This window comes from Diuraphis noxia, unplaced genomic scaffold (genome assembly GCF_037042655.1).
Source record: "Diuraphis noxia isolate RWA-SAM2 unplaced genomic scaffold, SU_Dnox_SAM2 contig0003, whole genome shotgun sequence".
NCBI lineage: Eukaryota > Metazoa > Arthropoda > Insecta > Hemiptera > Aphididae > Diuraphis > Diuraphis noxia.
Window position 1 is genome coordinate 32,487,244 of NW_028301713.1, and position 72,089 is coordinate 32,559,332.

At 31.8% G+C, this 72,089-nt stretch overlaps 1 protein-coding gene and 1 long non-coding RNA gene across 3 annotated transcripts; one reads left to right on the forward strand and one right to left on the reverse strand.

Moving 5' to 3' along the window:
- Positions 1-28,056: 28,056 nt before the first annotated feature.
- On the reverse strand, positions 28,057-33,073 carry LOC107166550 (uncharacterized). Its single transcript, XM_015515272.2, has 2 exons — positions 32,086-33,073; positions 28,057-30,119 (listed from the first exon to the last, which is right to left on the reverse strand). Exons 1-2 carry the CDS (start codon positions 32,561-32,563, stop codon positions 29,977-29,979), a joined length of 621 nt encoding a protein of 206 aa, XP_015370758.2. The 5' UTR covers positions 32,564-33,073; the 3' UTR covers positions 28,057-29,976.
- A 739-nt stretch (positions 33,074-33,812) lies between these two features.
- On the forward strand, positions 33,813-41,538 carry LOC149057238 (uncharacterized). 2 transcript variants are annotated; one of them, XR_016190791.1, is made up of 2 exons: positions 33,813-36,103; positions 38,206-41,538. It is a non-coding gene; the product is annotated as an uncharacterized LOC149057238 (long non-coding RNA). The 2 variants fall into 2 exon arrangements; XR_016190792.1 differs by lacking the exon at positions 33,813-36,103 and adding an exon at positions 37,904-37,983.
- The last annotated feature ends 30,551 nt before the right edge of the window (positions 41,539-72,089 follow it).

Genomic DNA, 72,089 nt, shown 5'->3' on the forward strand with positions numbered 1-72,089 from the left:
GTTAATAAAAATACCTAAATATTTAAAGTTATAATTTATAACTAATTAACTACGAGTATAATATTCGTCCGAAAATTGATTTTTATATACCCAAATATTTCAAATATTTTCAAAAACGTTGATAGTTTTGGAAATAATGATTGTTATTTCGTATATTCTATCGATATTGATACTGAAGTGCGATGTCTGTTATGTTATATATATGTTTTTTGATTTATGAGTATTATTGTGACTCAAGTATGTTTAAAACCGATATTTAAATGGTTAAAAACATGTTTCAATATTTGTGTTTTGTTATTTTCGTATAGGTATTGTATAATATGTTTTGATTGTATATATTATAATTGCTCTGAAAGAGTATAAAATATCGAACCCACGGTATACACAACATAAATATTTTCAATTCGAAAAATGAAAAAAACGTAGTTAAAATATATATATATATATATATATAATTATATACCTATATTCATATAGCCATATAGGTCATATCTATATACTAATGCAGTATATTAGAAATCAATATCGTACCCGTCGATGACTTGGAGAGTAGGTAATCAAAGTTTCATATAATATATACCTAACGTTAAACAATAACCAGTTTCGGTATAAATGTTTAACTGACGGTTTCAGCAGCCACCCCCACACAATAATGTCAGTCATTTATAGTGGGCTCGTGCGGTCATCATTTCTGTTCATCGGCCAAACCCTAATTATGGGGCCTCGTCAAGTCCACATACATAATTTTGATCATGGAAGAATGCGTGTAATTTCATAACAAAAAAAAATTTCTTCTGAACGTTACTTTTTGGGGGGAAATATAGTAATACGATCATTACCTGCAACGTATACGCATCATGTGTATAATATTATGTGCGTTTGTGATGCTATGGCCGTTAAACATAAAACGCAAGTCATAATACTGCGTACAGCATAAAACCGATAAATTTACGAGTCGCTCATTCGTATAATAATTCCATTACACTATTACAGTTAATCCTTTGCACATGGTAATGTTCACGAAATATTCATTTTCATTATCCTATATATATTACATACATAATAATATGTCGCATACTATTCGTCCGTATGAAACGTGCCAAACCTTAAGATATAAGGGTCACGTCATGATTTCAACCGTCCTCCTCCGATCGTATTTGAGGATGATGCTAAGGACCGTATTTAAGGACGGTTTAAGGATGGATACAAGCACTCGAAATAATTACAGTAATATATATTTTAAGCCAGGCGCAGCGTTTCGATGGATTTATATTTTAATTGTATATTTTAAATGGTAGGTATATATATTATATTACGCAAATGCCCGCGCAATAAAAAAGAATCTGAATAGCCCTTTTTATGTTGTTTTCGGTTTTAATGATCAATAAAAATTAAAAATAATCACCTCTTTATTTTTGTGATGCGGTGGTGGTTATATGGGTATATGTGATCAAATGCATCATATATCATTCGTCTGTACCCCGGTAAAAATATTCAAATGTGTACGATTATTATCGCCCCGGCCAATTGGTTTTTACGGCTCGCGGCGGTCGGTCATAATATTATATGATATACAGTTTGAGTTTCTGAAATGATTTAATAACAATAACAATGCTAATAAATACGACAATAATTACAATTATTGCAATAAACAATAATTATTATTTTAATGCGTTAACATTATTATAAACCGTCGTATAGGGATAAATGAATGTGATGGGGTCACGTCGTTAAATTTGTTGTGTGTGAATAATAATATTGTCAAAATAATATGTAGCGAGCAGCTGCATCATATCATGCATGCAATCGGTCGGAAAAATAAAGTTAAAAGGAGTACAGTAAATAAATTATAATATTATGCATAGATACCTACTACCTACATAGTCTAATACTTATAATATAGGATGACTGATGATTTTACATTTTACGCTGCAGAAGAATATAGTGGAATACTCGCCAAAAATTAATATTTTTCAATATATTATTTTCTAATAGAATGTAAAATTATGAATCCACTTCACATTTTTGCCCGGGTATTAATTCATCTACCACTCTATCGTTTTCCGTTTTGCTTGAAATATATTATGTAAATATAAAAACTCAATTAAATGCAATAATTAATTTTTTGATTTTCCATTTCTTAATTCCGGAAATATTTTTAACGTAAACACAAAACATTGGATATAGATTCGACGAATTTTTAAAAGCCTACGTTAATGGTAAATCCAATATCTTTAAGATTGGTAATCGTCTTAATGTGTTTAAGTACATCAAAAATATGACCAGAACTAAAAAAAGCGGGTAAGTCGTGGATGTCGCTCTGCTGTACAGTAGGTTACTGTAATGGATGGGTTTAAATTTGAATGCAATGATAGGTATCATTGTATACGAAAAACGATTCTGAACGGAGATGATTTGTCAGTCTAGGATATATTATATTTAAATATTGTCATATATTCTATTTTGAAATAAATATTTTATTTTTCAATTAAGTCGCATTTTGCATAAGGCATAGTTCATCAATTAGTGTAGTTATCATGTAGTTATCATAATTCATAATACCTTATATTATCATAGATATACGAATACCTGCAGGTTTGAGGATAAATCGTTATCATTACGCGATTTCATAAAAATTTAAAACTCAAACGCTCAAAACATTTTTCCTATAATGACACTTCAAATTTTCTCTATAGCTATTTGAAGCAAAACTTATGGGAAACTTGGTGTTCAATTTTATAACCTTAGATATAAATACAAACAATATTATGAATTTTGAACTACAAAATAATTTGCAAATATTCATGGTTTTGACGAATTTTTGTCAATATTTGAAATTCAAATGCTCAAAAAAATTTAATTTGAATTTCCGGTGGACATTTTTTTTGTAATAAAGATTGAAAAACTTGTAAGGAGCCTTGTATTAAATTTTCAAATCTTAGGTATAAAAGGAAAATTTTTTATGAATTTCTAGAATAAAATAATTTACGAATTTTCGTGATTTTTACGTATGTTGTCAAAATTAAAATTTGAATGCATGTAAAAAAAAATTCTCAATAAAATCGAAAATTTCAGTGGTCTATAAATAACTCAAAAAAAATCGAAAATGTTTGAAAATTAAACTGTATATAGATATCACTAACATTAACATTTGGTGAAAATTTCAAGTATTTACAGTGATTAGTTTTTGAATAACAACCATATAAAAATATCGATTTGGTCGAAAACGGGTTTTGCGTAAAAATTCCCGTTTTTCTGTCATTTTTTTTTTTGTTATTCTCGATTTTTTTGAAAACTGTTGGAAAATGTTTACTTTTGACCTCTATAATGCACCAAGGATCTTCAATTTTACATCGGAAACCACCCCCAAAGTTTGAAATCGAAGCATTATTTCGACTAGTTATGCTGTACACAGACACAATATAAAAAAACACACATCATTGTAAAATCAATACATACATCACTTCGTTCAGAATCTAAAAATCAAATCATAAAAGTAATCACTATAATTGCGTTAATATAATTATATAATGTTATATAATCTGTATAACCAATCAATTTAAGTTAATGCACCATATTGTTATTATAAGTCGTCCTACGTAGATATTTACTTTCTAAGAGGGATTTGTTAGCATTTAAATAGAAAATTTCAAGTGACCTAAATCATAATTAAATAGAAGAGATATCTTATTCTATCACACCGAGGTCCGGTACAACGTGACGATGGCCTTGGTTTCAACAACGACACATATTCAGTATTATTCTAAGGTAAATAATATAAATAGCAATAATATTATGCACCGTGCACGTGTGCAGGGTGTATATTGTATACCCGTATGTTATATTTTATTACATTATTATTATAGATTTGTATCTCATATAGATACAAAGTGCACACGCAGTGCATCCGACAACAGGCGATCGAGGTCAGTGGCAATAATGAGATTCGGTGTGCGATACAATAACTATAAAAAAATAATCTAATAATATTAATATACAATAATATAATCATTATATAATGTCGTGCATAAAATAGGTATATCGATTATTATAAAACCTACGCACGCGACTTGGATAGAAGACTGTAGCTCATCGTGGTCTACACATGAATAAAAAACGCAACAACAATCATTATTACTATTACTATATTATTATTGTTTTTATTATTAATTATGTTATTGTTTTTGTCGTGTAAGTGTTCTACGGTGCAACACGTGTCGCAACGAGAGTCGCTCCGGTGCAGCACGCCGCCAAACCTCGCGAGCTGCACAGTGTGATTTTTATTGTTCATCAGACCCGGTTATTATTATTATTGTAATTATTTTCAATCAAGCGACGACCGTCGAAGGCCGTCCGTTACAAAACAATGCGTGGTGTGTGACATAGTGATATGCACCAGCGGCGTGTCCGGGAATTTTTTTTTAAGGGGATTTATCCTACCTGTATGATATGTTTATAATATGTCAGGAGATTTTCTCTTTATTAAAATTCTACTTATTAGAAAACTAACTCTCTCGAAAAGTATATTAACGGTTTTGGGTGCATATTTTTTTAGTATTTTAAATTCGATACAGAGCAAAATTTTTGAAAGGTGGGAGGTTAATATTAACTATTAAGTACTGTGACACAAAGATTATGCGAATACATTTTTTACACCATGGTTGCTGAAGATTATCCAACGAACTTATTTTGAGTATCGTTATATTTCAAAACCTGTAATATTCACATAATAAAAAGAATTAACCTAAGTCCCAATAAGGCAATAAGTCCCCGCCGACTCTAAAAACCACCACAGGCCATTTCACCCTAATCTCCAGAGTGACTTACTGATTTCATTGTTTGTGCGTAGATACCAGTAACCAGTTTTCGGATCCACTTAGTTTTCGTTGACCTATCTTTGGAGTCACGCAGCATTTAAACTTTTAACCCTAGTCCTTACGATAAAAATTGAGGATACGTCGTGGAGGGGGAACTCTAATAGTCATATTCACTTGGGAACTCGGGAGTTCGTATCAAAATGATTGTCCTTTTTGATTTAAGGACGAGGCAACTATGTTTATGTGGGTTGCAACCATACACTGACGACATACATTCGAGCCTCGGTATTAGACGTAATACACAAGGATTCCTCGGACCAAAGGCTTGAAATTTTTTTAAGATTATTAAACAATGTTACTATTATTCAGAAATCATCGAGAATTCGCAGTTTATCGGTTTCACCGCGATAAATTGCAGTTATAGTTGTACTGTCGCAGAATCTCACACACACACACACATGTCGCTGTTGGTCGTTACCCGCTGGTATTTTTAACTATTTAATGCCACACATAGATCGTAACAATATCGCGATAATATAATAAAAAATATTATAATACTTAAATGTTATGTCCGATTTCACGGTGGTGATGCGCTGATAGCCACGATAATCGTTGCAGTAAGTTATAATAGGTACTAATAATTGGCTGCATCCGAATTGGTTCTCATACCTGAAAATTGACATCCGAATTGGTTCCCGACATTCCAGGCAACACACATCCGAATTGGTTCCCGATATTCTAGGTAGGCGGCACACGTCCGAATTGGTTCCCGATACAGACTTACGAAAAAGCAAAATACAATATAATATAAATTAAATATTTAATATTATAATTAATATTTTAAATGAAAAAATTGATGAATTCTTCGATTATATTTTAAAAATTATATTGAAAAAGATAGCTCACTTCCACCAACAATATGGGCTGATTATACCACTAGAGTATAGAACGAACTACTAATTGCTGTGAATCATTTCACAGCAAATTCAACAGTTGCTTTTATTCCACACATCCGAACATATTTCAATTTATGGATGTACCTACTAAAAGAAGTTCAAATTGAAACATATATAAAATTGCGAAGTTCGAACAAACTACAAAACCTGAAGTCTAAAAATAAGGAAATATTTATAAAAACAGAAATGTACAAATATAAAAATAACGAAATCGGCAGATTTGAATTTTTAAAAAATGTTTATTATAAGTTTTTACCTCAATAATAGAAAATAATAACTATAAAAAAAATGAACGAATTAAAAAAAACGATATACCGTCTATATTTATTATTATTTATATATGTTTTTAAATTAAGATTTAAATTTTTTAAAAATGTTTGTTAAATATTATTTACTAAGCCAACATTTTAACAACCCGGAAACCAATTCGGATATACCTTTTGAAAGAACCCGGGAACCAATTCGGACGTTTCGGAACCAATTCGGACACTCCGTAGGAATTACTATATTATGTAGGTAGACGCTTCACCCACATATTGTGTTGTTTCCGTCTTACAAACGTATGCAACATGGCAAAAATTGTTTTGCATGGGATAGAATCACTCAGGCTGTAATCTAAACTAAGCAACCAAATGTTCACACTTCAAAGTAGAAAACATTTACTTTACAACGTCGTTTTTATTATTTCGACATGAAAAATACGAAAAAAGTTATTCAAGGTTGAAATAATTAATGTTTAAATAATAAGAATTTTTTTTCGTATAGTTGTGATATCGAAATAATAAAAACAATATTGCACAGTAAATTTTCTTCTCTTTATAGGGACATAGGGTGATGAAAATTAGGTCGCATAGTTTGGACTACAGCCTGAGTGATTCTATCTCGCGCAAAACAATGTTTGCTATATGTTGTACGTTTGTCAGATAATAAATAACAATAAATATTTTGTCATACATATTATAATTTATATTTAATACAAACTACATTTACTACTATAGAATATGAGAGAGTAAGTTAAAATAATCGTTATACTCTTTTCCACCAGAAAATATTCCGGTTGTTCGCATCCCCCTCGCCACCATATGCTATCGAACGACAGGGTATCATATCTCTCTACTTATCTACATTTATAATGATAAGAGTAAAATTCCAATATCGCAACATTCCAGTTAATGTTCTTGCCATCAAGTTCTATAATAAGTAAATTCACTCTATGTTTAAGCTCGGGATGCTATAAACATGCATGATCTACTGAGCGTAAATTGTCCACGTTACGTCCATGTAAGAAGGAGGCAACAAAATATGTCAGTATTCTACAGGTTCTCTTGAATCAAAACGTTTTCTTATCCTTATATTTTTCGAGGTGGCCGTCAGGTCACAGGTGTAGGTACCAGGTAAGTCCATCATAGTTGATAGGAGCCTATACTACACCATATAGTAGAAGTAGATCAGTGCAATAATAGACATCTTTGAATAAATTATAGAGCATAATATTATTATAGTATTACCAGCATACCAGCTGCGATTCTCTATGCGATGCGCGTTTTGCCGCGAAGCGGAAAGAAATCAAAACCGTTTTATCGCTATTTACACGCCGCACGCCGATGGGTACACAACATAGGTACACGTCATAATGACGCGGGTACATGTAAAATAATATAAATATGTTATCGTCATGCGGGCAGCAACACATAATATTAACATTAAACGATGATATAACTATATAAGTACATCATATTATATGTTTCGGGTACTATATTGTATATATATTATGTATATACTAATAATATAGTACGATGACCGTATGTACTATCGGTACTCTATTTATACGGAAAACGCGTGCGACCTGCTTACACCGCCACTCATTTTGATTATTATTATTATTATTATTATTATTAGGGCCCGGATGTTGATATAACTTTTGTATTTTTTCATAGTGGACGATTTTACTTTTTTAAAGAGTGATAAATTACGATTTGCTTAAATTAGTCATAACTATATTTTTTTATATTTTTTCCGTCAATGGAATAATTTTATTTTATCTACCTTTAACGAAAAATATTTGGAACAAACTTAAAATTTTTTTTTTAGATTAAAACCAGTTTTGAAATTCAAATTTAATTCAAATTTATGGATGTTACATATTGTAATTTTTAATTTTAAGATCGATAAATAATTTTATTACCCTAAATAGTTTTTTTTTTTTATTATTAGAATAAGCCTCGGCAGCGAAGGCCACTGGCTGACGTTTGACAATTAACAATGACTTAAATAGTTTTATGGGTGTCTCAGAAGTATTATTCTCACATAAACATTTTTGTGTTTTTATATTATGAATACATTTTTTTTAGGGCATCAAAATCCGGGTCTTCATTTTTATTATTAATGTATGTTATTTATTTAACCCACGTTGTACGTATCGATTACAGTATTGGTATAAAATAAATAATAATAATATAAATTAAATTAAAATACAATGGTATAACTACATCAATATTAAATTACAGAATTAATATTTACGTAAGCAAGTGGAATTATTAATTCATAAACAAAATGATGTGGGTGGCTATAAATAGACAAATAAACATAAGGGGTGCCTACTGCTTAATCGCATTGGGATTGTTGAACTATTTAGTCACTATTTGTCATAGATACCAACTAAAAGTTAATAATAATAATTTTAAAAAATGCAATTATTAAAATAAAAACAATTCACTTTAAATATTAAAAATACAAATTATTTTTCTGATCTTCGAATGATATTCATTTACATGTAGGTTTTGTGAAATTATTATAAAGAGGACTGTACGAACATTACCTTTTTCTGTCCCGAGTACAAATCGACATGAATAAGTGCAATTTGACCTTACCCGGTTCAACATTTTGTCTGCAGCTAAGAATGGTTGCAAACGTAATTAGTTGAATGAAGGGGTACAATACAACTAATTTAGGATCGTGTGAAACGGGAAGGAACTTAAAAATGTAATTTAGAGGGCAATGAAAGGGCATGTATACGTCCGTACATCAGCCAAGGCAGTTACAGCGTCTACTTTTCTATATCCACTAAGGGGGCGGATATCGCGCTTATGCATGAGTGGGCAGGAGTCGTGAGGATTGTGCAGGTACATTTTTAGAATGAAAGACGAGAAATTCAGAAATCGCCTTATTCTTACACCCTTTACACATGGGAAGAGTCAACAGCTGTGAAAGGGTCACATATAGAACAGACGGCAGACGTGTACCTGCAATAAACAAAAAAAGAACTGTAAATGGCTTAAGCAGCCAGGTAACTTGAATTGTTTGGGAAGAACGCATCTCATATTATATAGCGCTTTTCAAGTTCTATACAATAAATCACTTTCACGTGACCGTAAAAGTTCGAGCCCAGGGTTGAGTTAATACCTGTAAAAATTTTTAATACTAACTAACTTTAAGTTTGTGCCATTTATGGTTTATGGTATTACATATTTTATGGCAATATAGGATATCAATGCACAATTTTTTTATTTCTCTTTCCGAATCACGCGGTGATATATGGTGAATAATTTACGTTTAGCAGAACCATTCTTGTGTAGCTGGGCATTCGCTATAATTTCGGAACAAATTGACATATTATATTTTCATCAAACTAATGTCGAGAATACATTGGCTTTTATTTACGATATTTCAATTATTATTCGTAAATTATGTGAGTGCCAGACTAGTACCTATACGTACAATTTAAAAACAATCACAATATACATCGCTGCAATGATGGGTCCGGAGAATGAAAACAAACATAATAATATAATAATATATAGTGCACCGACATCCTCTTTTAAGCCACCGCGGTGACGTCTCGAAACGGTTGAAATCTTCGAGACACAAGCTATCGGTGGTGTCTCGGCAGGCACTACCTATATATATAATACGTTATATAATATATGATATACACGCCTAAATAAATATAGTAATAATAATAATAATACATATATATATATACACGAACAATAATTTATATATTTATACATACCTACCTGTATATTATATATATAATATATAACCTATCGTTGCTGGGCCCCACGTCATAAATCTCCGGACAGGAAACTTGTAAAAACCGGTAGCCGACACGACCCGCCGAGATCAACCGACCCCATTGTGCGGTGGTCGTGAGTGCGTGTGTACAATGATAACACGAGTGCAGTGTGTGTGATGTGCGTGCGCGTGCGCGTACGGTCGACAAGTGAAGGCGAAGACGACGCAGATGATGAGGTAGAATAGGTAGATGCGGGCGAGAAACGGTACAAAATAATAATAATAATATTACCTATGTATAAATGCATATTAATATAACCTGTGTAGCTGAGAAGTGCATCCTACGATTGTTATAACTGCACGCGGGCAAAAAATTAACCCAACTCCGATGAAATCGTGATGAGATTATCGCGATCGGGCTTGCCGACTAACTACCAACTACTAACTAACAACGCTGCAACATCGTCGTCGACGGAGGTATTGAAAGCCTTTGTACGCCACGGTACACCAAATGTTAGAACGACTTTTTGTTTGATTTTTCTAGTCTCGGAGTAAATAGTGGAAAAGGTACTTCAGTTTTTGTCACAAGAAAACTTCATGATTTATAATCACAAATCACAATGATGTATATCCTAGAACACTTAACCATTTAAAAAACGAAATCACGGTCTTCTCTGTCGGGGACGTTCAGACGTCGATAATAAATGAGTTGTATATTATACCAGCATATGACATAATTTAGATCCGTCAAAAATTTTTGCTCCCGGAACTTATAAGCATATTTATTTAGGAATCCTTTAGGTCTTAGGCGTTCTCGGCGTTCCTTATGACCATCAAAATATCTGTCGACATCGGTCAGTTTCGTTTTTACCCTCATTTATTGTGCATTCATGCACTAATATCACTATATGAATATTCCACGTCTATTGTTTTAGTTTTTATTTCTTACAAGAAGGGGTCGGTCTTTGTTGCATATGAATGTATTTTTTTTAGGGGGGAGGGATATTACATTTATTGTTATGTAAGTTCGAAATTATTTTCACGGCACTGCGTGAAAAAAACTATTAAAAGTTTAAAATTGCATGTTTTGTGGTTTTAAGAGCATATTTCTTGATTTTACCAATTTTTAGATCAAATTTAATATTTTTTAAATTGAACATTTTATATAATGTATATTTATTTTGAATTTTCAATAGGTCCTATTGTACCGTGTTTTTCAAATCCTTTAGTTATACAACCATTTTTATTGATAAATATTTATTAAAAATTATTGAATATTTATGTTTATGAAAATTGTGGGTAAAAAAACCGAGTTCTTATTTTTAAAGCATGCGTATTAAGTACTTTTACTTTTTAGCCTTATATTATACCTATAATAGTTGAATTCGTGATTTAAATAATAACAAAATATCATGTTGTAAGTACTTACACAATTATTTATTGTTATCTCATTGACAATTTCAGTTCGAAAACCGTATTTATCTTGTACAATAATATGTGAGAGCGGATTATTAATAAAGATTAAAAGATTAAAAAATGATTATGTAGTTTATTGAGCAGTATTATTATTTATAATAATAATAATATACATTGTATATAAAAATATGTCAATACCTATATTGTAACTATGGGCTATGTTATACTTATAAGGTAGTGATATACATTATGGTATAGTAAAATGCACATTTATAGTTAGCCCTCATATTTTGTTTGACGTTATTTAATTCTCAATTTGGTAAATTTATGATAATATCAATATATTAATAATATATAATCATAAATGAAGTATTTAATTAGAATTTAAATCAAAACCATATCTGCTTCTAAACATCCAAAAAGAGAAAAACGTCATTATTTCAATTACTATTTATTATAGATTTTTTATAGAAAAATAAAAATATTTTGATCTAATAGCCCTCTTTGTGGGGGTTGCAATATTTAAAATATTGGCTATTGCTCCAGAGAAGTAGGTAATAGCAACACACATCTGCACCGCCCATGTTTGTAATATTATCGTCGTGCATGTAATATATATCATTTGTGTGTGTGTGTGTGTGTGTGTATCATACGACGATATTATATTGTTATTATCTGCCGTGTATAATACGATTAATACGTGTACGTACCTATACAATATATTTCTGACAAAGTATTAAAATCAAAAGGGGTGCCCATATATACGAGATCCGGTCCACCGGCAACCATATAACTGGTTTCTTTTTCTCTTTAAATATCAATACATATAATACAATAATATTGCCATCATGTATATATTATAATGATGACGTGTGTGCGTATACCTCCGTGGTGCGCGTTCGTATAATAAGAATCATGTTATACTTATATTATTGTATAGGTCTTGCGGTCTACGTGTGTATAATATTATTATATTGTGTAAACGAGAAAAATAATAACAGCTCAGCTGCAACTGCAACTGTACCGCCGTTTTATGATTTTTTTTTTTATATTTTTATTTTCCTCCGTGATACTTGTGAGTTGTGAAACACCAAGACGACGAAACAGTGTTGTAAAAAAAAAAACAAATAACATACGATGTCCATTATCGGGGGCGACGGGTGGCCCTGCCGCCCTGCCACAAAATTGTATTATTTCCCGCGGCACTGTTTTTTTTTTTTTCATAAATTTTGTTGACGTTAAAATGTTACATCGGTATTAATAATCTACCGATGTCTACTTAAATGGCATGGTTATCTCGTAATGTGTATACCTAATTCAATAATTTCCATAGCTTTTCATCACGTTGATTTCGTGTTTGATGTTCGAATACCAGTACACTTGGTCTCGGTAGAAATTCTGCGAAGTCGAATCTTCGAATAATAAAACGAAGAGTTCGTCGTATCAGAAAAAGCAAACTATACTTGTAGGCGCAACAGGGTAAAGAGAATACCAAAAACTGATCTTTAAATTCGAATCTCTTATCGAGATCACTATCGTTACCAGAAAACCCTAAACTTTTTCGGTTATTACGAGGAAACCATATCATGCAGGTTGAAAAGAGTACGTAATTGCACTCTCCGACTTCACTACTTCAGTGTGTTCGCTTTGGGGTTTTTCATTGGTTGTCCAACAAATATTGCAAGAAATTAATGCAATTCATAACACATGGTAGGTAATACACTAATCTACATATTTATAATAATTGAATATATTTCTCGGCTGGACAGAAAAAAACAGCACTATTTTATCACAAATTAATTACAATGAAATGAAATTAGCGTCACGTCGTAATGAAAAATAAATCAACTACTCGTCTAAACGTTCGACAAGCAACTCGCACATGCGGCAAACTCAAGAAGAGATCTATTGGAATTTTAGATGTTCAATCAATAATCATCTCAAAGATGCATTTTCCTGAGAATATACGCAGTGTTTATGACATGGACACTATATCATATTATATATTATATTCTATAAAATGGTGACATGGTTGCCTGATTTCTGTTGCATGATGGGTTAATTGGCTCTTTTTTTCTTGTAACTGGAATCTAGCTCAACATCTTTTAGTTTTCAATATAATTATTCATTATATTATTGTTTACTCGATTATTTACATACGTTATCATGTAAATAACATAATAATAGGTAATATTAAAACATTTTTGCATGAATGTGCAGAAGGTGCGTCCCTGAGATGAATAAGAATTAATGATGACAATTACCATAAAATTATAAAGTATAAATTATAAATAAAACATCATTTGGAAAATTTTTCATCCTTTAAAAAAAAAAATTATTTATTTATACGACCAATATTGACGTAAATTGCCGTGTTAGTTTCACAAATGTTTGAATTGGAAATAAATCAAAACGGGAACGCAAATGTGTAACAAAGAAACGTGAGTACCTAAAAAATTCATTAGACTTTTCATAAGGATAAAATGTTAAGATGAGAACGCTACACACATATTTGTTGTTTCAGTCTTACAAGTGCGTAATATGACAAATTTACGCTCAGCAGATCACGTTTAGCTCCGTTAGTTTAAAAATTAGAATAAATTGACCTATTATAAAAATCAATGGCAAGAATGTTACCTGTGTTTGTATTTGGCGATTTTTACGATAACTCAGTTTTTAAGTGAGCTTTGAGCATTTCTAACTAATGCTTTTTTACATGCGCATATAACTTGCTACAAAATTAAACTACCATAAAAACAAACCCACATACCTAACCTAACACTAATAATGTTTTCACCATCAAGTTTCTTGAATAGGTCAATTTACTATAATTTTTAAACTAACGGAATTAAACGTGATCTGCTGAACGTAATGTTTGCCATGTTACGCACTTGTAAGACGGATAGCGTCCTCTCAATATTATAAATTCGTCGGTCCCTTTCTATTCGAGCACAAACGCCACAAACACAAAGCGTCCGCGCAAACTTCGGTCGATTAGTGTACTCGTTTTTCTATATTTATATCAAGACGCGCGCGTGCGTGTTTTCCCAGAAAACTCTCCGAACTTGGGCTAGGTTCTCGGAAACGTCGTACGGACGACATCGTTTATAATGGCTCGTCGATTAAAAACGTATTAATGCAATAGCGCGAGGTCTTTGTTAATTTCAAGAGCTGTCCATTTATATAATTTATATCGCCGGGTCAACAACACAAACGATGAAATAATTAATAATAATATTGTGTACCTAATTAACTAATAACATCTGTTGTACCTATACGATTACGAACGACCGCTGATAATCATAATATTTTCCTCGTCCTCTTTAATTTTTATTGATTTATCGCGAAAGTCTTTATTTTACGAGAAATGTTGAAAATCAGTGTTGCAAACTCGTATAGCCATGTAAACGGGAAAAAATATTGGTCAGTTTTATTAAAAAAAAAATAAAGACACTGTAACGCCGTTCTCTCCTTTTCGTCGTGGGATTTTGGTAATTCTACTGTAAAATATACAGAAGGAGTAAAGTTTTCCCGCGCAAATCAGTTTTTACTAGGTTGTACAGTTAGTGAGACAAAGACAACTGCACTTGCGGGTGTGCAATTCTCTTGATTTCATAATATAATTCATATATAGTATACAATATCGTGGCACGTGTTGGTTAGTGACTCCGCTGAAACTGCGACGGTAAACAAAAAAACAAAATTACACTTTGTACAGGATAAAGTTGAGCTTTAACAATGGTATGGTTCATGTAATGATATATTACTTGCAGGGGCCAAAGAATGTTAAAAGGCCTCCCGAAAAATTACAGTTGGAAATGAAAATACGTATTTACAAATCGAAATATAATTTTTTATCGGAAGTGTGGGAAATGCGCGTTGTCTATCCTATTGTTTTGTGTAATTTTACGCGTCATATAATTGAGTGTACATAAACAAACAAAATTGTTTTAACCGCACCAAAATCTCTGCACCATAAGAGTCCGAACGAAGAGATTGGGATGAAAAAAGGATAAGATACTAAATACACACCGGTTTAAATTAGAACGCTGCAAACATCGTATTATATGTTTACGCCTAGCGATCGTTGCATTGACCAGCTGCAACGTCGCGTATGTATCCTGCAAATTAATTTTGGATCCAACAAGTGTTAGGTACTATGATATTTCACTACATATATTGCGTATATGTATCCTGCAATTTAATTTTGGACCTAACAAGTGGTATATGGTACTATTTGATCATACTATATATATATATATATAAGTACCCTGCAGTTACCCATCGACGACGGACATTCGTCGACCTAGGTGGCTGCGAGACATCGGTGGTGGTTTACATATAGCACGCACACACAATATTTCTGTATATAATTTATAAGTATTATACACACACACACATGAAAGCGAAGATATGATATATTATAATTTCACGCACACGTGTTGCGGACACTCACCACCCACGCGAATCGACACGACGCGACATGCGCCGATATAAGTTCTTGTAGCCCAAGCGGGGTGGGGGTGACGGGGAATACGCACATATTGGTCTCGTAAAACGATTATTCCAGATTCGGCATCACTCGTTGAAGCGTTTTCGGGTCGGGTCCATGAAATAGGACACGTCTTATTCGGTGTATAAAATAGTGTAATAGGTGGTCGCGTATGTATAGTGTCGTGGCGTCGGCTTCGGTGGTCGTCGCGACTGCGTTGGAGTCTCCGAAAAGGCGCCAAAATCGTCCGACTGTGGTATACCGATGCGGCTCGTCCCTTGTCCCCGCCACGACCGCCATCGATCGCACACAGATATCTTCGATCGTACACACATTGCATATTATATTGTATACACATACGCATACCATATATTATGATATATTGTATTAAGGATAATATGGGTCTATCTACACTCGGGCGGGTTGCACACGTGTCCGGCGGACGGTTAAACGTTTTCGATGCATTATTTTTGTGTTTTTTTTTTTCCCGTAATCTCCAAATAATAATGCACGTCGTAAATATAATACGGTCGAAAACTACCCCGCCCGCACTGCCTCCGCAAAGAGGTCACTCTTAAGCATAGCGTTAATAGTCGTCTCCACCCTGTCCGTCTGCAGTTTATATATATGTATATACAACGCAAGGATAACGATGATATAATATATAATGTACGTATATAGTGATGGGATTTTTGGAAAGGAAAAAAAACTACTATACAACGCCCTCGGCGACATACGCGCACTTAAACGACATGATAACGATATCTCGGTTCTATCGCAGCGGGAAGGCGGCGGCGGTCGATCTCGATAATATACGATAATAAACATAATATACTCTATTATGATATAATCATAATATATGTTTACATAGACGTGCACATTGCCTCCAAATCGGAGTCGTCCGAGTCCCGTCGCCAATCGATTTCTTTAGATGTATACGTATATAATAATACTGCCAGTGACATTAAGTAATTTTTTTTACCCGATGATGACGACCGAGATAAACATAAAATTATATCTATATAATAAATACGCACAAATTATCGCATAAATAATTAATTATGGCAATCTTGGCAGTGACTCATTGTTTATTGTCGACGACGACGGCTCCGCGCGAGCTGCGTCTGTACCCACAGGGCGAGAGTGCCGCGCCCACCCCGTCAAGCGCGTATTATTATAATATTATATTCGACGTTTAGCAGCGAGTACGTAACATTGTACACATTATGCGTACAATATATTTTTGTGATTGATTCAAATGTTTTGCGGACGACGACTAAACGCCACTGCCACTGTCGCCGGACCTTATTGTATTATTATATCATCTAATAATATTTATGTATAGGGTACACACGTGTGTGTCGCAAACTCTGCTGCACTCGGGCGCGCTTAAAACCGTGACGTGCACGTGTGCTGCACCAGTGTGCGCCGTGTCCAATATTATCGGGGGGGGTTTTTTTTCTTTCTAACCCCGTTTTTTGGTTAGGATCGAAACGCGTTTAAAATTCCCGAACCCACTGCAGCAGCCACCCTGTTTTTTCCCACCGCAATCCCGGTCGTGTTTTTTTCCCCCGTTTTCGGATTTTGACATCTCGCGGCGGCGATTACACGCGTTGCGTTTAATAGTATACTCAAAGGCATAATATATACGTCATATGTATCACATAATATACTGGCCGAGCATCGATTTAAGCAGAAATTACCATATAGATGAACTAAGAGTCTGATCATCTGCAGTGTAACACCATATGGTCCCTGACCTATGTATAATGACTGAAAATATACATAATATATAAAACGAAATGAGACAAAAAATAAAATAAAATTTAGTGTTAGCTGCACGGTATACAATTTTCCATCGATATTCCTTAGGATAATGCAATCGTCACACAATACGAACAAAGCGAAAGAAACATTTTTTTTTGTAGTTATAGAGGAAACTTTTGTACACATATTGTCTTATTGACATGACCAACACCAAGTGACCATGTCTTTGCTCTTTAACCATAATAGTTTCGACTACGGTGAGTCGTGTACTCCATGTCTCCATACCACTCTATTATATAGACTTGTACCAAACGACTACTACAAAAAATAGAGTGACAGATACATAAATTAATACTATATAATAATAGGTCAGGGATACATGTCGGTAGAATTCTGTGATTTAAGATATACTATCAATATTATAATCATGGACAAATTCTCTAAGCCAAGATATCCGTAAAGGAACTGCACAGACAAGCAAGATCGATGACGAGTATGTGTATATTTCGCAATAATAAGGAGGTCCGAAAGACGTATCTGTGGCAAACGTGTAATACTTCAGTCAGCAACCATCATTTCCATATCTGACCTACTCATATAAAAGTATTAAATTGAACGTTAAATAATCTTATCCACTATTCGTCGTAAAATGTATTGATTAATTATTTAAATCATCGAGCAAAAGTCTCATATAGTCATGATGGCTGCACATTCAATTGAAACTCATTGAGTTGGCCTTCTGTAACAATAAGTGATTATTATTATACTTATAATAAATACTGCAGCATAACTTGGTGCCGACAATCGATATGTATTCCTCAAATTCATAAAACATATACATATTATGTTACGTGAAAAATAACTTTTTCAAAAGTAACTTAACCTGTTTCGAAAATCGCATGATATATATTATACACAATATTCTCATCATCAAATATTCTTGTGTAAATTGAACCGTTTTCCAACTGACCACGCGGGATTTGCGAAACTTTGTAACGACAAAGCGTGTAGTGAACGATTGTAGTTTATAAAATTATTTTTTCACATCTCGAGTTCTTCCTCGTTAGTCGTTCCTAATTTATTATTAGTATCTTCAATACGCTTAACATCGATGATAATGAAATATACCTACCTACAATTAATGTCTTTGAAAATATTTCAAAACTGTTTAGGTATATAGTTTTGCGAAAAACAATTGTATAAACCATCGTATAGCAGTAATAGTTAAATATAATTATATTATTTCAAGTATCACAGATCATGTTCAACACCGCTGCGCAACATATAAGTTGGACGGCCACAGCTTAAACGATCACTTATAATACGTCTTGTATTAAAGTATTATGTGCAGTCGAGAGTCAAATGACTAAAGCGTTTTTACAGGCGTCGATGTTACATTATATTATTATTATGTGATGTTGATATGCAATCGCAATCTAGAAAAACAAGTCAAACAAAATATATAAATACTCGTTGTGCACACTTTAATGCGTTTTCTTTTGTGTGCATTTTTTTTTAGCGAGGGGGAAAGGGTGTAGTTTATTTCTAAAAAAAAAAAATGCCCCTTTACATTTGTATAAGTACCTGATCCAAGAGACTTTGTAAATCACTGCACGGAGTCTGCACATGATATATTTAACCATAAACCCCGGACCGACGACGTCGTGTGTATATAATGATATTATATGTGTACTCACGACATATATCGCGCGGTAGTAAAAAAGAAAAGAAAAAAAGAGACCCTTATAACGAACCCGAACGGTCGCGCGGGGCACAATACGCGTTCATAAAACATTACATAATATTAAAATATTATAACGACGACGACGATATGTATATATATATATAATATATAAACATAATACATATCATAAGCACAGAACACAAAGTCGTCGTACACGCAATAATACATATAATATGCTGTAAGACGACATATTATAATATTATTATATTATTTTACATGCCGCCGCGGCCGGCCGCTCCGCTCCTAACCCTTTTAACGACGGCACGGTAGCGGATGTCCTTTTATAGGTACCTACCTATATATATATATATATATATATATATATTTACCTATGTACCGTTTAGGGGAAAGGTCTCTTATTTAGACCGTGTTTTCTTCTTTCTTTCGTTTCGCGCCGGCTGCTATATATACCTATATGGCTATAAATATATACGTATATTATTATACGACATAATATCATATACGTATATACGCCATTATAAACTGCACGTGATGTTTAATATATATTTGCGCCCCCGAGACACGACCGAACACCTCTCACGTTTTCTTGTCACGGGTCGCACACCCCCTTATATGCGCGTATGTTACACACTCACATGTGTATGTGTGTGTGCGTAAGTACGTGGCAGCAGCGTAAATAATGATAATGATATATTATAATATATACGCAACACGCCGCACCGCGAAACACCCTTTCGAAACATGTGGGTCGAATATAATATATTTAAGGCGGCGGCCGATTAGGTACGATTTCAAAACGCCCGAAGAGCGACTATGTCGCTATGAGTATATATATATGTGTGTGTGTGTCTTTACTGCACAACGTCATATATAACTAATATAATATGCGACACGGTTACACACACACACACACACACCACCCACACATCACGCGTCACATAATATATATATATATATATATATAGACATAAAATCCTATACGTATATGTAGATAGCGTGTGGATGCAATAATATAATATTATAAATATAGAACGACGCGTTGAAACACGATATTCGTAATTTGGTCTCGCAGTCTGCACCGTCATCTTATATAATAATATGTAATATGTACACCAGCCCCTATTTTTTTTTTTTTCTAAATCGTACTGCTCCACGCTTTTTCTGTATGATATTAGTCACCGTCGTGGTGCTGATATTCCTATAGTGTGCGGTACCGGAGGTGATAAAAACGCCTTTTGGCAACACGACTTTGCAATCCGTACCTACTGTATGATGCAATATATATCCAAAATAAAAATAGGGGCTGTTCGTACATGCGAACATTGGGTTGAATTTTCGTCGGGACTGGCTAGTACTATATCCACGCAATTTATACAGTGACTCTCGTCTCGATTACTTTATTACAATATATATAACATATTGACATGGCCCATGGTCCTAGGATGGTAAAGGGACATATACAACCATCTCCTCCCACACACCGCCGTCGTCTACCTGTGACATACACTGCACACACATTGCACACGGATGAAGAGATGAGTCGCTTTTATAATATGATATTATAATATACTATTATGTGTACACAGTGTACACTGTACAGAGGCCGTTCGTTAAAGTTTCTTTTACATATAATATTATGAGTCTTTTCCCACGAACGTAGCCCATAGCTCATACTCCTGCAGGGATCACCAACTAATATTTTTGGAGCCTCCACCAGGTAATTGTGAAGCATTCGAGGGGGGGGATATTTCCTATCTTAATCTAGCTTAATTTGGGTTGAATTCTGGGATAAAATAAAGCTGAAAACACACTCCAAGCCCCGAAGAGGTGAAGAATTGGCTAAATAATCGACATGACTTTTATTGAACTCTGTTCAGTTATTTAGAAAAAAACCGTTTTAAACAAAATCTATTTCACATTTATATAATATAGATATGACATCGCCAGAATCATCACAATCACAAAAATAACAGGCAATCTATAATCACCTACGAACAATGTATTAATTGTTTTTTTTTCGAAGTAGCGATATCAGCTTTTGTATTTATTACGCATTTACGCCATTCTACATTTATATTTTCTATATTAAGTATATTCGAACAAACTCGTTATTGATGTAAACTATTATGACAATTAACCAATATATACCTAGTACCTACATAATGGCACATATTATGATGGATCACGATAAAATATGTAATAATAACAATAACAATAACGAATAATCCTACAATACCCAAGTAATGGGAAAGTGATGATAACAGTTACAAGTGCCAACTGTCAAATGTCAACTAACAATCACCGACGATTTATAGACAAAATTATATTTAATGATTAAGATTTCCGACGAATATTATACATTTGAAATGTTCTGAATGCATATCTGTATTTAAATGGGTCGACTAAACAGGGTGCACAATCGTGTGTTCCTGTTTACCCGTGTTAGTTAAAATAAATTTATAAAATGAAATCGATTTCAAGACAAATTTGTTTCCAAAAAAATTTTGAATACACAAAACAATATTAAATACACTTATTAACGTTCAGTATAATAAACACACACACACAAACACAGAATATTAATATATTATATAGATACAATATGTTACCATCTCTAGTGGGATGGGTTTGTTATCAAACCGTGGAAATATTTGAGTCGATTAATTCAAATCTCCTTAATCGAACAAACGTAAATAACTACGACCAACGACTGAAGAAAATTGTCCTATTTCTATGTAAAAATTAATTGTATGATAGCTATTTAGCATTATCCCGAGGAAACAAATAGAAGGCGACTGTAACTGTCTTCCAACAAAAGTTCTTTGGTTTGGTTGAAACACATGATTGAATAAAAAATCGAAAAATTCAAAACTTTTTTTCATCACCTAAATACCTAATACGGATGGATATTTATTAATGAGTTTTTAAATGTTGATTTTTAAATATAAATCATACAATATATAGTTAAAATATTAAATAATAATGATATGATAAATTATATTCATACATACCATAATATATCTATAAGACGCGATATAAGGTGCTCTTTTTACTACCTATCCACTTGCAGATCGCTGTTTACTGTGGATACAATTTGCAATAATGGCCCATATTTTATTCGTATAAACAACGATTCTTATTCAAAATTAGGGTCGAGGTTATTTTTTAGCTCCTCAAAATAATTTTATCAAGCGCCGCTTGATTGTTTTATACCCGACACGTGATTGTACTTTTTCAAATCCGACAAATAAGTATGATAATATTATATCGTTTTCAATAATATACTTATATAATAGTATAAGACGTATAATACTCGTAAACACACAAGTCAAACACTCCGCACATTTTAAATATTAAGGTATAATATTATAAGTATTGTTTATGTTTGTCTAACTAGCATACCTACCTATAATTGCAGTAATTCCAGTCAAAGAAATACCACATTCGGCACATTCTATAGGTATAGTACACGTATAGTATACTACATATAATAATAATAATATGTTACTTAGACACGCCGCACGTGTGTGGATATACCGACGACAATATTTACCATTCAAAAACCGTTCAAATCGTCGACACCTTTTGTTGACGTCAATAAATTAGACGACGTTTCTCCGTGGAATAGGTCGGGAGAAGAAGTTTTTTAGAAATCCGTTGGAGAAAAATATTTTTAGAACAAAAAAAACAATCGCATAATAATTATACGGGTATACAAAACATGCAGGAGTGTATACATACCTATTATAGGACAATGTTGAAGTAGTTGCTCGACGGGCTCATTTTTTTTAACTGGTTTTTACGCTGCTTACTTATGCTACTTTTTGTCTGTCGAAAAATCACCATTCCGAGAATGAGGCATTGAGGCACGTAGTTTTTGAAAGTCTCGAAGAAAATTAAAGCGTCGAACATAATTATGAATTATATTATTATTCGTGTCCGAGGAGAATAATTATTATTTTCATCACAACAACAATAACATAGATAATAGATCATAACTTATTGCCGTCGTGGGGTATTGAAAAGAGTTTATTATGGAGAGGAAAACAACGCCGTAAATAAAATATATTATATAGTACGTACTAATCGTACAATATGTCTATGTCCAATGATTGTCTTAAGCGCGTATAGTTTTCAATTCGAAATCAAACAAAAAAACCTTTAACATGTCTTCACATTAAAGTCCAGCAAAATTGGTTTTCGAATCCAATCCACAATCAACTAAAACAATTCTATAATATAAAGACTGTACAAGTATGGATATGGTGAGGGGGATGAGGGGGGGCGGTGTTCGTCGGGTTAGGTTAGGTTGAGAATTCGAGATATTCAATTTATCGTTAATTGATATTAGGTGTTTTTGACCTATATAAACGACTTATAGGCTATATTAACGATATTTTATGTCCGCGCCAATCGCGTACAAAATATAATATGTTATATTTGACGTGATAGTTGTTGTGACCTGTGGCTACTTCACAGTTTATAATATATTGTAATAATTCGTTATCGTGTATAATAATATGCGTATATAGTGGTATCGTGTGTAGAATGACAAGTAAAGACGAATACAAATTAATAGGTAATTAATGTTATTAAATTAAATTCGATGAGTATTATTGTTTGGCTTGTCGGTGGTTGCTTTTATTCTACGTATGTGTTAATAGTCTCACCCAGTCACGCCTACCCATAATCAGTCTGAACGCACTCCCACACAACAGTTGAGAAATACTGCTATAAATAAACCATGATTATATATATTTTCTGGAACCTTTCAACAAATTATCCACGTATCCATCCCACCCCCATTACCCCAATATTATAATGGGTTGCATCCGCGACAGGGATCGGCGCCACTGAAGCGTATAATGCCTATTAATATATATACATATCATTGTTTCAAGAGGCCCGTACCATCGTGTTCGTGAAAAATCGTTAAATGCTTAAATTCGAATTTTCCTAATTTTATTCCAATACTCAACCGTCACCAATCAGGGCCGTATACCTCTTTCGTATACAGCCTTTTAAAAGAATTTCCTGATAACCACATCATAGTAAAATGTATTCAATGATTGAAATTAATTTATCTCTGTTTTGTTTTGTCATTTAAACTCTTATCAATTATTAGTTATTACAATGCACTACAGACACATTCAATACACCTTGGGCACTATACTATAAATTTACAATAATATTACATTAAACATTTATTCAGTTAAAAAAAAAATGATTTAGAAAATAAACATTTTAAATGTTAGGATATTCTAGACATTTTTACATTTTCTACTTGGTTAGAGGGGGGTTGAACTCCCTAAACCCTCCCCGTAGCTACGGCCCTGACCGTGTAACGATCGAAAAATAAAATTGCAATTGGGTAAAAAAAAAATAACCAATATAAATATGATAATACCACATAATTATTATAATACAATCAATAGTTTTTGGCATAAAGAGTAAATCTTAATGTTATCATAATATTATACGTTGGCGAAAATCTCGATTTGGATCGTTTGCTCGTTTGCATAATATGATATACATATAATAATCGATAAAATGTAGATCTATAGAGTTATATAGAATTCTAATATAAGAAGCTTCGTTAAAATGAACTTATATTTAATGTTTCCCGTTCATAATAGGTTCGTATAAACCGCTATACCAGATATCTCCTCACAGACACGACTGTATTTTTTATTATTTTATAATTCTCACGAAAATCAAAAAATGTTGCTCCTCTCGTCGGTCGACTCTCTCGCGCCCACAAATGGCACAAATTGCTGTATAGTTTTTTTTTTTCAACAATTAAAGCGCACAAGGCGGTTATCTTGTAGATTACTGTTGAATAAAACCCCCGTTTTGTTATATTATTTGCCACGGAGACACATAGGGAGAGACTTGCACTAAACACATAACATTATATTATATAATGTCATTCTGAATGCTGCGATTGTTCTCGTGGTATCGAACGCGTTCACCAGTCGTCAGTTATATACAGTTTTTACTATTTGTTATTAAATTAGAGATGAGAATATTGAAAGTTAAAAAACCAATCGTACAATAATGCGATATGATAATTGTTATATGGCTTTGTATATGTATATGTATATATGAAACGGCGACGAGAGAATTACAATATGTATATAATTAATAACAATATATTATAATCAACGCCCACGTACTTTTATTATGATAAATTGACTTTATGTACGCCGATGGTCGATCAATGACGACGATTGTGACGAGTATTGAATCGAATTCGTATATTACAACGAGCGGAAACGCGCCGACGACATTTTCTATATATTATTAATCTTATAATAAATGGTACAACAATAATATCATATTTGGGCTTAATCGTTTGGTCATCGTCGGCACAGTAGCAGCTGATTTTCGGACAGGGCAAAGGATATAATATCATACGGTGCTGCAGAGACACAGGTTAGAAATTGAGGTGGCCTGTATAGAGGCAGGGAATTAGCCCACCATAAAAATAACCCTTAAGCCCCAATGTAAACCAAAAATAAAAATATGGTCAGTCTAGTTTATTATACAAGCTGCTGACTGCAAATCTACTTTTCTATTGTTTCAGTTTAAATAGATAGCTATAATATAAACATTAAACACAATTTTAATGATTAATTTGGCGATTTTCCACTTAATAAAATCTGGACATATTTTTGGTGTTTAATCAAAAAAAACTGGAGATATTGAGTAGTGATCAACGAATATTTAAATGCCGGCGGTAATCCAACATCGTTAAAATATGTATTCGTCTTTGTATGTTAACATCAAAAATATGTCCAAAATTATGAAAACAAATCATAAAAGTAATAATTCTAAAAATGTTTTCATAACAATATTTGATTTAATATATATATTAAGAGAAATAAAATAAGAAAGAGAATATGATTTTTTTAAGCCAAAACTAAACTCGTATGTTACACACCCTATGGCTTGTAGAGACCTATAAAAAGGGTTTGAAAAAATAGGTTGTATACAACCTCAAAGACTCAGTTGTTAGTTATGTATTGATAAAACATTTTATCGAAAAAGGTTCACTATTTTTTGAGTATATAAATGACAAAAAAAAACAAAATAATATTCATTTGTATATTATAAAATAATATGGAGAATGGAAATACAGTAGAAGCCGCTTATTATATGAACACTTTGGGACCAAGGTGAAATGTGTCAATTAACCGATTGTTTTAATAAGCGAATGGTTTATATCGTATATAATGCTGGCCCGTTCCGAAACAATTTGTTTCAATAAAGCGATTGTATCAATTATTCGTGTACCTATAATAAGCGGTTTCTACTGTATAATAATACCTATATAACACAGCGGGCAGATAATTTAGATAAGAATCAAATCGGTCTCATGACCACGGACAATTTTTACGAACTTTTTCACAATTTAAATCTTCCGTGTAGAGTATTGAACATGACGGTATTTTATCGAAGAGCTGAATTAGTAGACCAAGCACACTATTGTACTTAAGAAACGGATTTTTGAAAATGTGATGTAAAATGTTGTAGCTTCAACGTTAGGTTAAGTACCTATATATACTTATCATTAAATAGCATTATTTTTATTTTTCATCGAAAAATCATCACATGCGAGATTATGAGGTATTCAGATATCACTTCAGCAAGATTTGACCTTTTAAAATAAACTTCGAGTTCCAATCGTCTAACATAAAAACACAAATTCCTTTCGAAGGACAAAAATACCAAACTTCATATTTATTTTTTCATCACTAATCAGTATTTTATAATGCATCTTTTATTAGCATTACAATATTGTGTTGGAGCGCACTTTTAAAATCAATACTTTTACATGTTCAATCTTTTCATACCTTGAAAAACAAATATTGTTTTTAATTACAAAGGGATGTTGACTGTTGTTCTGAAATCATGGTCCGATCTTCGATGATCCATTTTATTTCCTGATCCACGATACCTATAAGTTACTACACAATATTCGATATTAATATGTTTATTTTATGAAGTTTATATATGCACATTGTAAAGGTGTTTGAAAAAGCAAAGAAAATGTATCATTTATATTCTATACCAAAACTTGAAAAATTCTCGATTCATCGTCGTATTATATGTAGAATACTAACCTAAAGATCAGAGATTGAAAACGATTTTATAAAACGTAATAAAAATAAAATGTTATGAAACATGATGTACAGAGGTTCTAACAAGGCTCTGGGGCTGGTTTCAAAGTCGTGACAAGGTAATATACAAACCGATTGTGTTTTATAAATAGCTTTTTCTCCTGTGCAGAGAAGTCGTTAATGTGATTCGTGGGTTAGGATAACTAAGTTAGTTAGTTAAACTAACTACATGTAGGCCTTAGTAGTAACCACCTGGTTTAAGTTATCATAAAACATTCGTCGTTTTACCACCTCTCTCTCCCCCGTTATGGTTGACATTTTTGTCGTTGAAGAAGATCGCTGAAACCACGAAGAACCGAGTGGGCGAATTGAGGTCTTATGCGCCGAACTTGTGCATTGCATTTCTGCAGATCGGCGGAGGTGGTACAAAAATGTATCAACATAATGTATAAATAATTATATGTATAATGTATGCATTTTATCTCTTCATGACCGAAGAGAATTTCTTTTTACCTACTCACACATGAGACAAGAGGAAAGTGAAATGCGTACTCCGATTGTTTCGTCTGTGGACATCGAAATGCTATTTCACACTTTATTGTTATCTTATATTGCTTAATATAATATAGAGCCATTCTAAGGATGGATCATTAAAGATGGATTGGAAAAAAGAGTATAACGACTGTTTGGGATTAAGGTGACATGATTGGATAATATGCGTTTAGCATCGTCCGCGTTCGATTGGAAGTTGAATCATAACAAAAAATTTAATATTTAAATATCATTATATTTTTTTTAAACTAAAATAAGTATTTCAATTCTTACTATATATGTATATATATATTTTTTTTTACATAAATATATAATATAAAATATTATATTTTTTACATATATAATAAATAATAATATAATATAATTATGTCAATTCTAAAACTTAAGACAAATAGGTTCTACATTTTAAGTATCGTCTAATGTCTATCTAAATCTAATGAAAAAAAAAACTGTCGATTAAAAAAAAACAACACGGTCCTATATATATATATAAACTGTATATACAATTTTTTTTATAAAATATAAATTTTTTATTAAAACGACCGATTATATATTAGATATAATATAATATATATATATATATATATGTATATAAAATAAAAAAAATTGTTATTCAATCTAAATTGAAAAAAAGTCTCTTACAACACATCATATTATATAATAATAACAATTTATCATACAAAATGAATTCATTCAAACCTATGGAAAATATCGATTTTTCCATCTATCCTCTTGAGATCAGACAAATAATACATCATAGGTTGAACTACTCAGAGAAAATATTTTAACAATTGAGAACAAAAACCGCTCCAACTAGCCAGAGCGGAACAATTTTTTGAGCTATTATTTTTCATTTTTTTCTTTTTTTTTTTTTTATTAACAAGAAAAACAATTAGTCTATACAAGATATTTTCACAACAAAGAAGAGAAAATTTTTGTTCAAAATAACCTTGTGTAAAAAAATAGTTAAAACAATGAGATCGTTTCAGTCCCATATTGGAAAAAAAAATTCTGTTTAGAAATTAATATTATCGTTTTTATTATTATCGTTTTGTGATGCGCATAAACTTGAAATAAATTCTTGAAGAGCTCGGAATAAACGTTATATAATAATATAAAATAAGGTGATGTATGTATATAGTGCAAACAATCTATACCGATATACCCTACCCCTACAGATCATCCCCGCCATGAGACGAGTCACATAATAAATAATATCGCCTATATCATACCTGCGTATAAGATCGAATGGCAATACATCACTTTTGGTTAAATTTTGATTAGCGAATTGGAATTTGACAGATATATTTCTTTGGACAATGTAAAATTAGATATAAAGAGACCACTGAATCTTTGGATTTTTATTATTAAAATTGAGATCTTCTCGAAAATTGAAATACATTTAATCATGGAAAAAGATCGTCATATAAAAAAAAAAAAACGAATAAAAAAAATGTCTGACGAAAAATTTTTTCATTTTTTCCTTCACTTTGGTGATGTTTTTTCTTTTCTAACCACTTTTTTTATGATTTTTTCAACAAGCTAAAATTAAAAGGTTAAATGTATAATTGCACGTTAACATTAAAATCTAGAGCTAATACTAAACGTACAGACATTAAGCTACAATATACTTAACATAATATTATATTATGATGGATAATAGATAAGTTTTTTCATTATTTGTAATATAACGTAGACAAATAAAACAACAAAATTAGTCTGCGCATAAGCGGTGGATAAATCCGAACAATATTCGTGAAGGAGATCAAAAAACAAAACAGTATAAATATTAATTGTTTAAAAAAAAAATACATCATTTTTAAAATTTTTAAAATTTAAAAACATCTGTACAATAACGATGGGGAGGGGGATTGATAAAAAAAAATTATACACATAAAATAATGTCATATAAGAACGTGCGTTATCAGGAAAATTCCTGAAGAAGATTATATATAATATAAATATAAATTATTATATTATAATAGTTAAGACTATCTATACTTGGGAGATCTCGAAATTTTGCGTCGAAAATGTGAAAAACTTTTGGGCATCAAATTATATTATTTTATTTTTTAAATTCTTATATTATAATTTATTATTTACTCAGCGTATTGCCTTTTTTTCCAATTTCGAATTAGATAGCCATCATCGTCGTCGTCGTCGCGACCGATGGGCGACTCCGCTTGTTCGCCGATTCGGGTTCGTCCAAGACTTTGTTCGAGCGCAATGTCCTGCCGGAAGCGCTCAACGGTCGTTTCTTGGTTTTGCTCATGAAATCTAAACGAAACAACAAAAAATAAAAACAAAGGTTAGTCAACATATCACAATAAATATTACCGGTTCAATAAATGTAATAATTATAATAATAATAATACTAATAATAGGTACAACACAAACTAGGATCGCGCACGTCATACGTCGAGGACGGTGGTGGTAGAGCTGTGAGTGTGTGTTGGGGGGGGGGGGTCAGAGGAGGCAGGGAGAGGGGTGATCTAATTTTACTCGAGCGTCGTAGCGGGCCGAGGGCAGCGACCTCAACGCCCGGTCGTGAAGGGGGCCGAGGAGAGGGACGAAAAAAATACAATATACAAAAAATAAAAAACAGATAACAACACTTGGCCGTTAATGATAATAACGATAGTGGTATATCATATTATTATTACCGAGCACAGCTCTCTGGACCACGCCCATTTGATGCAGTGCACTTAGATCCGTTTGTACATGGGGTGGGGGGATTATACTATACACCTTATAACGATGATGGTAATAATATTATAGCAATAGCTATTTATTTTTATACTTTTTTTTTTTTAATCATCAATTTACACATCGCGTCCGAGAGCCGTCGTTATAATACGCGTGTTTTTTTCCCCCACCCAAAGTACAACAACAACAACAATAATAATACGCACATACAGAGAGCCGAGAGAGAGTGAGAGAGAGATAAAGTGTATATGTATAATAATAATATAATATGTTTATGTGCGCGTTGGCGTGTGTGTGTTGTTTGTACGAGTGTGTGGGACGAAAAAAAACCGGTCTCCCGAACACGTGTGCACATATGCAACGCGAGCTTATTATTATTAATATTACTATGGGCAGATCCTTGTAGTATGTGTGTATATTGTATATATGTATATATATTATTATACAGTGTATATTATAGTGAGTAGTGACACTCCTCTCTCGGGTCGAAAAAAAAAAAAAAATAATAATAATATTATGTCCTCGTACGCGTTCGTACGTCGTATACAATCGAACACATACACAATATTAATAATAATGAATTTACATAACCTAAAAAAAAAATATGCGCGGTTCCAACGAAAAAAAATTTCAAGGTCTTTCGACGCAGAAATCGTTTTCGCGCCATTTCACAATCGTACATCGGTGCCTACACCTACCTACTACCTGCCTATTATACTACTACTACCCATGTACCGCCGTCGTAATAATCGTTATTTATTTAACGCGCGCGTTCATCGTACACACGACCCGTGCTTTTAAACGTATTTTTTTTTTTTTAAATTCATTACAGTTTTCCAAAACAATCGCGAGGCCCCACAACATACACCCCTTCGACGAGTCGAACACATTACGGGGAGGGGGGGAATGGTAGGATGGATTTTATCGAGTGAAAACAACCGGTGGGCGTACTGCTGATGATAGACAAGAGCGGCATATAAATCTCGTCGATTTTCGCTCGTAAAGCGACACGAACATTTCGGAAAGGGTTGACAGACGATAAGAGTGCTAATAACAATAATGGCCAATGATAAAGACGTAGCTAAAAGAAAAAAAAATAGCACAACCTACAGGACCTATTCCGAAAACGGATATCAAAAAAATAAGTCTCTCCTCCCCGCAGAAATATCATCCCGACTATTACGTTTTTCCCACAGTGTCGTGGCACCCTTCGACAGAGCGAGGGTTCACTGCACCCCTAACGCTCTGCGCAGGTGCCACCCATTGTGTTCTCGGATGGGGGAGCTCGAGCTTCACACACACACACACAAATGCCGGTTAAAAACGAATAATAATACCGTATTTACGCCCACGGGAAAGGAGAAAGACAACGGTCGTTACGCGGCAGAGAAAGTATCCGAACCAAAACCACCACCGTTGCGAAAAAAAGCGTCTCAACTCCATGGACCACGTCCTCACTCCTAGTCCGCGAGAGAAAGAACGGATAACCCCCCCTACTTGTAATATTATTTCTATCGTGAATAATTATTGTTATTACCTGTGACTTTGGACTGTCGCTGCTGCTTGACGGCCGTTCGACGGCAATCTTGCTGTTGCTGTTGTGCTGTCGTAGTGGTCGTCGAGTCCGTTGCGGCCGCCTCCTCGCGACGCTTCGGTGGACAGACACGCTCCCACGCATAACGGTCGGCCGGGCTGTCGCGGAGCGGACGTTCGTTAACGAAATCAAAGTTCCACGACCGCGAGTCAGCCGCGGTGGCCGCGCACAATTGTCTATCAAGCCACGCCCGCGTCTCCGCCGGGTCGGCCGGTGGCCCGAACAGCACGCGCCTCACGCTCAACACGGACGCTTTGCCCGTGATTGACGCCGACCCATTGTTATTGTTGACGCTGGTGCTGTTGTTGTTGTTGTTGACGTTACTCAGGGAATCGGTTTTCGCCATGAGCACTCTCCTGCCGTTGTTAACGGCTCCTCCTCCGTCGGTGGTCGTCCCCGTCATGCCATACGTAACGGTCATGGTGATCGACGGGTTTAAATCAAACAAATGTAAACGAACGAACCGTAAAATGTATAACGTCAAACGACAGTTATACTGCTCCTCCTCTTCGAAGACAAGACAGTTCCGGTGTATCTCTTCTTCTTGTCCGTCACTGATCGGGTCCGCAGCTTTCGCGCACTTTAATCCGTCACACTGCAGCCCTGCTGCTGTACAGACGGCGGCAAAGTTCGCGCGAGTTGCGTTTTAAAACGGGTTGACGTCGGCGCACGCGAAACGAAAAAATTAAATATTTTTTCAAACAAAACAAACGATCGATTATCGAAAAATCACAACGGGTACCGTTGATCAATAACGTCGTAAACGGCGATGATATCGAGTCGCACCGAAAGCGGCACACACACACTGTCACAAAAACGTATAGATACAAAAAAAAATGGACGACGAGCGCGTAACGAACGGCGCGTGTGTGGAGTGTACGGCGAACGGCGAGAGAATGATTTTGTGTCCGGTGGGTAAGTCGGGTAAGAGCGTCACTGCCGCCGAGGTCACGTATACTATACGGTATTCGGTCGGCGGTGAGGAGGGGCGGCGGCACGTCATCCACGGACGCTCGCGCGCACGCGCACCAACCTCGGTCTACCCCCGCCGCGCGCGCTCGCAACGGCGGTGGCGTAGTGCGCGAACGCACCGCCAACGGCGCGGCGCTCGTCGACCGTTGTTGTTGTTGTCGTCGTCGTCGTCGCCTTCGTTTAGTTCGTTTTCCCCGCGCGCTCACCGGTTCGTAGCGACGCCGATGACGGTGCGCCGTTGCGCGCGCGCTTTTTTTCCCGTCGGCCACGATACGATTATACGGTTGCGCATGCGCGAGTTTTTACTATAACCCGCGCGTCGCCGCCGTCGTCGCACCTACGAAACACACGCTAGTAATAATAATAATCATCATCATCGCGAGAGAGGAAAAAATAAAAAACGAAAGAAAAAGAAATAGTAGTAATAATAAAATCCTAGCCATGTGCTCGGCCGCCGGCGTGTGTGTAATATGTATAATATTATTATTATTATTATTATGTACAGACGGTGAGTCCCCGACGCTTCACGGCACGACGACGATAATATTATTATTGCCTCTGTCACACACACACACACACACAGTGTTTTTATAATATTAATATAACAGATGTAATGTGTGTGTGTGTGTGTGTGTGTGTATGTATACAATGAGATTCACGACGCCGTGCTGATTTCTTCGTTTCGTTTAAATCCCCTCGTCACGGATTACGCGCTAAGGCCCAGACCGACCAGTGTCCGGCTGTCCGGTCATCGTCATGCCCACATGTCGTCTAAATATTTACCAAAAACCGTTTAAATTATATTATTATATACCAGGTATATTATTATTGTGATGATAACTCAATACCACCGCGCTTGCCGAATTCACGATAACCATCATATTATAATAATATATCGGACTCGACCTTTTTCATAATAGTTTACAGATAAGTCACCGAAACCCTTTTCAGCATTATTCTTTTCCGTCACACGTGAAGCAAATATTTTTTGCAAATCTGAACACACTCATTGTTTGCGTACCTACATAATATTATGTTGTATGGCATCGTCCGTTGGCGTGCGACAACATAATAATACGTAGACGGTGTATTTCTTTCTACAATCTCTGAATCTCGGATTCGCCGGTTACAACAATCAAACGTAATTTTCTCACGCGCAGCAATTACCTAGTTTTATTTTTTTATGTCCAATTCGTGAGCCCGACCGAGGAGAGTGATTGCAGAAGTCCGGTCGTCGTGTACCCCCACGTATAACCATCGGTTAAATCCTTTTCTCAACAAGGCTGATGTATAATATTATGATGACGCGCATCACCAGATGCTTTACACAAATGTACCTATTGTACCTACACATAATTTTGTATATTATACTCAAGTACTCATCTAATTTTCGTATTAATTAATCGTATGATAATATATTAATATTTTATGTAGATTCCCTTATACAACGACTATAAACACGTACGATTCATTTAAAATTTCAATCAAACTTGTTCTGATCACCTTGAAATATATTCCATAGATTATGACACAATTTAATTTAGATTGTTACCTCCGAATACATTACACGTGTGTATATAACTAATTAGTACAATATTTAACGTTTTGTTTCATTAGTAAAAATATTATCGCTGCTATTAATGAAGGCTCATCTTGTGAACTAAAATTAATGAGCAACTAAATATTTAAACGTATTTTTTATGATTAAAAAAATGTATCTCTAATATTTAAATGATAGAAAAACTTCAACCACCGTTCGAACGTCAATTATTAAAAAAAAATGACTACAGCGTGGGACATATAACCACAAAATAAAAATAATGATAATAAAAATGAATTAGTTTCAACTTAAAAGTCAACAACTCCTTTTCTATACAGATACATAGAATTTTTATGAAAAAAAAATATATCATATTTAGCACTGATTTAAAGAATTAGGAAATACAAACAATAATATTTATAGTTACTGAAGTAATTTAAATATCAAATATACTTATGTGCACGTGAACGTTTTTTAAATTAACCGCTAACACAGTAACGCGTAATAAATAAATGATGTATACATTTTAATCTTGTAGGCTGTTGGTACCCATAATAGGTGTTGGAATACTATAATAAATTATAATAATTCTCATCTATGCTATATCGACAGCAATCGTTTGTATTTTGTAATCGACAAATAGCACGACCACCGATTAAGATAATGATCCCCATCCACATATTTCCTGGACAGTAGCTTACACTACTAACTAATATGCACGTGATATTATGTATGTAGGTATACACAAATACACAATATTGCAGTAATAATAATTATGATGATAACATTAGTGTGTTTAAAACCGAACACAATTTATTGCGATCGTTACGTACCAGATATAGTCACTTTTTCTCGATAGCCAACTAAACATGATACGAATCAAAAGTTAAAGAAAGAATGAATAAAAAAATCAGTACAGAGTTATAGTATAATATATATGTTATAACAGAGTACCTACCTACAATCAGCATACACGATGATGATGTATACGCAAAGTATATTAATTATATTATATTTAATCTGAACGTATCCATCGTGTTCCCGTGATTAGTATATACATACGCGTGTAGTGTGCTCGTGCGCGTGTAATTTATTCGGATGTATAAAATATATTATATCGCTGCAATACACACAGCTGCAGCTGAAGTCACATCGCCTCGGCGATCAACCCGCCGCAAATTAGGGCTGTTCTGAGAGTGTTGGCGTGTGTTGGCGAGTAACCGCTACCTAGGTATTTGTGAACAGTACAGTATATAATATTATTGTATGTGAGGGAAAACGAGAGAAAGAGATAGCGGCGACGACTGCGAGGAAGAGCGCTGCGCTGGTGCATTACCTTATAAGGTTTCGTTCTGTGTGGATGGTTACCAAGAGGAAGTACCCAAGGATTTCCATGGATGACTGGCCGGCGTGCTGTCCGCCGTGTACGAAGAAGGCGAACGAAAAAACGTAATTACTCTCCTATATATATACACACCGCGACACACACTATATAATATAATCGCGGTGTTTAAATAAATCTGTTAGAAGTCACGGTTTGTGATGTATGTATATATCTACTATATTATTATTATATATATCATATAAGTATGATCGTAGAATAATCCTAAAATATAATATATATATATATAATATTTATTATATTATTACATATTATATAGAAGGTTTTTTTTGTCATCAACGCAGGACATTATGGGAATAAACCTAGGTCTGCAGGAATTTCAATTAAACGGTCATTTTCGACGTAATCCGGCCATCGTCGCCGCACCGAAACCATCGTTAATGTCACGTACACTTTTTAACGCGCGTTAAATCCTCCTTCGAACGGATCTCCCCGACAAATACACAACACAAATTTAACGTAACAAAAATAACAATGCGTACCCCCATTGCAACACTAATATAATATAATATCATTATATCTAAATAGTAAATATCTTATGACTTAGATTCTTATAAATTATAATGCGACGCATTTGGTTGTTATAAATATATAAATTATTACAACAACGAATAATATTCGAGACACGCAGTATTATACATACTGTGATTTATTGTAAAGAGATAACCTACCTTAGCCGTTCCGCCCGTTCCTATGAAGTTATTCTATCGTTTGGGCTGCTTTGTTTTTAAAATATTTATATCATAAAACATAATAATATAATCGATACCATCGGAGATCGCAGCGCCAAACACGATGTTTTTCACGATAGACTCGGAATAAGGTCTGTCTGCTACACAGCAGTCTGGGTCGAAAATACCAAGTGGCGTCATTTTTCTCCATTCGCGACATATTCCTGGGTCCATGTATTATATTATGTGTGTGTGTATGTTTATTGGTTATAATCTTAAGTGGTATTTTTGTCCTATAACGCACGCGTATACAATACGTATAATATGGTGATTGATATAATTGATAAGCGATGAGTGATGGCGAACAGTCTATACATAATAATATATGAACATGTATGGTACGACGTCAGTAGGTCGTTATAATTGTAATGGCTGATACATGTATAGTGTTTTTCACATGTTAAGTATTTACTTTTAAAATACATACATAAATATATATATATATATTTAATATTATATAGAAAAGCATCGTGTGGTCCATCATGATACGTCGAAGTGTTTATACTAAGTCGTGCAAGCTACATTATTTTGGAACCTACCCATAATGATTATATGAATTCAATTTTTGAACTCGCTTGAAAAATTCAGTTTTATCTGTATTTTATTGATTTTTAAACTTGCAAAAGAAATTTAAGCGTAGGTATTGTCTTAATTATTGTGGTAGAAAAATTTTTTTTCAATTTACGTTTATTCTAAATAACATGGTACTGTCGATTCAACATAATATATTATTATTATATATTGTATAATAAGGTTATTAAATAGTATAATATATAATTTTATACACAACGTTAACAGTGCACTGCAGTCCATTATAAAATAGATTTATAGTAACTTGACAAATGTAAAAAACGTTTTATGTAGAATATAGACAAAAATAACATTTTAAATGTTATTTATTTTTTTTGTTACTAAAATGGTATGGAAAGATTTACTTTTTAATACTAAATAAATGAAGGTTATAACTACCTACACAGCACCACACACATAATGTTATATACCATATAATTTTCCGCCTACTGACGGTTTTTATTTTTTAAAGTTTTCCTAATTTGGTATATCCGTAAAAGGTTCATGGTTCTCATACATTGTATATACCATTTACGACCAGACACTGTGGGCGATTCGAGAAAACGTTTATATTCCGCAATGGAATTGTACACGCATTTGACCGTGGAACAAAAATCTCGACGTAGGTACGTGAATAAGTCGGCTTACATTGTTACATTAGTGCAGTGTTATAATATATAATATATTAGAATTTAATAACATATCAACTCACTGCAGTTGTTACGATGATGCGTATTTTTTCGCGACAAAACGTTTTCAAAACTCAACTCGCAAAGAAATACGGAATTTAATGTGGTTTACTGAAGTTTATAATATCACAGTTTGATACGCCGTTGTTGTGTTTGCAGAGTGATTTTCTAACGAAAATTAAAATTCCGTTATGTTGAACGACCACCGCCCACCACCGGTCACCGCAGCTGCCAAGAGGTGTCTCTTCTCAGATGATCGTCAACAACCCGAAACCCTCAACGAAAATTTGCGAGTGGCAATTGAAATCGAACAGGAGCTGCTATCACAAAAACGGGACAAATGGAATTTCGACTTCGTCAGCGGCAAACCGATGGACGAAGAAGGGTTTCGTCATAACAATTGGCAATGGGATATCATCGTTGTATAGAAGTCGATAACGACGACAGAGACGAATGTCGACCACAAGTTTGATGATAAAAATGTGTACTATCGTTACATATTATTATGATAATTATGATTATAAAATTCTACTTCAAGTCTGTACTATACACCTATAGTTTCACTTTTACATAATAATAATACACACGACGCGCGACGTATATTATTATTATTATTATAATCAGTGAGATTGCACGCTGTGAAATATAATATATAATATATTATTAGTATTACATAGTATAATATTATGTATAATATATTTTACATTTTATACCTATTTAGGTACATTGTAGCATAATATAAAATGCCCTGTAGTGAACGTGCTAAATTTATGTTTACACAACATATTTTTATTATTTGAAGATTAGGTCGGTATAGATTACAGTGAAATATATTATAAATTATAATAGTAATAACATAACTAATAACTAATAAACAATAACTAATGAACTACTACGCCGCGATAGGCTGTTACGTTACCGATTGCGTGTAATTATTGCCATTTACCATCATATTATTATTCATTTACCTGATTATTTTACTGCATGCGTGATCGGTGCAAATTATAAAATATTTACTGTAATAATTAATTGATGTAATATATTATGATGTTCATCATTAGCACTCTCTGTAGAAGAATAACTATACCTTTAAAAGTCACCGTACAGTAAAAACTTTTGAAACAAAATGTAGGCATAAACAACACTATTAATTTTTCGGACCTAACCGTACAATATAAAAGCAACCGCCATGCTTATTTTATGTATGCTTTATTGCAGGGGTCTGCCCGTCTGAGATTCAATCTATGGGATTATTTTAACATCACAATATTTGAGAACAGTTTGACGTATTGACACAATAATAATATATTATACTTATTGCCACGCGGTGAAAATATTTAAACTGACGTTAGGTGGGTACATTGTTATAGAAGTGTTATGTATATACGTTATACCTAGCATAACAATAATATTGTTATTATTACGTTAGTAAACTAAATTCTCATTTATATTATATAGGTGTTACACCTCTAAATGTCTTTACGTAAAAAAACTTCACTTAATCTAGATAAAACTTTTGTAGTACCTAATACAAACTAGTTAGCAATTTTTATCAGTTATTTTCGATGAACTTAAATGACCTTGTGTTGGCATAAAATAATAAACTAATTTCAACGAAGTATAGTGATAAAGTTAAATAAACATTCTGAGCCAATTTTCATTCGTACACTTGTACTTTGATTTATAAGGTGATTTACCTAATAACGACATTGAGATTATGGTTATTTTCCACTACCTCAGTAGGCAAATACATAACATAAATTCAAACAATCATTTTATTATATTAAATACTATGTATATATATATATATGAATTAAGAGGATGTTATACCACAGAATAAATAAATCAGAATGGATATTGATAAGAAATTATACGACTAGGGAAATCTGAAAAACGAATTTGACATTTTTTTTGGAGGAAATAAGAACGACTATACCTACATAAAAATATTATCTTCCTCCAACAAAAATGGGCTTTAATTATTGTTATCATATTAGTGTCCAGGGCCTGATTATACCATCCGTGTGTTGTCTCCGCGTTGCTTAGCGTAACCTATAGTATATTTTAACTTTTAAGTTCAGAAGAATTTGTTTTACTGTTATTTTTGATATTGACGTAAATAGACGGATTAATTTATTTTAAAATGTATTATAAAATTCAAAGTTAAAAATATTGTCCTGCATTTGGCGTTTTTGTAACAAGTTATGAGCATTTTAAAATTATTTATCGGATTTTTCTGAAATTTAAATTTGTCATGATATGCATTAGTAATACGTCTAACACATGCCGGTATAACGTTCTCTCAAGATAATACACTATATACTATATAAGTAATAGGTATAATCACTCATATAGCTCATAGATACATATTTATTATATGGAACTAAGTATACTTGATAATTGAACAGTATATTCGACATTATCCATCAGGGTTAAACTGTACAAGTGTGTATGAACGGATTTATTGGACAGGAAACATTAAAAATCTACATCACCTAGCTAGTAACGACAGTTAAAAAAAAAGTTTTTTCCCAACACTCTCATAACGTAATTTTCTCTCATGCATAAAAACATAAGTCATGGTCCGACAAACGTAGTCAACATTTCCTATTTATTTTCCCAGAGACTGAATCGTTTTGTGATTTTTATTTTTTCATGACAATGAAAACACACCTATAAGGCTATAATGTGTGTATAGTAATCAACAGGTTTTATTCTACTATATAGGTACCTATATATATGCATGCTTTATAAACCCATAATGTATACAAGTATTGGATCATTATCCAACACTTATGTTGTATCGGATTGATAATTTGAGCTGTATGTGCATATGCATACATGTCCCAAAAAAAAATATATATATTTTCAGTTTTTGTTGGACAGGATATCCGGTGTGCAGTTTTTTCTGTACTGATATACATATGTATAATATGTACCTACCTACCTTTCTAGCGCTTCGCCGGACACACGCCACAGCACAACAACAGAGGTTGACGTGTACAATATGACCAATATATTATATAGGCGGATACACGAAAACTAATTATGTATACATTATAATAATTTATACAGAGTCGTCCTGCAGGTTTTTTAACTCAAATGCTGGATGATCCTGCAGTAGGCATATGTATACCACACGTCATTCGTTTTATCATTATATTAATGTTAAAATAAAATAAAATCAATCCATTTATCAAGCCTTCGTAATATTTATTTATAAGGATAATTGATTATGTTAAATAATGTGTTTTGTCATTTGTATAATATATATTATAGTTTACGTATTGAATTGTATACTTGTTTTAAGCTTTGAACATACCTAGATGCCTAATTTGGTACTTCGTAGCTGTTAGTTTTTATATTGGAGTAGACGGTTATATTAATTACTAATTACTAATAAGCTTCATACAAGTACGATAGTGATTGGGGATTGTATATATAATTAGTGCATAATTTAGTACCAAATGCAGATTACCTTATTATAAGTTACGCGATCGTATAATTTTTTACAACGTGAAAATATTTAAATACCTATGTCCTATATGTTATTATACGTATTTTAAATACATGTAATATTCACGTTTTTGTAATAAACGAGCACAGCAGACCGAAAAGATAGTTATCTCTATAAGATATTCACCAAGACTATAGGATTTCCTCAGACTATATAATATAATATAATAGATCAATGCCCCTGCCACCGCACCGTCGACACTTTTAGTTGACTTCAGTCGGTCCCACCTCTAATAATTGGGCGTTGAAGTTTCTAATAATACAGCACAACTGCTGTGCAGTGATTGGGCGCACCTCCTTCTCGGATAGGAAGTCGAAGGACATCTTTTACGTGGGAAAACTTTTTTCATATATATATATTATATACACACACAAACACACATACAATATATAAGTAGGTGTCTGCCAGTGTCTGGTATATGTTATACATTTGTATATATATTTATACGAAGGACTAAATCACTATTTTTTTAACACTTTCATATTTTACTTTTTAGGTACCTACGTCTATTTATAGCATTCCGTTATTCCTCCAGTATCAACATGATGCACATGAACTTGAACAGCTGAAACTATAATAAATAAATGATAAGTGTTCTACATTCCCACGACGGTTATTATTTTTTAAGTGTCGCATTGTCAAGTATACACAACGCGTATCTTTTATTCGTGGCAGCGGGGAGTACTTAGTGACTGGTATATAATATTAATATAATAGTATAACATCTGAGCGTGAAATAATTCCTGTGCGACATAATGAGCACCAACAAGTCGTGATATCCGACAAGTTAAATAGATTATTATAAACGATCAAGAACGGTCTCATTATTGGTACAGACTATAATATAATATAACGTACAACATTAATATACTATAATAATATTTCCTATTAGTGTATGCTATATTACTATTATGAATACTGCACAATGTTGCTAATACAACTGTTCAACTTTTTTGTTATTTGATTTTCGTGCACAGTGCACTAAACGCAGATTCACGTAGTGTATACCAAATCAGAAAAGTTTAAAAATAGAAATTTAATAAAAACATTAGTTATGCATAATTCGCGCTGGAGGCGTGGGATTACAACAAACGTGATCAGTGTACCGACTATCTAGTGAATAACATGTAAACGAGATTTAGACCTATGCTTAAGTAGTACCCGTGCTAGCATATTGGTAAAATAACGTTTCAAATTTGAAGAAGCTTGAGTATAAAACAGTTTCATAAATCACCAAATTTGATTTTTCCTTAAGGTTTTTAAGAGCGGTAAAAAACAAGGTGCACAAGTTGTCTGCAGGTCCGTGGGCTTATAATATATTTATCATTTGCACTCGTTTGGTCGTATGGCTAGTCTTTGATAAATAAAATATGAATATTATATAATTTTCATTGCGGATTTAAAAATGTAAATGAGTTGAAAAATTATTCATGTATACCTAACGTAAAATATATGTGATAAATATAATCAGTGTTTCGTAATTGGGACAAATGTTAATTTTGTTATGTTCTATTAACGGTCATTCGATAACCACGCGAAACGCAATACAAATAGGTATATACAAATTATAATATCATATATTATTACAAAATAAACAACTATGAATTATGATAATATATAAAGTATAATATTTACTATATACGACGTGATATCATATTATGTTATTACTTATTATAATATATTGTATATAAAATATAAAAGTTTATTTGTATAATAAAGCGTGCCACTGCTGGCAAGAAGATTTTATAATATTGTACAAAACTAGCGTGCTATATTATATATTAATATATATATAAAGTATGCATAATAATAACAATAATATAATATTACCAAGGTAATGGACAAACGTAAATTGCATCAGCTGCACACCGAGCACGCCGCCTTTATAATAATATTATTATTGTACCTACATACTCTGAACAACGAACACGTGGACATTATATTTTATTGTGCAGCACTTTTAAATTATTATAATATGCATCACCTACGTACATCATTATGCACCGTATACACAAACCTCTTAATTGAGTTATTCACTGCAACTTTATTATAATATACATTTTATTATGTATATAATGGTGTCCAGGGCGTTTATTAGATGTACGTGCAGAGCGTGTATAGAGGTACATAGGTACCTATCGACTTACCTACCAACCAACTACCAGCTATCTGGTTATTATTGTTTTATTGTTTGTCGGAGGACGCGAGCCCGATGTCCAAGCGTGGCCAGCGTTTGCGACGGGGGACAATATGATTCGAGACGCTACGGGTACACGGGGGAATTATATTTTTTAGGTACAATTCGACATAAAGGGTTGGGAGACCGTGTCTAATAACCATCGAAAATTCCTGTATAATATACGCTTTTTTAGGGTAACGAAAAATCGTGAATCGGTATTAATGAACTATACACGCTATATTAATAATAATAAAATATACAGCACCGGACTTTGGAGGGTCAGTACTATGTTTTACAGCACTCGATATATGTAAACGCACGTATTCTTGGTTTTTTTCCTATACAGCAGGCTTCGTGTCTGCATATTCTTAAAAGGGGCAAATAAGTATTAATGGGGTGCTGTGAAAGGAGTAGACTAAAAAAATTTTTTTTTAATAAAACGTCAGCTGAAACGCATAAATAAATTAATATATGCTCAAAAGACGTTTTATTTTGTATATATTATACCTACGGTTGTAGGTACGTACGATGTGCCTATATTAATATTAAATATTATTTGTATGCATCATGTATAGCGAAAACTCTAAACGGACAGTGTTGTAATAAGTTTGTATACAATACTTTTGAGTGTAATAACTAAAATACTTTTCAAATAAAGTCACTAACCTTACCAATTCTCTCTAGTTGTGAAATTTTTAAATTATTAAATTAAATTTAAATAATTTTTATTTAATCAAAAATGTATTTATCATATTTTAAAAAATTCCAACAATACAGCAAAGATTAAGATTTAAAAATTAGAAAAACACACTTTGTGAGAGTGCTAAATTCTTAGTTTCCAAACGTGTTTCAAACAAACAACTACAACTATTTGGGTACTGCTGCGAAAGTTCGTTTAAAAAAGCATCTAATTTCGTTCAACGTTCATTTCTCAACACATGAACTCGTTGTAGATCCTTGTTTCTTATTCATAAAAGGAACTAACTTCAAATCCAGTTCCTCTAAGAAAAGAAGTTGTCGTGATTATCATTATATTTTTAACCAAGTTGTATAATAAATTTAATTGCTGTTTTAGAATAATATTTTTTTATCTTATAATGTAAGGCAATAACGATCAACGAATCAAACTAAATCATCAAAAAACCTTCTTACTTATTAACGCATACAAACAAAGAAAACTATATTACAATATAAAAAATGTTTTATAGTTTGAAAGAACTGTGATTTTCGTCCATGTTCAGCATTAAAGGATCCGTTCATTTAATTTTAATTTTATCCTTAAGGAAGCAGTTCCAAGCTTGGTTCTAGGAATTCATTCCTTCTCTGAACACCGCAATTTAGAGTAACCTTAAAATGTAATTATGACGTGTAGAAACCTAAATTAAATAACTATCTAAAATTGTTAACAAAAGACACGCAATTTTATAATATATTCTTATTTTAAATAATTATATTTTGGTATCTATTATTTTTTCTAAATATCGACCAGTATAAGAATTTAATTTAATGTTTTTTAATACTGGCTAGTATTTATTTACTTTCAACAGAAATTTCAAAATAAAAAATTAATGTTCTAAATGGATCTTTCTGTTATAAACTTAATCAACAGTCGTACTAAGTGTCAGTAACTATGGACAGATGGACTTTAGAGTTTAGACACATTAGGGATTCTAGATATCTAATCTTATGTTTAGCAACCTAAAAAATAACAAAAACTGATAAAATGAATACAAGATACAAACGATTTTACTTTGGTACCAAACAATAGGTAAGCCAACAATCAATACTGCAGGCTGATACGATACGAAATAGGAATTACAATGGTAAAAACATAGGGCCTGAGGCTACCTTCTTACAAAGATTATCAATAATATTATCTGGCAATATTATCATTCTTCATACATGGTGTACATATCAAATCTGTAAAAAACAATTTATAAATTGTCATTATCTTAAAAGTCCATGATCCATATAATGTTACCGAAAATGTTGACATTCAGGAAATTATGACAAATCCAAATTCCTAGGAAACGATGACAATTCCTATATATAACGGGAAGGAAATTATAATATCATTGCTTGTAGTCTACTACAAAATAAATTATAATAGATATTTTTAATTATACGTACCTATATTAACGATAGTAGGAAATGATAATTTTCGTTAATGTTTTGATTATAATTACCGATTAGATTTTCATTTATTACAATTATATTTTTTATTTGGTATTTAACGTTAAAATATAATGCTTATACAATTCAACATAATATTTTCTAGTAAAAAAAATTAGAACCTATATTATGTAATAAGTAGTATTATTCATTTATATTTTTGCTTGACAAACTTTTTAAATATTCAGAATGACAAATTCTAGACCTACTTGTCATTGCATTTTGTTTGACATCGAGTACGGGTATAATCTTCTGCCCCTGAAATCTTGAAAATGTCCATCGCTAAAATCCATGAAATGGTGCCACGTGGTGTAATGGTCTATTTTGATCCCCCTTCTTCTTAATTTATTCCACTGCAAGTATGTACAATGTACATAGTTTATTATTACTCTATTACATATTTATTATTTATTTATTTATTTAAATATTAAGCATCAACGGGCATCAAACAGCTATATATATTACATATGCATTCAGACATTATAAAACTGTATACAGTTGCCGTTACATTATAAATATAATTTATAGACGAACAATATGTGTGTATGTGTGTGTGTGAATACACACTGCATGCGTGGGTCGTCTAATTAAACACGGCTTTATAATTTTTCCCCTCCAACAGTAGAATGTGGTTTGAGATTTTGACGTGTTTCTCGAGTGGCCGATATATGCGTACCGAAGAGTGGAGACCGGAGAAAGAACATGTGGCCGTTTTTAAAAATAAGACCAAAAAACACCCAGTCATGAGGGTCGGGTAATAATAGCCCAGTCGTGAAAAACTGGTGGTATATCGACGAAAGGTGTTTGTGCGTATAAATATTATATATAATCGTTAAAGGGCCAACAGTTAATTTTAATTATGCCAAGGGTTCGCTATTGTGTTATTATATATACGTACACGCATACGATTGTAGTGTACATCACGTATGCATGTATTATGTGCCTATGTACAAAAAATGAAACGAACAACGTGCAAATAGTCGTCGGTATATTATTATATTATTTATAGTGTGGGTCATTATGTCATTGTTTAAAATCTAAAAAATAAATTGAATAGCTGCAGCCTGCAGCACGTATACCTATTGAACAGAGTTAATGGACTGAACTAAGAATTAATAATTAATATTATATACTTAAACCTAATTTACAAATAGGTAGCCTGTTCTTAAAACAATAGGAAAACTCAAGGGCTATCTTCCTCAAATTATATTATATATTTCAGCCCCTTTAAATGGTCTTTAAAGTTTAAATTAAATATTACTGTACATATGATTAGCGACATTATCGCGGTATACTTTATTCTTTTGACCTTTAGTACTATATATATTAGATTTTAGAATTAAAAACTATATATTGAATCTTACCATAATATATACTAATAAAGTAATAACTAATAAAATACATAAATTGTAATTTTATTAAATCAACATTTTTGGTATTGAAATTTAGCATGGCCAAGGAGGTAAATGGAGGTCTCAGTACCCATTGTCTTTCAGTTATTGACGAATCATCGATGATAAATTGATAACCATATAATATATAGTAATATTAGGCGGCACTGCCTCTTATCCAGGATGTCCAAATATTAAAAATATTATTCCTTCTCTCTATTTATAAAAAAAAAAATACACAAATAATTTCTACAATCATTTTTTAATACAAGTTACATTTTATTTATTATAATTACAACTTTTATATATACCTACAGAGGCTTAACTTGTCTAGTTTGTAACAGGCGTCAATATATGCTACCAAAGTTTATAATACTCGTAATAGATCATGAACTATGACGTGATCGCTATCAAATGAAAGAAATTAATGGCGATGTACAAAAATTAAGGTTTGGGTAAGGTCCGATGTTTCTGGTAACCGGTTAAAATCCTACCTTTTTTACGTCCGGGGATACGACAACCTTCCTGGTAACCGCAGGTACAAATCTATGCTTATGAAATTTGATCAAATAATGTTTTTTAGTTGAACTTGTTCATATTCATAAAACAATTTAATTATATCATAGTATCTAATATTATATTTTATAAATTACATTAAGTATATACATATAGATGCATTTGTTTATATGCATTGGATATTATAGTATAACTTACTATAATATACTCTTTACAGTCATATTTATAAAGACCAAATACAGACATTATAGGTCTAATCACCGTTTATCTAATCTGATAGATTAGATCATTTTCATACGGAACGTGGTGTGCGTAATATATGAATATTTTTTCTGTATATGTTTCTTTAGGTAAGAGGAATGCTCAAAACGTTTCATATATTATGCTCAGTGCTTTTGTCGATCGAACACCGATGATCATCGATGGTTTGGTAGAGTTAAACATCAATGGTCTTTGAGTTTTTGACGGCGTAATAAGATTTTACCTTCAATAATCTTATCGTATATTTGTATGAAAATTATGTATGGGCCCGTTCGTGTAAAATGATTTTATAGTATCAAGTTAAAACCGTCGACGCTTTTGTGGCTTAGGTTAGGAAATGAGTAAAATATACCGAATAAAGGTAATATAATATTTTACCAATTTATTATAAGACTGAGATTCTTCTAATCAACTGCTTGTCTGCTTCTTATATATAATATGTATTATATTGTTTCTGACATTTATATACAACTATAAAAGATATGTTGCACCCCCCCCCCCCTATTTGCACCTATATCCCTATTAGTCATATTCCTAAGTGCTCTTTGCAGTATATAATACCATATCAAAACGTATTGCAGTAGTCGAATACTATTAACTTACCTTTATAGATATTATTTAGACCACTGAATGAACAATAATTAGTTGTTTTATTACACTATATATGTATATTAATCTTAGGTATAGGAGGCATTTTTTAATCGTTTCACGGGATTTGAATTTAAACACTGAAACGTACATAGTACGAATACTTTTTGAAGACAATGTGCAGATTGCACACTATATATACACCACATATTATAGGTACCTATATACGAAAGAAAGGACCTTAAGCACTATGAGACTCTTATCGTGGTTATAAAATATGCGAGTATAATATGATACGTTTTTATCTTGAAAACTACACATGGATTTTAAAAATTACATAAGGCGTCAGTTTATACGAGTCTATAGAGTGTAATGTTACAAGCATATATATTATAACAATGCGGCCATGGCATGTGCCATTTGCATCAATGTTGTCGTTACGATCAGATACATAGGTACTACGTATGTGCTATAATATTTTAATAATGCAGTACAAAGCAGGGGTGAAGCGTACGTATAAATACAACGTACGTAATATTCTTTTGTAAACTCGTTATTATATTAATGGTCACGAACGTGGCGAGATCCCAATAATAATAATTGTAAAATAATTGTTATCCGCAATATTCGAATAAATTATAGTTGAAATATGTTCTATAAGAATTTAAGATCTATCCTATACAGTATATATATATATATATATATATATATATATATATATGTGTGTGTGTGTATATGCTATACCTACGTAATAATAATAATAACAATAACATTAGGAATAAAAAATACTGATTTTTTCATAATTTTAAAAATACACCAGTACTCAGACGTAGACTTGTTTTTAACAACAAATTAAAAAAATATATATATATTTTTCAAATAAACGGACGATTGAAAATTAAAAAAATTGTGACATTAATTATTAATAATAAGTAATAACAAACAATATTATTGTTATTACAAACGATAGACGTCGTGAAGTAATGAGCATTGGGCAAGTACAAGAAAAAAAATTTTAAATGAAAAAAATATAACATTATTGATTGCTGAACAATAAAATATTATATGGTATAATTATATAAACTTATATGAAATGTATTTTTTTTTTTATTCTTAAAATATTGTCAATGAAATGCAATAATGTCCGATTGTCGCTTGACAACAGTTCTTAAAAAAAATACCTATCAATGTCTACATACACTATAGTAAAATAAAAATAATATGATGAATGGGTTTTCGCGATTACATTTTGTATGTCTGTCAACTATGTACATTGTACATGTATAATAATAAAACCGTAATTTGCAAACTGTATAATTAATTTTATCATTCATACACTCATGTCATTGTATTTACGTAAACGTGTACCTGGCTATATTTATCATATTACATACGTCATTTTTACGGTATAGGCACCTTCGCGTATTTCCAATAACGACGATGTGGTTCTCGATACAGTTGCTTTCGCCTTATAATAATATAATATTACGTCCATAGACGTACGGCTAGTTAATTTCTATAGTCATTTTCTAATGTGCACTTCCGATAAACACGGAAGTCCGATGCACGTCGGTGTACGTATTAAAGACAAAAAGGGGAAATTATCATACGAGTCAATGAACCGTATATCATCGGCTCATATAGTGATATATTGATTGTGTTTATATAATATGTCGACCATTAAAACATTTAAAACCATTTCGAGTGTGAATGCAAAGGCCCTCCACTCTAGTGTTTATGTGTTTTCATGTACAAATCAATTATTATTAACCAGTACGGTTTTATGGCGGTAATCATAATACGGTAATCTCCTGTGGAGATCTGCTTTATTTTTGACTCGAGCGAAACATCTGTGTGTTTGCGTTCTTTTGCTTTTCTAATTTTAAAACATAATATATATCTACCAATCATAAAATCAACAACGACCAGCTGCGTCAAGATAAAGGACTCGTAGTTTTATCTTTTAAAATAAATAATAGTAGACAAATATACGTAAGTATAGTATAATGTATGTGCACCTATATCCATAAAAGATTAGCTTAAAAACCAATAAATTATTAATGAATGTAAAATAAATTTTATAAAATCCTGTAATGCACTTTCGTATTTGGTATTTACATAATTAAAAGTATAAAAAGGATACAAAATGTGGTGTCATGGTTGATAAGCCGGGATTATAGAGTCCTTAATGCTTAGTGTTGATACGTAATTTCTTTGATTAAATATTATATAGTAGGTATGTATCATTCAGCAAGAAATAGTATCCAAAATTCATCAATCGAGATAGCAAGTATTTTTATTAGTTGGCTGTAACGTGTAATACCGGTAAAATTCCAACTTCTTTTATCCAAAGTATTATTTAATTAATTAATAAAATCCCAAATCACACTTAATTGTAAACTTTTATTTCATAAAAAGTTGGTTGATAAATATTAGTTTACGTTATTATTAAATGTATTGACTATAAATTGTTATTGAAATATAATACACTTACGGTTAAAGTGATTTTTGTTTTTAGTTCAAACCAAATTTTTTTTATCCCATTTTGAGTTTATCGTAATCCTTATACGATATTAAATATAATAATATATCTTGACTTTTAATTCTCTTAAATCCATCAATTATCCCCTCAATCTTTTCTCCATTTTCAACTCCAATTCGGAAATATTCGTAAATATAATTATTAATTTTTTTTTGGAGGCTGGTTTTATCATATAATTGCTTTTAAGATAATTACTGTTTTTAACTCCTTGCATATTTTGTAATATTTTATTATTATCTAGTTATGTTATTTTATATAATTGCTGAGCTGTAATTATAAAACTAAAAGCTAATAAAAAAAAAGAAAAAATTATCTTGACTGAAATACGAATTCAAAATTGTTATAGGATAAAAAGCTTAGAGAAACGTAGATAGGTAATTTTGTATGACGTATTATTGAATGATCATTCTTGATGGAAGTATAATATTATGAACTGGAATAGCAGTTGCATGTATTCGGAAACTCATACATTATATACGATATCCGTTAACCATTCTCGATCGTGCGCATCGAAAAATATGTCCGCTCCCGTGAGCCCTTCCACGGAACATCAGAACATCTTAATCCCTAACTACCTATACGTTTTCAAACTTCCGCTATTATTTCAATACGTTTTTAAGTTTTATGTTAATTGGTAGAACTTAAATATTCACCATCTCAGTCACATAGAGTTTATAAACTACTTATAATAATAATTTACTAAATATATAGATACCTAGTCGAACAGGAAATTTAATTATAGAGACTTAGAGTTATATGATTCGTATACGAATTACTAAAAATAATGCATACATAGTCAACACTTTACGATAATGATATAGGAAATTGATATGAACATCTTTCCCTAAGATATTATTAGAATTTTAAATTTAAATGCAACGGTCAAAACAGAGTTTTGTGAAAATGTATCTATAGTTCTAATTCATTAATAGTGTGAAACACGAATAATATTAGTCAAAATTATAATCAATTTTCTTGCAATTTAAAGTCGCTTGAATAAAAACTAATAATATCATGAACCTGTATGAGATTATCGGTCCTGACTGCCAAACAGAAAACATCATAGCATTCCTCAAGGCATTAAAATTAGAAAAAAAGCATATGATAATTAAATAGAATTAAGCCACAAATATTGCAAAATAATTGTATATATATAATTGTAAAAACTTCAAAAGCTAATGGCCTATGTCGCCAAAGCTATAATGTTCAATAAAAAAAATAATAATCATAATAAAATAAAATAATATCAGTTGATTCAAGTGGGGCGTTAAAAATAGCATGTTGTATGATAATAAGAGGCGGGAAACGAGCTATTTTAAACGAGGACGATGTGTGCGACACGAGCCGCTGGTGACCAAAGACTTAAATATTACCCTCCCGCAGTCCGCACAAGGCACGCACACCATTTTTTGTCACCCCTCTGCATACGTCCATCATGGCAAAGGCAATGCATTTATGCAGATATTTATACAACAATCAAACTATTCTACGAAAAATATTATTTCGTAAAGAAAAATATTTACACGTCTTGCAAAGAGGCGATAATATGAATATAAGATGTAATCAAAAGTTTATGTTTTGTAAGTACCGTGCAGTGGCGTCCGCAGGGGGGGGGCTAACGGGCTCAACCCTCCCCCCCCCCATTGCCCATATTATTGTTTTTCGTTTTTATATTTACTTCGATTTAATATAGTTTCTTAAATCGTGTGTTTACCTATTCGTTGCAAACCATATTGCCCTAAACTGGCTAAACTCCTAAGGTTCATAGTTAAAATTTTCATACATACCATAGTCAGTAGTCATGATTAAAGATACTATCTTTAGAGGTACGTGAAGTTGGCACTACAAAGTACTCAAAACTTTTCAAAAACATTCCAACAATTCCTACTCGGACTTGTTGGACGTTGTTGGACATTTGTTGGAATTTGTTGGAAAAGTTTAGAAAAGTTACGAGTCTTTGAAGTTTGTAGTGCCAAGTACACGTCCAACACTACAAAGTACTCAAAACTTTTCGAAAACATTCCAACAACTCCTACTCGGACTTGTTGGACGTTGTTGGACATTTGTTGGAATTTGTTGGAAAAGTTTAGAAAAGTTACGAGTCTTTGAAGTTTGTAGTGCCAAGTACATGTCCAACACTACAAAGTACTCAAAACTTTTCGAAAACATTCCAACAACTCCTACTCGGACTTGTTGGACGTTGTTGGACATTTGTTGGAATTTGTTGGAAAAGTTTAGAAAAGTTACGAGACTTTGAAGTTTGTAGTGCCAAGTACATGTCCAACACTACAAAGTACTCAAAACTTTTCGAAAACATTCCAACAACTTCCACTAGGACTTGTTGGACGTTGTTGGACATTTGTTGGAATTTGTCGGACAATATTAAAAGCCCTACAATATAAACAAAATATAGTGTTGGAATTTGGCATCACATATAACACTTATAAATAAAAAAAATCATATCAAATTAATTTTGGTGCTCGCACTCCCAGTGACTTTTAGAAATCGTCCAACAAACCTATTTTAGTCTATCGAAAAATAAAAAATTTCTCAAACTACCATATATACTAACCATATACCTACTATTGACCATTTAACTATATCTCTAAATAATTTTGAAGTACAAACTCCCAATGATTTATTATTTTTCCTGTGAACCATTGGTACCTAAAAACTGGAGCTAGCTCTGGCGTATGGTATAGGAGTCGAACGGACCTCGTCCATACAAAAAACGATTCTGATGGGAGACAGCCTAGGGTTTTATCATAATATTATACTTTTATACAAATAATTTATAGTTCTGATAATGGGTATGTATTTATTTAAAATATCTATAAAAAAATTTGCTCAGATGTACTTATTTCCGATATTTTTTATTGACAGTTGACTCTCTGCCGAGTGGGAATCCCTAGGTATCGAGTGAATAAAAAAATAATTTTTGATGTGTTTTTTTTTTTTGTGTGTGTCTGTGTACAGCATAACTACTCGAAATAATGCTTCAATTTCAAACTTTGGGGGAGTTTGCTGATGTAAAAGTGAATATCCTTGGTGCATTAATGACGTCAAAAGTAAACATTTTCCAACAGTTTTCAAAAAAATCGAGAAAAACAAAAAAAAAAAGACAGAAAAACGGGAATTTTTAAGCAAAACCAGTTTTTGACCAAATAGGTTTTCTCATTTGGTTGTTATTCAAAAACGAATAATTGTAGATGCATGAAAATTGTACTGAATGTTTATATTTTCATTTTCCCATACACCATAAAATTTTGAAAACATTTTGATTTTTGTTTTGAGCTGTTTACAGACATTTTCAGTTTTCTATTTTTTTTTTTTTTTTTATAATTGTCAATAAAATTTTATTTGGTCGGCCAAAAAGTCTGAAAATTTAATACAAGGTTCCAGATATATTGATAGCATAGCAGTTGAAAAATATTGAAAATACATAGGCTCAGTTTTTTTTTTATAAGCATTTAAATTTCAAATTTTGACAACATTTATCAAAATCTCGAAAATTATAAACCATTGTAATTAAAAAATTATAAAATGTTAGGTTTTTATAACTAAGGGTTGAAAATTTAAAACAAAGATCCTCATAAATAATTCATATTGTAACCGAAAAGTCTAAAAAATGTGTAATTCAATTTTTTTTTTAAATATTGTTGTTCATATGCCTAGACTGACATATCACCTCCATTCAGAATCGTTTTTCTTATACAATGATATTATATTTTATTATATTACAACTTATTTTATAATTTAAATTTGTTGTTTAGTATATAGTAATATTTATCTTAAAACATTCAATTAATAAAAATATTTTGAAAAAGCCAGGGGGGCAAATGCCCCAGCTTGCCCTTCCCTGCGGGCGCCTATGAATATACAGGTTGAATTTTTCTATCAAACAACACTCATTATTTAAAAATGTATTGACTTCTTTCAAATTTTTTTTTTTTCAAAATTGTAGATTTACACTCTTCTTGAATTGTTTATTTTTTTTATATTTTTCACTCTTATATTTATTAGATAAACCACTATCAACTTTTGATTTTCAAATGGTAACCTATACTTAAAATTTTATAAATTAATAAAGCTATTTTTTTTATTAATTATTACGTTAAAATTTCGAATTTAGCGCTAGTAGTTTATGAGTTATAGGTATTTAAAGTTTAGATTGGCAAAGTGGAGTGGTAACCACGCAAAATGTTTGTCCATTGCTCCGTTTGTCTAAAATTTAAATATTTATAACTCATAAATAACTCGTCCTAAATTCGATTTTTATTTATCAAAATTTTTAGAAAAATATTCTGCTTTGGAACGTGAAATTAAAAAACTATGTTTCCATTCAAAAAAGTAAAAAACTTAAAAAATTATAAGGATAAAAAATATTTAAAAATATAATTTTTTAATAAAAGCGTTGGTTTTTAACAACTTGAAATTATGTAAAAAAATATTTTGAAAAAAGTCAATACTTTTTTAAATAATAAGTGTTGTTTGATAAAAGAATCACCCTGTATATATACTTGATTTAACAATAATAATACTTGAAGTAAGAATTTGATATGGATAGTTCTTTAATAAATGTATTTAAATTATTTATAGACATAATTTTAGGGAAGTAAAAACAATTCTACCTATTAGTTTAATGTAGCACTAATACATTTTATCAGTGATATCGATAAAATATGGTTATTTGGGAGTGCGAGCACCAAAATTAATTTGATATGATTTTTTTTATTTATAAGTGTTATATGTGATGCCAAGTTCCAACACTATATTTTGTTTATATTGTAGAGCTTTTAATATTGTCCGACAAATTCCAACAAATGTCCAACAACGTCCAACAAGTCCTAGTGGAAGTTTTTGGAATGTTTTCGAAAAGTTTTGATCACTTTGTATAGTGTTGGTCGTGTACTTGGCACTACAAACTTCAGAGTCTCGTAACTTTTCTAAACTTTTCCAACAAATTCCAACAAATGTCCAACAACGTCCAACAAGTCCGAGTAGGAGTTGTTGGAATGTTTTCGAAAAGTTTTGAATACTTTGTAGTGTTGGTCATGTACTTGGCACTACAAACTTCAAAATTTCGTAACTTTTCTAAACTTTTCCAACAAATTCCAACAAATGTCCAACAACGTCCAACAAGTCCGAGTAGGAGTTGTTGGAATGTTTTCGAAAAGTTTTGAGTACTTTGTAGTGTTGGACGTGTACTTGGCACTACAAACTTCAAAGACTCGTAACTTTTCTAAACTTTTCCAACAAATTCCAACAAATGTCCAACAACGTCCAACAAGTCCGAGTAGGAATTGTTGGAATGTTTTTGAAAAGTTTTGAGTACTTTGTAGTGCCAACTTCACGTACCTCTTTAGCCGTGCCACAGGCCATATAAATCTATAATCTATAATAACAATTGAACTGATGTTAACAACACTATCCGTCTATCAGCCCCCCCCCCCCCCATTGAAAAATCTTGCATACGCAACTGGACTACCATGGTATATAGATTTCAGTGTTTGGTTGTATAAGAGATACTGCAGCACTTATGGGAATTTCCACATTACTACGCACTGAACGAAAAAACGTCGCTTTCCAACCCTTCAATTGGTTTAGAAGTAATATTGTGCAAACAGATCCTCCTCTGCTGTCGGTTCTAACAGGAAAAAAATCCCTCCAATCGGTATCGTAAACTTAACTTTCGGCGTAGGTGTGACAAAAAATACTTTTCGATATTAATGATCAGTGATCACAAACTCGTGCGTAGGTTTGGTTAAGTTGAGCACATAACAGTGTATAACACACTACTATAATTAATATATTAATATAATATTATGTATTTATATGTGACTTTAGTATATTATGTATTACGAAGGGCTAGAATTTCGGTGCATTAACATTTATTTTCTGGAATTGTTGTCACGATGCTTTCTATAAGATAACAATGTGTACCAAGTATATCAATGTACAAACAATGAAATTTTTTTGAAATTTAAGAGAATTTTTAAATCATTAATCATAATTTAATATATTTTTTCAATCTAATTCTGAAAATATCACGAAAAAAAAATTATGTATAAATACACATATTGTACTAAAGCAATTTTAGGTAATCAGCTGATATGTAAATTAAACAATCCACAAATTTATCTTAATGTCGCACATGTCTATTATTATATCTAATTACTATAATTATTTAGTTTGTCGATCATCTTAATATTTTCTTATCATACGAGTATATTGTTTCGATGGTGCTTATATTTTTAAAAGGTCATTTTTTAGAGTGATAAGGTCATAAATGATTTTTTTTTAAATGACATTTTTGATATTTTTATGGTATTTAAATACGATCTTTAAATGTATGTATTATATATGTCATATAATAAATGTTTTATTCTCTGCCTCTCTGGACGCGAATAATAGGTATAATACTTGACGAAGAGATGTTTAAAACAATAGTCGGCTATGATGACATTAATACATTCCTGGAACTAAAAGCTCATTTTAAACCATATAACAATATACGTATGTCTTATTTTATTTTTAATACTATAATTTACTCATTACTCACAACTCACTCGATATTTTATATTATTAGCTTATTAAAGGTGTGGCGCCTCTGAAAGGTTTATATATTATATAACATCTGCCTACAGCCACCAAGGTGCTATCGGCCACAAAGAACAAAATTTTTTTTGGGGGGAGTTGAATGTCTCATATGAATTGCACAGCCACTTTACTATAATAGATATATCTGCGTGTAGAGAAAACAATCTCCTCCTTTACACTTATACAACTCATTCATCCTGACTTAGTACTGCAGACATCCTCCATACAATTATCATTAACAATTAAAGTTAAAACATATATGATTTTTTTAATTAGGACACGCAGTTTTAATTTAATCATTTTACTTACATATCATTAACTATTAAAATAAGTGTACTTGCAAATCATTTTTTTGTGAATGTTTTTCAATTAATTCTGTTATCAACAATATTGCACATGGCTCTCTAAATATTGAATACTACCAAGTTTAAAGTTATATATTAATCATGTATCATCATGGTGTGATATTACATAGAGATGAGTTGTAGTAAATCTGTACGTAAAAAACCATCAATGCATTTTTTTACGGATCGAGCGGGCTTATAGTCACTCGAGCTCTATGATTAAGCCCTATTTCATTACGCAAGCTATCGTTCTAGGGACCTGCGACAGTACATAGTACATATAATAATAATATCCGGCGACGAAAACCTACTGCCGGCCCGTATAATATAGTCTCTAAAATTGAAAAGACCAACGATCCGTGTAAAACGATACAGCCGACCGATCTCCGGGACCATCCGTCGAAAACCGACAGATGCAGACCTCCCGTATATTATAATATCTCTATAATATAAGTGTACAACATTATGTGTGTGTGGCGCGGGCGTATCTCTGTATAATATTATACGCTCTCTTCGGGTAGGTTTTTCGTCCCTCTGTCTATCTCTCTCGTTTTCCTCTCCTTATACACTCGCGCTCACGTAACAGATGCGATGCGATAAGATAACGAGCGCATTTGTATAATACGCGTACGCATAATATTAAAATATAATATAATATAGTTTATACATATATAATAATATTCGTGATAAAATAAAAATATATGATTCAACGGCGGCAGCGCAGGACCGGTCCCTATTCACGTCGTGTGTCGCGCGTTTGCATAATGCGCCCCAGATCGGTCGTCTCGATAACCCCTTGACGTGATCCGTCCCCGAACCGGTGGCGGCGGCGGCGAACGATCGACGTGTTATATCTTAAATCGTATAAAATAATATTATAATAATATAATAATAATATAACATGTGAATTACGACCCGTAGATACATATTATTATTATTATTATTTTATATTATAATTTTATATACGAGTACACTGTGTTCCACAAGTGTCCCGCATTGCGCGATGACATAACAATATTAACAATATTATTTATGAGCTGCGACTCTGCGAGTGAACGTTTTCGGTAATTTGCGGTTTTTCAGCAGTGCGGGTTAGGTTAGGTAAAATTTCTCGGTTACCTATATACATAGATATAATAGCCTGCAGTGGCACAACTAGAAAATAATTTCAAGGGGTGATGGTTATATTGTTCAATATAAATTTACATAAGCGATAGCATACTGCCATACTGGCCAAAAAATAAGGTCATTTCTGGGTGGGGTGAGGGAGTATTACCTCCCCTCTTTGCGCCACTGATAATAAACTTTAATTATCCTATGACGTACCTATAGATGACTTTCGGGAAAACATACAATTTTTATCATTTGTGTCGAAAATTGAACAAATAAATATTATTGTGTAATATTTTTTAAAATATCCATTTTATTCATCCGAGTTTTACGATCAATCAAAACAAAAAAAATAAGCAAAAGTTCACCAAATATTAAATAATAGGAAAAATTTAAAATTTCGATATATTAATAATACAAGTATTTATTTGTAAATATAATATGTTTTCTGTATTTTAGAGTCGAGATTAATTCACAACGTTAAATAAAATCCAAATCCAGTCGCGTTTTGTTTTTTAGACAAACTGAATTTTATATTTTTAAGTAATCTTTTACCAGTATAGGTTACTGTTTGTGTAATTTAAATTATTTAATTTAAAGTTTGAACTTATTATAGTTTTGATATTTAAAATTATAATAAATTGAAATTTTTTAACATTCTATAAGGTAGGTACTAATTATCTGATCATATGTTATAATAAAACAAATCATCTTGAATTAGTGATAGATGCGATATATTATGTACGATTGGAGGTTATTATGAAAATGTAATTATGTTTGACGGTTAAGTTGAATATTTAAACTTTAATGTATGCCGAAGTACTAACCTGTAACATATTATAATCCTACGTGGATTATTATAATAGATAAATTTAAATTTAATTTAAATTAATGAAAAGAGATCGGTTTTATTATTTTAAATGAGGTTTATCAAAACGTTAAGTTTCCCTAACCTTAGCTGTCCTATTTCAGTAAATATTGACTTCATTTAAATGTTTAGAAAAAAAACAGATGTCATTAAAAACAACTTGTGTAAGATATAATATTATATTGATAGTTTCTTAATATATTATTTCATCAAACGAACAACTTAAATCTATATAATATATATTATATAGGCATAAATCTAATTCACTCTCGAAAAACTAATCTTGAAAACATTGAAGATCGATATGAAAACTATTGAAACATATGATTCCATACTTATAATGTACAACAATGCCGAACGTGTCGTCGCACAACTGACGATACGATTATTTGGTACAACTCTCATATAATAAATACATATATGAATATATGAATATATATGATATATAACTTACATCATCAATATTATAATATATTATTTTATATACGTGAATGTACTAAACAACTGCAACGACGCACATATTAAAATCGAATAAAACACCCATCGACGACATGACGGTATAATTATTTTGATGGACGATAATAATAATAATAATAATAATATATCGTACAACAATATAATAATCCTCGAGAATGACGACGACAACGAAAATAATAATAATTATTATTATTATTATACATTTTCCCTCTGACTCGCTCGCCAAAGATGGTCCCCGACGATATCGAACGTACATATTATTATATTGTGAATAAGGTACCTATCCTAACCTACCTCATGGGTAAGTTACAATATGCGTCAGTTATTTACGTCTATACAACAGTTCTTTTCACCCGCCAATCGCAGCCGATCGATACACAACTATAAACGAGACTGGGACTGGCGACGATACAGATAGGGTTATTCTTATTCTTCTGCTTCTTCTTCTCGTTAACGTTTATATTATTATGATTATTATTGTTATTGTCGCATTTACATTAGAATGGAGGCATGGGGTGTTCAGTACACCGATGCGTATACCTACTATAATATATTAGGTATATAGGAAAAGAAAACAGACAAATTCGGACAATCGTGTCTCGTATATATATTAGGTAGGTATATTATACTATAATAAAAATGATAATATACCAGCCGTCTATGTATATATACCACAGTACCGTACTGGTATGTCACGCTCACTTGTATATGTATATTATATTTTTATCGACAATAAATCATGAATTCACGTGTGATGGGCATATTATATTATGAAAGGCGCATACACGCAATGTCTTCACGAAACTGTTTATACATATATTATTATTATAGAGTAAAGCGTATCTCGCATCATCTGTCAAAAAAAAAAAAAAAAAATGCGCGTAATACAATTAAATTTATTATTTGTTATGATATTATAATTCTATTTTCCCTTCTGAACGTTATCAGTCACAATGACGCCGATAAATACTCACAAGTATAATAGGCTTGTGTAACTTATCATATGTATTATATACGATATATACCTAACTTCTATATAGTGCTATACCGTGATTGCGTGCAGACGGAACGGTCAAAAACAGTAAACAAATTGTAACTGTGTACCTACCTAATCACCGATTAGGCGATAATTTAACGAAGATGCATGTTTAAAATTTTTTGTCATGTCGGAATGAAAATTTTCTGCTGTAAATTATTAGGAGGTATGATTTCCACGTCGAAAGAATGATGTTCGATGTATTAATCTTGAAAAACATGGTGGGTGTATATTATTATGTTGTCGTGTGCTCACCACAATGTAAAATGTTATAAGAATGTTATAAATTAAGGCTCAGTTAAAATACCCTAAAAATATCAAAAAATGGATTTATGACCAAAAAACTCTCCAGTGAGTAGTGAACTAGTGAGTAATAAGTATAGTGCGGCATATTGTTTATGTTTACTTTGTTTAGTGTTAAAATTGCAAATTTGTTGTATCAAATCCTGGCCTCATGGCCATTAATGCGTATAGCTAGGGACATAGCCCATTCACTTCCCATTTTACAAAAAGATGAGTTCCCAAATGGCTCCGGTTTGTTATACAACACAAATTAATTCTTACTTCATACGGTCACAGAAGTTAGGTCTGTCTCAAATGAGGTAAACATGGTTAAAAATGTGTTGGTGTTTTTAATATTTCATATTCTAAGCACATGTCAAAAAATAAAATGTTTGAATATTTGATATTGGGAATTAATAATTATAAAGTATTTTTATGATATTATAAAATATGTCGTTGTTGTTTTTTTTTTTTTTTTTTGGCGTTCAAATAGGTAAAAACATAAAATTATAAAAATACATATAAGTATAAAAGTCATACATTGAAGGAATTCAAATGAAGCCATTTTCCATGGGAGCCGTTTAGCAATTATAAGTAAACAATAGATGGGAGCCATTTAGGATGCATCGGTAATAAGGTGGGCTGAACCTACCAGAATTGTTTGGTGCCCACATAAATTTTTTTAGATAAATATGTTTAGTATATACTTTATACCATACAATTGATAAGTTTTTTTATTGTATACCTACGTCGGTAGGTACCTAACCTACGGTTTTTTTTTTTTTTTTTTGGGGGGGGGGGGTTTCCGTGGCCATTTTTTCCGCCTCCCTGTTTACGCATATACCCGGGGTAGTATAGTGTTTGTGATAGGGATTGGGGGCATAATACATAAATAGTGACAATTTATCATTGATAAAATAAGATATAGGTACGTATATTGATATACACAGTTTAAAATATTGAATACATTTAAGAGGTGGTGCCGTGGTGGTATGAGCATTTAGTTCCAATGTTCCAATGCCATTATAGACTATAATTGTTTTAACAACCCTTTCTTACCGAGTATATTCTTCGCATACAAAGAATAAAATATTTATTCAATGACATATAAATACATACATTCAAAGCTCAGATTTAAGTGTCCTAAAAAATTAAAAAGTGCCCTTTAAAAAAAAATAATTTATGGCCTTATCACTTTAAAAAATGACATTTCAAAAATACATGCACTACTGAAGAAATGTAATGGTACGATAACAAAACATATACTGCAAATGATCAGTAAACTAAATAATTAGTTATCAGCTGATTGGCATATCATGTGACATTAAGATAATTTTGTGGTTTGTTTAATTTGAATACCAACTGTAGATTACCTAATGTTGATTTAGTAAAATATATATGTGTATTTAAAAAAAAATTTTTTCGTAATATTACTAGAAATAGATTAAAAATGACTTATTATCATAAATAATGCCTTCAAAACATTTAATAATGCCCTTAAACTTCAAAAAAAGTTAGTGAGAATAAAACAATTATTTTATGACATTTAATATATCAATTTAGGTTTCATATTGAAATGCCCAATAAATATAGAAAGTGCATTTTCAAAAAATTAAATTTACGACCTAAATACAAAGCTTTGTGTCAAACATTCCAGAAAAAAATGAAAATGCATAGAAGTTTGAGCTTTAGACTAACGGAAAAAAGTTATATCTGGACACTGTAACACAACCATATATTATGCAATGTGAATTGGATGTAAAATTGTTATTTGATTAGCCAATATAGATAATCGAACGGCCAACTATATATCGATAATAATTAATAATATAATATCAAAGTAGGCCTGTCGCAACTCACGTACATGAAGGTTAGGTTAGGCCTTTTAGGTTTAGTAGAAAATTAATTTCGTTCAATATAACGAAGTATGAAAAATAGTTTCCTCAGAGGGCGGTGGTAAACTCTCCCGATTTTTAAAAATAGTAAACTCTCCCGATGGTAAGCTCTCCCGGGTTAACTTTATACAGTCAACTTGCGATTTAACGAATTTCAAGGGACCGAGAAAAAAATTCGTTATATCAAGAGAATATACCAGTTGAATTCGTTATATCGAGATTTAAAACAAAAATTCAAAATTTAAATCAATAAAATACAAATACATATGTATGTACATATTGATTTAGTAATTTTATTATTCGTATACATATGTTTAAAATATATTATATTTGGCGTAGAGCCACTAATCGACATAAGTCTTATTTTAATTGTGATACTGTACTTGATGAGTGTACTATCGCATGATAATCATCAGAAAAATTTCGTAATCTATTATGTGGTATGTGGTAATAGCAACATACTTATTTTTATATATTTTTCATAGAGTTATACACTAGAGACATGTATCTTATTTTAATTAAAATTAAAAATTCGTAATAGAAAGCTCAAATTTATAAAAATTCGTTACATCGCGAGAGTTTTGATCAAAAACGCTTTGCTACATCGAGGGGACATAAATACATTACATTTGTTCGTTATACCGCGATATTTTCAAGGGACCGGTAGTTTTATTCGTTATATCGAGATTTTCGTTATGTCGAATTTCGTTATATCGCGAGTTGACTGTAGTTACCTGTAGGAAGTAGAGAGTAGAGTTAACACTCTATACCAAGTTGTTTTAAATGTTAAAACATTTTTTTAGGAAAAAAAAAAGATTCCCTAACTTTTTTAAAATCTGTATGTTCTTATTATCAAAAACAATAATTTTAACATTTTTACGTATATTTTGTATTTGTAACTTATATCATTATTATTATTATTATTGACTATTTTTAAAAGAAATTTAAATGTATATTAGATTTTTGAAATTTTATTTTTTAATGTATTTTCAATTTTGACTATAATATTATAGCTCATAGCATCTAAAGACATTAATTTATATTGTTATTATATATGATCGAACATTTTTAAACGCAACTTAAATGTATATTCAATTTATTTTATGATTTTTACTAGACCTGGGAGAGTTTGCATATTTCCGTTAGGTAGTACAGGAATAGACCTGGGAGAGTTTACATATTTCTGTTAGGTAGTACAGGAATAAACCCGAGAGAGTTTACCATCAGGAGAGTTTACCATCGGGAGAGTTTACAATCGCCCTCCTCAGAATAAGAATTGGTGTACATAGTGCACGCACTGACACTGTAGTACTGTACAGGTCAATATATCGCAACCAAAAATATCACGTTATATAAATACGTGATAATTAAGAATAAATACAAAATATTGTCTTTTCTGGGCAAAAATAAAGTCTAATGTCACCAAACAACAACCTCCTGTATCCATCGAAGGAAAATGTCAAATCTTCGTAATATAAAGCATATACATACCTAATTGCACATTAATATTCAGCACCCACGTACCAAACCTACTGCCTAATGTCTATTGTAGTATATTTGTATGCAAACAAGAAACAGACAAATTCAATGTAATGATAAACACTGTTTGCGAAAATAATAGTCTGATTCATTACCACACCATTGTAATAAACAATAAAACGCTGATAATTTGAAAAAATACGGTACTATCGTAGGGTGCCAGTATATTGAGCAAGATGGTTGACTGCAATTTCCAGCGTGTAGGTATACCTGCTCAATTTGCTTTGCATTGTGTGATATTCAACCTTTTTTTTTTTCGATCAAAAGATATCGGCGACAACGGCCATTAGTCGTAAACGTTACATTGATTACATTTTTTTTTTTTTTAAGTATCTTAAATATCATATTTTAAATTAAATTGTACAATTTCATATCTTCTTAAAAAAGTCAAGATTTGGAGTGTGGAGTCTGTATTTGGACCAAGTGCTGCGTCTAAGGTGGTTGGGATGTTCAGCTGAATGAGTACATCTGTGTATTGACGGCATTTATATTCAATCTATTAATATACGAAAGGGACGTTAATTATTGAAGAAACAATATTTACGTTAGAATAATAATATACAAACACCGATTTTTCGGCCTCTAAACATAAGTTTAAAACACCTTATCTACCCGTGATGGTGTCCATCATCAGTTACAAATATTTACAGACAATTACGATTGTTGTTATTTTGATATTTTTTTGTGGTTATTGTTACTGTTGTAGTGTTGTACATAAATTGTAGATGGAATTACAGACTAAAGTTTATTAGAATATAATTGTTAAAATATGTGTCAAGAAACCGGAAATTTAGCACACTCTCAGAGTGAACTTTCTCAACTTGCTTTTTACCTATATAAATATAATCAGTTATCCATGACTTACGAATAATGTTTTTGTTTTTTATTAGTCAAATAATTTACAATCTGTATGCAATAGTAATATTTACCTATCCATTTCATAGACGCTAATATCTATTACCACGTTGACGATAAAATGCACATTCCTTTAATAATAAATCAAAATATATTTATTATAATCTGGACGTAACACGTGTGCATAAGACATTCGGTACTAATATTACTATTTACTATATTAATTTAATAGTATGAAAAGTTTGCAACTATTATAAACATAAATAGGTAGTCATGTTTGGCTTTAAATTATTTCGGACATGTTTTAACTTTTGTAAATTTCTGTCAGTACTTAAATTGTTGTAAACAGCAATTTATATTTGATGGCATAGATGTTTTTGATCATCTCGAGACCTAGCAAAGATTATCGCGTTCATTAATGTATTATCATTGATTATAAATAGGTAATGTCTGGTAATAAACATCAATGTTTGACGTTGCGCCGTTACGGTATCTTTGGTCACGTAGAAAAGGAGAATATAAAAGTTCAGTGCATTTTTGGTTGTACAAGTTTTAGTTTGTTTTAGAAAATGCATTTACATCGCGTTTTGAGGATGGTATATTACTGTACCATAAATATTTTTTGAAAAGGCTTGTTTCCCATTTACGGGCTCCATCGATATAATATATTTAGATACGCCATACGGATATTTACATACGGATTAGATGTCAATATTGCGATACGTTTGTTATTATTTTTATAATCTTATTTACAGAAGAGCTCTATAGAGTATAAGCGACGTTCAATGAATATTATCGTGTCAATGTTTTTTTCAATGGATAGCTGATAATAACGTATTGTACTGATATTACTACACATTTATAAATAGCCACATGCTGAATACATTTAACATCACGGTGGTCTCGTTTGAATTTGGCACACTCTAATATTATGCTGTCGCTCGTTAAGGCGTTACTAATGGCTATTTTTTTTATCTCCATGTATAAAATATATTCTCCTCATGTCATCCGCAGCATTCTGTCTCACTCACTATAATATAATGTATATATAGACACTCCGGACCATATGGGTGTTATGCAAGAGCGAATGGTTTGTCATTAATTATTTGTTCAACTATATACTAAATACTATCTTGAGCTCATATCGATATATGATGGCCCGTGATGTATAAAATTACACGGTAGTTCGTTTCATTAAATTACTGCAGTAAAGCGGACCGGAAAATGTAATGTAAACAGCGACGCGTCAATTTCTAAAAAAATATCGCCCAAACGGCTGGTTTGATGATAATTATGCAAGATATATTAAAAATTTTAATATATTACAAAGTGTCTTTCAGGCACGGGGCGAACAGCAGACACGTTTTTGGCACGCGTGCGTCTAGTAAAGGATCCCCTTTCCGATTATAATATTATTTACACGAGTTCCGTTTACATACACAGAAACAGAAACCGGTGTTTAACGTGCACCGTCATGAATATTACTTGATATACCTTTCGTTTTCATATTATACACATACCTACTTTCAATGACTGTAACATCATTTTTTTTTTCAATACCTACCATATGAATATCATAAATTCACGTTTGTTTCGTCGAAAATGTATATACGCTCGCATAATAATAATTTGTTTATTTCGCATAGTCGTGAGTACCTACTGAATAGTGACCACTCGACACTCGTGAGTAATAATCTTATTTACTCAACTCAATAAAACCGATGCTGTGACAATGACACTCGTGCATATACATAATACACTTAGTATACGTAGGTATTATATGTTATATAAGTACCGTCGTACCGTGTACTATCAATTATCATATTATGTATCAGTGGCGTATCTAGGGGTTTTTTTTAAGGGAAGTGTCCAAAATATTCATGTATTATAACACTATATATGTTTAAAATAATATATTATTGTAGTTGAGAGTTGAGGTTTAAAAAAAAAAAATAATAAACTAATAAACACTATCACCCAATCAGGACATTCATATATATGGAAAAACAACATATTTACCTAGAATGATATAAATATTTTGATACTTATAGATTAGTTACAAAATAATTTAAATATAGGTACATATGTACAATTTAACACGCGCCAAGTAGGGTTTTATATCTCCCAAACACCCCCTTGTCCATGCTATCACTGTTATATATTATGATATCGTTAATGGTTAATGTATGATATTCCGTTTTTATAATTTTCTATGTATATATCAAAAACCTAGATAAACTATAGTTTGACGTAAAATTTCAGTCAAGGTATTGAATAAACACTACCTAAATACTCTGTTGACTATATAATTATTCTGTATTATAGTAACTGTGAATTACACAAACTAACGGTTGTATCGTGTAATTATTATGCAGATATTGAAAATATTATTATTAATAAATATAATGTGCATAGTATTATATTATGGTTTATATTTAAATGACTAATGATCATATTATTTTATCGAAATACATATAGAAATAGTATACAAACATAAAATATTGAATTTAAAAAGGTTTATTCATTTTTTATTGAATTAAAACTCTTAAAATATTACACAAAAAATACACTAAAATTTTTTATAAAACAATTTTAAATATTATCAATATTGTGTCAAATTATAAATTAAAAATTTGTGTTGAGTTAAGAGATATTTAGGAAAAATGGCAAACAACTTTCTTCTTTTTAATACAGTATTACACGTTAGCATGTGCATTTAAAAACTCTCTGACTGGTATCAAATGATTGAAAGTCGGATAGTTTTGTTTTTTCAAAGACATTTAGTTTTCTTTTACTGTTGCAGGGTTATTACGAGGTGCAACGCATTTGACTTCATTCATTTATAACAATCAATAGTTTTATACAATTGTATGTGTTAATGTAAAACTCAATCGTTCTTGTGAAACTGTTATATCCTTACATTGATGAGTATTCAACAAACGTATACAATTAATATATTAATGCTAACATAATATTATATAATATAATATATTAATACACAGAACGGGTATTGGCACGTTGCGGCATTTGGCACGATTCAAATATCACCAACAATATTTTAAATTGAAATAGAGATGTTAAATATTTACCACAAATCATCGATAATGTACCTAAACTTAGTACAATATATTATACGGTAAGTTTATTTATTTATCCGTACGGTGTATATGATGGATTAATGCACACTGTATTATTGTATGAACAGATACTTACACGCCCTACATATTATTATTTATATTTATTTATATACGTGCTGAGCTGCAAGTGTGCTGTACACAAACCATGATGTAGTAAATGTAGTAACCACCTATGTATAAAATTAATAATATCTGCAGATTCACAATAAATTTTTTTCTTGTATTGTTTTCTACCTTCTCTATGTGGAGTGTATAGACTATATGATTAGTCACTCTAGCGAGCCCCCCCACAAAAATCATTGATGTCTATGCGCGAGCAGCGATGACGCTTGATTGGTCCACACGAAATAATAATTTTCAAAATTACCTATGTAATCGTCGGACGTCGGCCCAGGTGTTTGGTTTTCCATATATTCCCGTACGTGTATATAGGTATAGGTATACGTATAAATATTAAATATAGTACCTATTCTGTCGTGTATAATAATAATAATATATATACTCGGCGGTGATTATCATCAGCTGTCAATCACAATTTCGATAATACCGATAATTATTTTTTATTATTCTACGAGTCCTATATATATATGGGTGCCTCCTAAACATATATATTTATTATTATAACAAAGCGTTTTATTGTTCGGCCCGGGCACGTGGTGGAAGTTAATAACACGGCGATGTATGTGTATATATAAAAAATATAATGTACGCACCTACCCTTTTTATTTCCGAGGGTTGGCACAAAAGAGTTATATGCCTATACACCACGCTATCTGGTCAATTATTAATTATTGTTTTTCTAAACGTATAATATGTTTTACCCGTATGATATTATATGATTTTCGTTTTATACGTTTTTTTTTGCGGTCACGTCGGAAGTATACGCCCAATAAGTCGAGACTATCGAAACCTGCAGCTGGACTTTGCGGTCTACACAACGCATACACATACACACATCACCAATCTCGTTTTGGACAAAACAATTTAATAATAGTAGTATTGATGTTTGAAATGTATAATATGTGTATTATATGTATAATAATAATATATAAACTCTATTGTTTGGAAGTATACGTATGTATAACATATTATAGTAGCACCACTTTTATTATATATAGGTACACAACGATATTGTTTGCGGTTTCCGGTAAATTACACCTTGACTCATTTTTTTTAACCGTAAGAGCGCGTTAAAGTGGTAAAAAAAAGTTATTTTAATCGTATAGAAGTCCGTGATTTTGGTTTTTAAACAGAACCCCTTTGGTTTCGGTAGTTATCGTATACCTACGAGCTATATATATATGTACATAATAAAATAATAATATTTTATAATATATATATATATTATATAAGTACTACAGTCGGTTCGAAAAAGAAATTTGGTAGCCACGTCAGGGTTGATCAAGCGGAAATGGGATCACGGGTATTATATTTTTATTATTCGTTCATGTAGGTGGGTAAACAATCGACGTTATAGGTAGGTCCTCTTAAAAAAATCGTTTGGTTTTTGTGTTTAATATACAAATCCTTACGGCACGGTATAGGTGGTATATGCCTTTATACAATTTTAACCGCCATAACATTACAATATATATAAAATCGGTTATAGATTTTTATCAAGTATAAATAAGTGTATAAGAGCCCTACCATAAAAAATATTAATATTTTACGTGCATGTAGTATTTAGGTTTGTATTTTTTAATATATATATATACCAACCTAATAATTGTTAAATAACTTAGGACATGGACCACGTGATTTATTATATCATGCCAAGTTTTCACCACGCTATACCAAAGTAACAAAATTGTGTTTTCCAAAAAATCTGCGAAAAATAGGAGACAAAATGGAAACAATTGTAATTGAAATTTCACACACGACCTTGTCTGCTGGTGACACAACATGTTAATTAATTGTGTACATAATATCATTGATATCAATTAGTCAATAGTCTGCGTCTCCCCGATCGAATTTCAGTTTGCGAACCACCATGTCCAACAAGGCAACAACACTAATATTTATGTAATGATGATTACAGAATTATTGATCAACAAAATTGTTGTTTTAACAATTTATATTGTATGTTTAGTTGTACAAATTATTATTTGTATTAATGTGTAGGTACTGTTTTTTTTTTTTTTTAATGGCTCTGGGTGGTCGATGGTCGTGGTGATCGGTGAACAACTATAAGATCTTCAAACATTTTAATAATAAAATTTAGTGCGAAACAATGCAAGAGCGATTAAAATTGTTCATTTAAGAAAGCCAACTTCAAAGAATATAGAAAAAACAAAGTCGTGTGCTATGTTTTATATCTATAAACGGGAAATTATAAACAGACATACAGTTATTAACCGACAAACGAGTAAATTGTAAACAGCAATTTGTAAATACGAAATTGGAAGACAAATAACAATGAAAGATCGTTGTTACGAACAACAATTTGCTTGATTGGAAGTGTTAACCTTTGTGATACTTTTAATCCCGTTATGCTAGTATCTATGTACGATTGATGAAAATTATCAAAACAAATCTCTCAAATATTATATATGTGAATACCGCACAGATTTATAAAAATATAAAGCTTAATTCTGCTTGAAAAAAATAGTATCTAATTTATTGAAACCAATATCAATAAAAATATAAAAATATTACATAGAATCAAATTAAAATTCATAAAAACAAAATTAAATATACGGGTAAATATATGTCACTCTACTGTACAGTAGGTTAC

Bases quoted from the DNA above. Each gene is read 5' to 3' on its own strand.
- LOC107166550 (XM_015515272.2), bottom strand. From the start codon at position 32,563: ATGACCGTTACGTATGGCATGACGGGGACGACCACCGACGGAGGAGGA. The intron at 30,120-32,085 runs GTAATAACAATA...TGTTTCGTTTAG, and splicing joins GCGACAGTCCAAAGTCACAG to ATTTCATGAGCAAAACCAAG.